This window comes from Talpa europaea (assembly GCF_964194135.1).
Source record: "Talpa europaea genome assembly, chromosome: 10".
NCBI classification, from domain to species: domain Eukaryota; kingdom Metazoa; phylum Chordata; class Mammalia; order Eulipotyphla; family Talpidae; genus Talpa; species Talpa europaea.
This window is the reverse complement of record NC_140077.1, coordinates 31279159-31338153: the sequence shown is the minus strand read 5'-3', so window position 1 is coordinate 31338153 and position 58995 is coordinate 31279159. Positions and strand designations below refer to the sequence as shown.

At 37.7% G+C, this 58995-nt stretch overlaps 2 protein-coding genes across 2 annotated transcripts; both read left to right on the top strand.

Moving 5' to 3' along the window:
* Positions 1 to 18772: 18772 nt before the first annotated feature.
* LOC311178692 (shieldin complex subunit 2-like) lies at positions 18773 to 43711 on the top strand (the record flags this gene model as incomplete). The annotated part of the gene is made up of 7 exons (XM_084245433.1): positions 18773 to 18896; positions 22114 to 22221; positions 28929 to 29123; positions 29284 to 29418; positions 38901 to 39129; positions 39880 to 39995; positions 43467 to 43711. The coding sequence occupies 7 exons, from the start codon at positions 18773 to 18775 to the stop codon at positions 43709 to 43711; spliced, it is 1152 nt and encodes a 383-aa protein (XP_084101559.1).
* Positions 18965 to 20039, top strand: LOC311178099 (shieldin complex subunit 2-like; the record flags this gene model as incomplete). The annotated part of the gene is made up of 1 exon (XM_084244482.1): positions 18965 to 20039. A coding segment is annotated over one exon (1011 nt), but the record flags the coding sequence as incomplete, so codon positions are not given.
* Positions 43712 to 58995: the final 15284 nt, after the last annotated feature.

Here is a 58995-nt window from a genome sequence, read left to right as displayed (position 1 = left end):
TAAGGATACAAGGATGAATGAAACAAAGTGTGGCACAGTCCCTCATCTCAAATAAGAGCTATGATATGCTATGTGGGAGCACAAAAGATGTGGTTGAAAGTCACTAACATGGTATCTTGATCCCTTTCTTTTTCCATAGTTCTTAGGTACTTTATGGTTTAAATTGGTCTTTGTTTATTGCCCGGAATTTCAACTTTATTCTATAATTTTGTTTCTTTGAAAATTTTTTCCTCAATTTATAGCAAAGTATAAAAACAACTAAACTTGGGAGAACACAACCTGTGCATAGTTAGATGGAGACTTTACCTACTTTGAAATGGAAAAATGTTTGCTTCAGTGTACTGAGTTAATGTATGTTTGGTAGAAAATTTTCAGTTTTAATTGTTGACTTGCTCAATGAGAGTGAATGGTCATAATTAAACTAAAAAGTGTAAGATAAAGTAGTTATCTGACCTGAGTAGTTTTTCAGGTAAAATAAATTATTCAGCATGATAAGCTTCTCTACAAACAACTTTCATTATTGTTATTTCTATTTCTCTTGGATAATCAATTTTTCTCCCTATCTCATTTCTAGGAGATATGAGAAAAAGGCTGAAATCTGAGTGGACAAGGTAAACCTTTCAATATCATTGTGATTATTGAATTGATGATTTGATAATCAAAAAGAATTTCATTTACTTAGAAAAGAGTAGATTATTACCAATGTTAATAATATTTATATCCGACATTGCTAAAAGCACTTTATATTCATTATCTGATTTAAGACTTACAGGCAATCCTGTGAGATACTGTTGTACCCTCTGTATAGGAAGCACAGAAGCCTAAGGAAACACAGAAGCCTAAGGATTTCTGCTACTGATGTCATGTATTTGGCCAGAGTTATAGCATAAAAGTGATGCTGCTTATTTCTTGCTCTTTTTTCCCCTTAAAATTTGTTATTTTTTACTTTGCAGGATAATTTGTTAGAGTTCTTAATTCCTAGAGGTTGGATTTAAGTTACCAAGGTGTGTTTTATGTCCTAAGGAGATAATCCTTACATACTTCCATATTTTTTAATACTCAATGTTTTTCAAAGTTATATAGTTTAATGAGTTAAGTAGTTTGCCAGGGATTCTTCAGACAGAGTTCTCAGTCTCTTCCTTTATTTCCCCAGAAGTGATCACTCTCAACTCCTAGCTGTTGCTATTAACCTATGATTTTTCAAGTAATGTATTTGAATTACATTACCTGAATTTTCAACTTAGGGCCTAGCTTTTTATTTGGTTTTCTGTGTCCTTACATTAACTAAACTCAGATTTTTTTCTACCATTCATACAGATGTCCTATTTTCTTTCATATCATTTATTCTGTCAATGTCATCATCTTCAAGCATCCCTCTCAGAGCAGAGTGCTCCAATCTGGAGCAGTTTCTCTTTGTTCATAGTGCCCAACTACCTTCCTACAAATTCTCTTTTCTTCTGTGTTGGATCTTCTCTTCCTTCTCTCCTCTGTCTTCCTCTTTCTTGGTTTATGCCTATACATTTTGCTGAAGGAAGGATGGGCAAATTATTTGGCATTTTATATTTCTGAAATTCCTTTATTCTCAACCTTAATCAATAGGTTGTGTATAACATTCAGTTTAGAAATCATCTTTCCTTCTGAATTTTGATGACTTTGTTCCATTGTCTTCTAGCTTACACTGGCTGCTGTTCTGATTCTTCATCCTTTGTAACCTATTTCTCCATCTCTGAAGGCTTCTAGGAACTTCTCTTCATTTCCACTGCTTTGAAATTTCAAAGGGATTAGCTCTGGTATGGGTATATTTATATATTTTTAATTTCTTGTGCTGTACATTTTCTATTTTCAATTAGGAATTGGACAGTGTTAATTCTGGAACATCTTGAATTATTTCTTTGATTTTTGTCTTTGTTTTCTTCTATATTGTATAGATGTTGAATCACTTTGATTGGGCCTCCAGTTTTCTTAATTTTTTTTCTTGGTATCATCTATTTTATTTCTTATTATTTCTGATAAATTTCTGGGAGTTTAATTTACAAGAATTCTTTTAAAGAGTATCCTATTTTTTTTTAAATGGGTAGTATATCTATTTTTACCTCTCCAGTTATATTAATGATAGGGCAATTTTTTTTTATTTAAAATTTTACCCTCCCTACATTGCCTGTTTTTCCTCCAAGTTCTTTATTTTTGTGTGTGTTTCATTTGTTTTGTTTTCCCTTTGGTGATCGAGGCTTTCCTCACATGAGTAGTGATCCTGAACTGCCTGCCAGCGTGGCTCTAAAAGTTGGGAAATTGGAAGCTCTGAGTACTTGTGTACTTGTTGACTCTGAGTTTAGTGTAGGGTGACCTGGCCTTGCCACTTCTTAGGAAGCCCTTGAATCTTACTTAAGATTTCTTTTCTCCTGCTTGGTGGATGAAAAGCCTATATATATTGGTTCTCTGGGAGCAGAGGGAGAGAAGTAGAGTGAGGATTTCAGCATTGTGTGTGTGCATGTTCACTTAACGCCCTGGTTTCCGTAAGTCCCTCTTCCAGCTCTATACTTTATGTCCCTCTATTCATAAGCCCTCCTAATAAAATAATCCTCTAGAATTTTGCTTTGGTGAAAGGTGCACAGTAACCCACCCACAAGGAATTTAGGAAGGCATTGAGGGATTAAAACATTTCTTGGGCCTCCCCGGTGGCGCAGCGGTTGAGCGCTGGGTTGCGAGGCTGCCCGCGGCCTCTGTGGCGCCGGTTCGATCCCCGGCTGCTCCCTGGCCACCGGAGGAGGGTCCCACATGGCGTGCAGACCTCTCCTGCCGCCCGCTGCTCCCCTCAGCAGTGTACTTCGGTCCTTCTGCCTGCTCTGCTCCCAGCTCTGGCTCTGGTGAATTCTCTCACCCTCCCGTGCTTCTGACTGTACCCAGTGCATGTATAAACAAACAAATAAACAAGAAATAAAATACATGCCTCTAAAAAAAAAAAAAAAACATTTCTTAAAAACTTTTAACATACCTTCCTTATTTAGGTGTCCCTTTGCCCCTTTTTATAAAAGTGTCACCTGTTACCAATTCCTGAACCTTTACAGATTGTGGGCTAATTCAGGTTGGTTTTGGTTTTTTACATTCTTGGTTTAGGATTCAGCTTTTTAGGATTTGCTGTTAGTTACCACTGGTCCTTCTGTTTTCTAGTCATAAGACTTCTGTTTATGCCTTAAAAAATACCTTATTAGCGGGCCCTCCCTGGTAGCTTAAATCTCAGCATTGTCACTGCTGCTGCTTGAGTTCCATTCTCAGGGAGATGGCCTGTATGGTGCAGCAGACCTCTCCTGTCTTGCCCACTGCTCCCCTCAGCATTGTATTTCAGTAGATCTGCCCGTTCTGCTCCCCACTCTGTCTCTGGTGAATCCTCTTATCCCCACCCCCTGCACCTCTGGCTTACACCCCAGGTCTTCTACAAAATAAATTAAAAAAAAAAAAACTTATTAGCATTTTACAAAATTTTGAGAAGTAATGAAATGAATGTTTGTTCAATTTTCTACCTTTACCCACAACTGATTTCTAGATTTTTAAAAGGTGTACAATTCAGTAGCATTAACTGCATTCATAATATTATGTAACCATCACCACTATTTAGTTCCAGAACTTTTCCATCACATCATACTGAAGCCACATACATAATAAGCAGTCATTCTTTATTTTTCCTTATACCCAGCCCCTGGCAACCACTGATCTGATTTTTGTCTCTGTGGATTTGCCTGTAGTGAATATTTCATTTTTTTGAGGTTCATCTATAGTGTAGCATGTATCAGTAATTCATTTTTTTTATAGTTGAGTAAATTCTGTTGTATGAATATACTAGCTTTTCTTTATCCATTCACCAGTTGATAGATTTTGGGGTTATTTCTACTTTTTGGCTATTGTGAGTAGTGCTGCTGTGGACATTTGTGTACAAATTTTTCTTTGAACACTTTTTTTCAATTCTTTTGGTACATAGGAGTGGAATTGCTGGGTAATTCAATGTTTCAGTTACCAAGGAACAAACTATTTACATTCCTAGTAGCAATGCACAAAAGTTTCAAGTTCTCCACATCCTTGCCCCTATTTGTTATTTTCCTTAAAAAAATTTAATACAGCCATTCTAGTAGGTGAAAATTTGTATCTCATTGTGCTTTTAATTTGTGAATGATGAATGGCATTGATATGTTTTCATATTCTTGTTGGCCATTTAAATATCTTTCAGAGAAATGTCTATTCAACCCTTTTACCCATTTTTAAATTGGATTGTTTATCTTTTGTTATTGAGTTGGAAGAGTTATATATTCTGGATACTAGACTCTATTCAGATATATAATTTTAAAATACTTTTTCCTCTATTGTTTTCTTTTCCTTGAATGCTTATGTGTTCTATGATTGTGATGTAATTTACAGAAATAGTGTCATTTTCCTTTATTTCTCCTGTTATTTGGAAAGATTGTATGCTTGGCCTTCACGTAATATAAGGAAACTTCCCTCCAAAAGTTAGGCTGCGGAGGAGAAATGCAGCTGAAAGAGATCACCTGGCCTATAGAAAGCAAAGTGTGGGATTGGGAAGCAAAGAGAATTCTCTAATCATGCTTAATGCAGAGAGAGAGCACCCAGTTTTATTTTTTTAAATAAACTTGGTTTTGATGACTTTGAAAGTTTTGAGAAGTAATGTTCAGGTATTTTACAGAATGTGCTTCTATTGGTATTTGTCTCATGTTTTTCTTATGATTGGGCTGGTGTCTTAGGTTATGTAAGGAAGACCAGAGAGGTTAAATGCTCCTTTCATCACATCTTACTAAGGCAATGAGATGTCAGTATGACTTATCAATGTTGATGTTGACCTTGAGCACCTGGTTGAGCTGCCGTTTGTCAAATATCTCCACTGCTAATCTTTTCTCGTCTCCATGCTATATTCCTTGCAAGGAAGTCACTTATTTGTAGCCACACTTAAGGAGTTGATAGTTATGCTTCCCCTTGTCAAGGATGGAGTTTTTATAAAAATTATTTGACATTGTCTTGTGCTGGAGGTCTGTCCATTCTTCCTCATTTATGCATTTATTCAATCTTTTTTGGTATCAGTATGGACTCATGGATAATTACTTTACCCACAAGTAAACATAATTCCATCCTCTAAATTTAGGTAGTTTAGGTAATAATCCAGTTGCTACATGTGTGTGTGTTTGTGTGTGTGAACTTGTTCCAGCTTTGGCCATTGGAAGCTCTTTCATTTGAGTCCTGTGTTTCTGACATATTCCTATCAACATGTGTGTGCTGGTGCACTTCCTTACTTATTGGCACAGCGTGATGCTCCAGGTTTATCTTGTATATTTTCTACTCCAAACCTAGAATCATTTTTTAAGGAGCATTCTCTCCTTTTATTAGAGAACAGAGAAATCAAGGTATAGGTGTTAGGTATGCTGTTGCTACTGGGGTGTTACTGCTGTAGGCTCTCTCAGCTGATAGAGCCAGAAAATATATGTACATATACTAATCTGTGTATAGACATGTCTATCAATATTTCTCTGTATATCCATCTCTGTGTGTATTCACCTAACCTTTAATTCATAGTGATGTATCCAACTTGAATCCATTATCACATAGATCATCCTGACCTTCTTCCCCTTGTTTACATATATACTTTTACTCCAATAGTGAAAAAACTGGCTCACACCATCTGCCATCTTTTTACTTGATTGTTCAGTTCCTGTGTATATGTAAAGTACTCCTACAGATTTGAAAGCTGGTGGTTTCGCTGTGATGCACAGATCTCTGGAATTCTACTTGGGCTCAAATCTGAGACCCTGCTGAAGTGAAAATCATGATTCCATCCTCTAAATTTTTAATTTGAAGCCTATGATGAACTGAAGCAAATTACAGCTATATCAAAGTCTAGACCCAGCTCAATTGCAGATAAAATCAGTTTAGATTTTATTCTAGTGGTCTGATAGAAGGATCATAATCTCTCTCTAGAAGAAAAATATTACTTATTTCAACTCCTGAGGTGTTTTTTTTTTTTTAATTTTTTTTTTTTTTATAGAGGCATGTTTTTATTTATTTATTTGTTTGTTTGTTTTGTTTGTTTATACATGCACTGGGTACGGTCAGAAGCACGGGAGGGTGAGAGAATTCACCAGAGCCAGAGCGGGAGGCAGAGCAGGCAGAAGGACCGAAGTACACTGCTGAGGGGAGCAGCGGGCGGCAGGAGAGGTCTGCGCGCCATGTGGGACCCTCCTCCGGTGGCCGGGGAGCAGCCGGGGATCGAACCGGCGCCGCAGAGGCCGCGGGCAGCTTCGCAACCCAGCACTCAACCGCTGCGCCACCGGGGAGGCCCTCCTGAGGTGTTTTTATATAAAATGTCTGGCATATAATAAAAAAAAATTACAAAACAAGAAGAAACAAAAAACAAGGTCAGTAGATACCTAGAAATAATCCAGATGGTGGAATCATCAGACAAGGATTTCAAGTTTGTTATGAAAAACAATGCTAGTAGACCTAACGGTACAGGTAGACAAAATGTATTAAATGATGGAGATTTTCAGCACAATCATGGACACTATGCCAAAGAACCAAGAAATGAAAAATACAATATTATATTGTAAACAAAGAATGTATTACTTGACCAAATAGCTCTCATCACATCAGGAGAAAGGATCAGTAGATATGAATACATGTTGATAGAACATATCAAATTGATAAACATCCAAAAGAGAATGAGTAGGGAAGAAGAAGAAAATAACTTCCATGGACTGATAAAGTGGCAGATGACATATTTGAATATATAATGGTCAAGAACTTCTGGAATTGGTGAAAGATATCAAGTCACAAATTTAAAAGTTCAACAAGTCCCATCAGTTAAATACAAAACAAAAATAAACCAACATATAAGCAAAACAAAATAAAACAAAAAATAAAAAAACCCACCCCACATCAAAAATTGCAGATCTAAGCACATCATAATCAAGCTGCTGAAAACTATAGACTAGATCTTATAAGCAATAGGATGAATAGAAGTCATGATAAATATATGGGAATAACAATATGAATTATGACAAATACTCACCAGAGAAAGTGGAGAATTGAAAACAGTGGAATTTTATATCCAAAATGTACTGAAAGAAAAAAAAAAAGAATGTCATCTTAGAATTCTATATTTAGCAGACATAGCCTTAAAAGTAAGGGAAAACAAAGACTTTTCAGACAGGTTAAAATTGAAATTTATCCCTGGTAGAATTAAACTGTCAGGAAATGCTAAAACATGTTCTATGAGTAATAGACAAAAAAGACCAGATGGAATGTTGGGTCAGTAGAAAAGAATGAAGAACAGAAAGAATGAATATCTATACAAATATAAGTTTTTTTTTAAAGATTTATTTATTTATTTATACAAGCACTGGGTATAGTCAGAAGCGTGGGAAGGTGAGAGAATTCACCAGAGCCAGAGTAGGGAGAACAGGCAGAGGGACCAAAGTGCACTACTGAGGGGAGCAACGGGCACGGCAGGAGAGGTCTGCACGCCATGTGGGACCCTCACCGGTGGCCAGGGATCTAACTGGCGCTGTGGAGGCTGTGGGCAACTTCACAGCCCAGAGCTCAACCACTGAGCCATCAGGGAAGGCCCCATAAATATGGGTTTTTTTTAAAGGTTTATTTTTTATTTATATAAGAACTGGGGTATAGGCCAGAGGCGTGGGAGGGTGGGAGGATTCACCAGAGACAGAGTGGGGAGCAGAACAGGCAGACGGACCGAAGACACTGCTGAGGGTAGCAATGGGTGAGGCAGGAGAGGTCTGCCGCACCATGTGGGTATCTCCCTGGCCAGCCAGGAATTGACCTCGTGCTGCAGAGGCTGTGGACAGCTTTACAGTGCTGTGTTCAACCCGCTGTGCCACCGGGGAGGCCCTAAATATAAGTTTTCAGGTATAAGTTTTTGTACCTTCACCTATAATGTCCACACACAGATGACTGATGATTAAAATTAAAATATTAATATATATGAATTTGATAGGGTATGCAGAAGTACAGTATAAAACCATGAGAATGCAAAGAAGGGAAGTGGAATTCTTCTATCTTATGTTTCATACACTGAATTAATAAAGTCTTATTTGAAGGTAGAATGTAATAACTTCAAGGTACATACTTTAATTGGTAGAGCAACTACTAAAAAAAAGCACAAAGATTACTTAAAAACAGTACATCTGTCTATGCAAGACTAACTGCTGTGAAAATTGTCCTCTTATTATAAACAACTAGGGAACAGGATAAAAATAGAAACAGCTGTGTTCAGACATTGGACAATAGTCAGCACAGGATACTGATCCTTGAGAGAAGGGAAATAAATGACATGAGGCCTACAGGAAAACTGCCTGGAGGCAGTTTCCAATTGCAGCACATAGTAGGGAAACCCAAATAAAGCCCAGAAGGCTTTGGGGATGCTAAAATACAACATTTGTAGGCATGAACTGGTGCAGAGAGAACTATACAGAAATCTATGGAGCTAAGACATGTCTCTAGAGTTTATAGAAAGGTCCTCTAGAATCTTGTTGAAAACTCCTACAATGCTAGGGAAAGTCACACTGGAAATCAGTATGTTGAGCTCAGTCATTGCTGGAGATAGTTTGTTTTTACTAGGCAGTTGAGTGTTTCATACATAAAGTATTTGCTAGAGACCTTGGAGTGTGGTTAAATTAGCCATATACTAATGTCCTCTCTAAACTCACTCTAACAAAGCTTAAAAGCAAGTTTTGAATGTATCAAATTGACTATAAGTAACTCAACTGTAAACAGTTTCAGTTGAACTAAATTCAATACCCTGTAAAGGTATACTGAAAAAAACATAGCACCTAGAAATTAAAATGTTCAACATCAAAGATTACTAGAACACAAATAAAACAGGAAAATGAGACCATTAATCATAGAAAAAACAATCAATTGAAAGAAACCTAAAAATGTAGAATCATTAGAAATATTTCTGATGATGGACTTGTCAGTCAAGGATATTAGAACAGCTATTATAAATATGCCCCATATGTTCAAGAAGGTACAAGAAGACACAAATGTGATAAGGAAAGAAATTAGTGATAGAAAAAAAGACTTCAATGGAACATCTAGAGATGAAAAATACAACCTTGAAAATGCAAAACAAACTGCTGGATGGGATTAATGACAGATTAGATACTGGGAAGAAAAGATCATTAAGCTTAATAGTAATAGAACTGATTAAAAATGAAATGCAAAATTAAAAAAATGTGTAAAGTTAATAGAACATCAATAATCTATGGAAAACATTAAGTTGTTAAAGTATGTATAGTTGATGTTCCAGAAACGAGAGAGTGGACAGACAGATAAATTACTTGAAGAAATAGTGATCGGATATTTCCAAATCTAAGGAAAACCACAAACCAAGAACTCAATGAATCCTAAGTAGATTAGCCATAAATAAAATCATACCTGGTAATGAAATTTCTGAAACTGAGTAATAAAATGAAATTCTTAAAAGATGCCAGAGGAAAAAAGACACATAACTTAAAGAAGAACAAAACTAAGATTAAAAGCTAGGCAAGCCAGAAGACAATAGAGCAATCTGAAAGAAAAATAAAAATTGTCAACCTAGAACTCTATCCTCAACAAAAGTATCTTTAACATTTTTTTGGACTAACAAAGATGAAAGAATTTATTGTCAGGAGATATGAACTATAAAAAACACTGAAGGAAGTTTTTCAAGCAAAAGGAAAATGATACCAGAAGGGAATATACACACAAAGTGCAGAATAGTAATTATGTAGGTATATATTAAAGATATGTTCCTAATTTTTAATATCATACTCAATAATTGATTATGTAAATCAAACATGATTGCAGCATATTTTGAGGCTTATAACCTATATAAGTAAAAAGTGTGACATAAATACCACAAAATGGGAAGAGGAAAGTTCTTAGACTATGACAAATGTTATATCATTATTTTAAGAGATAAGTTAAAGATATAAATTGAAAATCCTACAGCAATGAATAAAAAAATAGTATAAACAGAAATGAAACAAATAACAATCCAGTTAAAGCAGTGCTTAAGGTGGGGGGGGAGCATTTACATTAAATGCTTATGTTAGAAAAGAGGAAAGAAATCAATGATTTAAAGCAGATATTACAGCCTGCAAATTTTGGGTCAAATTCTTGAGTAGCCTGTGATCTGAGAATGGTTGATATATATTAAAATGGTTAAAAAAGAATCAAAAGGTAACTAATATTTTGTGATATGTAAAAATAATCGGAAATTCAAATTTTGGTGGCCATAAGTTTTATTGGAACCTAGCCATGCTCATTTCTTTATGTATTGTCTGTGACTGTTTTCGAGCTATATCCATAGCATAGAGTAGTTGTGACAGACCATATGGCTTGCAAAACCTAAAATAGTTACTTTCTGATTATTGACGACATTTGCCAATTTTGAGTATGGATCTTACAGATTTTTTTTTTTTTTTTAGAAGCATGTTTTATTTATTTATTTGTTTATACATGCACTGGGTACAGTCAGAAGCGCGGGAGGGTGAGAGAATTCACCAGAGCCAGAGCGGGGAGCAGAGCAGGCAGAAAGACCGAAGCACACTGCTGAGGGGAGCAGCGGGTGGCAGGAGAGGTCTGCGTGCCATGTGGGACCCTCCGCAGGTGGCCGGGGAGCAGCCGGGGATCGAACAGGCGCCGCAGAGGTCGCCGGCAGCTTCGCAACCCAGCGCTCAACCACTGCGCCACCGGGGAGGCCCAGATCTTACAGATTTTAAAACAATAATATGGGTATATAATTTACTTTTACCACTTTTATTCAACATTGAACTAATGGGGCCTCCCCGGTGGCACAGCGGTTGAGCGCTGGGTTGCAAAGCTGCCTGCAGCCTCTGCAGCACCGGTTCAATCCCCGGCTGCTCCCTGGCCACCGGAGGAGGGTCCCACATGGCACACAGACCTCTCCTGCTGCCCACTGCTCCCCTCAGCAGTGTACTTCGGTTGTTCTGCCTGCTCTGCTCCCCGCTCTGGCTCTGGTGAATTCTGTCACCCTCCCACACTTCTGACTGTACCCAGTGCTTGTATAAATAAATAAGTAAAAATAAATCTTTAAAAAAAAAAAAAAAACATTGAACTAATGGGCTAGAAAGTACAAAAAGCCAAAAAAAAGTTAAAAAAAGAAAAGAGCAAAATAAAAAATTGGAAAAGAAATGAAACTGTTATCTTTTATATATGACATGATTATAAATAGAGAAAACCCCACAGAATGTACAAAAATAATTCTAATAAGCGAATTAGCAATATACAAAAATCTGTTGTAGTTCTCTGTTAGGAACGACCTACTTGACAACTGACAAAAAAATATTTCTGATAGTGTGAAAAGAACACCAAATACCATAAGTGAATCCAAGAATGTGCTCTTGCCACTCAAAGGTACAAAACATTATTTATGTAATTTAAAAATAAACCTAGATGAGTGACGAGATGCCTTATATATGGATTGGAAGACAACTTTGCTAAGATGGAATCTCTTTAAACAGATCTATAGATTCAGTGCAGTCTTCATTAACATCCTACTAGGATTTGTTTGAAGAAATTGATAAACTTACTGATTCTATAAACTTATTGAAACTCAGAGGACTAAGAGTAGCCAAGATAATTTTGCAAAAGGACTGAATGGGAGGCCTTTAGTTTCCTGTCATCAAGAAACTATGACAGTATGGTGTTAGCATAAGGATACACATATAGGTGATTGATACCTAATAGAGATTTCAGAAATAGACTCAAGACATTTTTCTACTGAAGTGTCAAGTCAGTTCAGTGGTAGAAGGAAAGAATAGTTTTGCTCTAACATGACGTGTTAGAGCAAACTACCACTTAAACTCACTCAAACATGCAAACTAATTCACAGTGGATCATCTATCTAAAAATACAAAAGCAAAAACTATATAACTTCTGTATAACTTCAGAACAAGTTCCCCAATACATAGTGAATGAATAGAACAAATTTATTATATTATAGTTACTCTGTGTCAGGGACTCAGGAGAATAGGACTTTAACTTACATGTTACTTCAAAAGGTATTAAAAAGCTATACTTTTAATTATAATCCTTTACCTCCTCTTCATTTTGTCATTTGATGCTATTTAGTAACTTTATAATGCCTAGTGTTTTTTGGAAAATAGTCAAGGAAAGGCTTAAAGCTGAGTTTTTTGATTGGTAATAAGATGGAGAAAGCCTTTTCTAAATCACATATGTTTTGTAATAAGCATTTTTAGTTGCAGTGTTCTGCAAAGACAAAACCTGCTGATACAGTTTTTCCTGTTTTATAAATCTTTGACCCATTCATCAGACTCTGACCACGCTAAAGATAAAGGGTTATGGTTGTATTGGTCTTTCTCACTGAAGTGGCCTTCTGCAGATTGAGAAATTGTGTAATCATTAACTACGGTAATGGATATGTACTTGCAAGTTTCATCTGGTATCTGAATGAGCTTTAACCCTCTGAGAACACGCAAAACAGTCCAAAATCATTGAAATTTACCTGTTGTCCATAACTTAATGTTTTAGTCTGTGTGTTTTTCCTATCACAAGTATTTTATTTCCCTGCCTTTGGCACATTTCATCTGTCTGCTTACACACTCACAACTCCTGTGAATAAGAGGATTTAGTAGCATCAGTCATATAAAGATAAAAAGTACTGTTTTGAATTAGCTGGACCATATTTTCTAGCCAATATTTTGTGGAGGAGGAAATCTCACAGGCATGTATAGGCAAATAAGTGAAGGCATAGTGATATAATTATTGTATATGAACAGCCTTGTGTTGTATAGAACTTTGATTCATTGCAGACATCTCTTAGCCTGGGAGATCTCTGAACTCTCAAGACTGCTTCACCATCTCCCCCTGCCTAGAAGGTAGTCAGGTTATGAATCTTGGGAATCTGGGGTTTGTGGTCTCATGACATAAACCATACCAAACAAACTTGAATCCAAGGACTATGAAATCTATCTAGTTATGGGGCCATTTAGTCAGTTTTCCTTCAGGATGGAGGCTAACTAGGGCATTGCATTTTTTTCTACAGTGATTGTGGTAAATACAGTGATACTAGAAATAATAGTGTGAGGTTAGGGAGATCAGTAGAGATTAATAAAGCGTAATTAGATATTCAGTAGTTAAGTGAATGAGTTTGGATGAAATTCTTTGGCGATGTCTAGAATGAAAACAGAAATGGCCTAAGGGAGAAGGGAGAGATCAAAGAACAATTTAGAAAAGCATAGGGTTCTAGAAACCAAAGAAAGGGTTTTACAGTAGTATAAGAACTTATTAGATAGTTTGGACTTCACTGATGTCTAATAGAGACAGGAAATGGAAGTCAGATTGCATGATATTTTGAAGAAAATGTTAAGTAAGCACACAGAAGCAGTGAATGTCTTACACTCTCTTTAAACATTTTAGACATTACCTATCCTTTGGATAAGGCAATTTAGGCTTTCTTTGCTCCTGTGTTTGTGGGCGGCGGTTGGGATGACTTTGGGACTGTACTGTACCCCTTAATTCTGAATGGCATTTAAATTCAGTTTAGAATTTTGTCATTACCATAGTTCAAAAGGCCTAAGGAAAATGTGGATAATGGGCAGTCCTACTTTGATTGATTTGCTTAAGGCTTTGCCCTTTTGGGCACACCCCTGTGTTTAATCTTGTGGTAGCTCAGTATCACTATTTTATAGTTGTCATTTAATCTCTCCCATTAGACTATAAACTCCTTAAAGTTCCTTGTTGTTACTGTTGAAATCCATGGATTTCAATATGTGCCTTAATGCCTGGCACATACTATTGAGTATTTGTTACATGAAAGATTGAATAAATAAGCCAATAATTAATATCTTTCTCTTAAACACAAAAGAATTCCAATTTTATGGTCTCACAGAATCAAAAAAGTAGAAAGTTTCAGAAAAGAGGAATTGATAAACAGTTTCAAATGGCAGCAAAATAAGGAATGAAACTGACCTTTGGGTCTGACTTTTTTTTTTTAAAGATTTATTTATTTTATACAAGAACTGGGGTACAGGCCAGATGCGCCAGCGAGTGAGAGGATTCACCAGAGACAGAGCGGGGAACAGAACAGGCAGACTGACGAAATACACTGCTGAGGGGAGCAGTGGGTCAGACGGGAGAGGTCCACCGCACCAAGTGGGACCCTCCCCAGAATCGGGATTGAACCTGCGCTGCAGGGGCTGTAGGACAGCTTCACAGCAGGGTGCTCAACCGCCTGCGCCACCAGGGGAGGCCCTGGGTCTGACTGTTAAAGGCCATTGATTTACTCTGTAAAAAGCATAATTGCAAAATGACTGGAGAAGTTATGTTTGCATGGGAAATAAGAACAAAGAAACATGGAGTTTTGTTTTTCCCAAAGATTTGACGCTAAAAGGAAGAATCTATTGGTAAGAAGTACAGGATTTGAGAGAAAGGAGCTCATTATAGTAATTTAATGCATTTTATTGGAATTTACCTGAGTATTTCCCACCTGCATATTGGGTAATATTTTTCTCTTCCACTTGGTTTTGAGTTATCTTTTGAGTTTGTTTTTTGCTGTGCTGTTTGGGGCCCCCTAGTGACCAATCTAATAATGACGTATAAATAGTAAAACATTAGTTAATCTCATTTACCAGCTATTTTTTATGCAGGTTATTCTTTCTGTGAGAACTCTACGAGCTATGTAGTTACAGTAATTACAGTGATGCTTAGCTCCTCTTTGATTTTTTTTCTGTGGTTCAAAACTTGACACCTGAACTTAGAGTAACTGTTTCCTTAGTAATAATTCAGTATTTTTTTACAATTTTCAACTGAAAATTGTAGTGTATCTTTGTTTTAGCCGCTAATATTGTTCTTAACTCTCATCATCGTTCTCAACTCTTAGTCTATAGTGATAGATTCAGCTCCATTGTAATATAACTACTGTAATGATAGATTCAGCTCCATTGTAATATAACTACTGGAACATATTCTGTTTGAAGGTTGTGAAAGAAAAGCCTGAGTTTCCAAGCAAAAAAGATTTGATTGTTATGAAAATAATGCATAGTCATTATTCATCATAATAAAACTTTTAAAATATATCAATCTTTTAAAAAATCATCCTTACTCTTTTCAATGTTTTTCTTTCTAGGATTTTTTTTATTTTATAAAATATTTCTGACCAATATAAGGAACACCTTTATAATCACAACTAATTAAAAAATTAAAACTTATTCAGTGCAGTTTAAGTCCCTGTGCACCCTTTGCCTGTCACTTTCCCATTCCTCATGCCGAAAGCTAACCGTAATTTAGTGTCTTATATAATAAAATTCAACATTAACATCACAAGTTGTATATCCTTTAAATTATTTTTAAAAAATTATGTTTGTAAGATGTATCCATGTTGACATGTAATTCACTGACTTATTTTTTCTGCCATATAGTAGTCCTGAAATTCCAATTTCTCAGAAGAAACACAATTGATCATCATGATTTTGTTTACATAGACTGTTTAAGCACAGTGAGTCATTCTAATCAAGGCATGGTGGGAACCCTCTTGAAATCTAAATTCACAGATGCCAGCCAGAGACTCACCTTGCAAGCAGATCTTTTTAAGTACTGTTGTCTTGGGCCTGCTGTTAACTCTTTCTGCACAGATACCTCTTAGACATTTCATTGCAATGAGGACTAAGAAGAAAATTGGATAAGTAGTCAGGAGTTCAGAGGAGGGGTGGTGATGAAGATGTAAGCATGGTAGTCATTAGTGTATAGAAGGTTTTCTGAGCCCTGAGATCGAATTTAAGTACCTAGGGAGAGAGAATATAGAGAGATTCAAATACTGGGCCCTTCAGCAAGAAGACGAGGAAGCTAGGAAAGCAGACTGAGGAGCATCTGATGAGATAGTTTGAGATGGAATATAATCAGGAGGATGAAGTAGCTCTAAAGCCAAGTGAAAAAAGAGTGTTTCAAGAAGGGAGGAATGATTAGTGATGTCAAATGCTGCTGATAGGCTGAAAATGGAGAGTTGACTGATGACAATGTGGAGGTTGTTGGAAACCATGAATTATGCTATTTCAGTGGAGCATTTTCAATCAATGCCTGACTGGAGTGGTTTTAGGAGAGAAAGTGAGAAGAGGGAGTGTAGATTATTCTTTCAAGAACTTTGCTATAAGAGAACAGAAAAATGGTGCAATAGGTAGAGAGATAAGGGAGACAAGAAATAACAGCATGAAAAAAAAATAAGTCTATTTGTATGTTGATGGAGATGACCTAGTACAGAGAAAAATTAGTGATGTAGGTGAGGAGGGGAGAATTGGATTCTGCCTGGGAAAAAGGGAATAAGATCTGAAGCATGGAATTTCATCCACAGTAACAGGAAAGTAGCTAAGTACATAGGTACTAGCAACTTGGGTTTGTAAACATGTGCTGAGAACTAGTAAATAGAAGTAGGTGGCATGGTTTCCTGCCAGAGTATAGGGGTGGTCACCACTTGAGGATTGGAGAGGAGATCCTGGATTGGAGAGGAGATTATTTATTTTTAAATAATAAAAAGGTATAGGTATAAAAGTTATATTGGAGAGTAAATGCAGAGAGAAAGATAAGATTGCTAGGTTCCACCTTGAAGTTAGTAGTAATGAATTTAAAATGGGACTATTTTCTGATGATTATGTGTTATTTTCTTGTTACTTCTAGCTACAGGTGCAGACTAAGTGATTATTCAACCAGTTGTTTGAGTTCAGCTGTGCAAATACCTTTGAGAGGAGAGCAATAAAATTAGAGATATATGATAGGTAGTGTTTATAATAATGGACCATGAAATCTAAGCAGGGAAATGAAGTGTAAGGCTGTAAAAATGTGTGTGGTATTCTCAGTGCGTTTCTTGTAGGTCCCATGTGATCAACAAGTTGTTGACGTTATGCAGCTGGAGGGGGGTAAATTGGAAGATAATAGTTCAAGATGAAAACATAAGCTTGAAATTAGGCAAGGATGTGTAGTTATTGATAGTGGTAAGGTATATGACGAAAATAGATAATTGAAGTAAGAGGAAGAATTAGAAGTAGAGGAGGTCAAGTAACCAAGAGGCCAGGGTATTAAAAGGAATTCATCCACATTGATACTGAAATCACATAAATTATTAATGAGTGAGTATGCTATTAGTTTTGGAAGAGGTGACAATGAATGAACTAAAGAATATTAAAAATGTCTAGGAATTATAGCTGTCATTTCTTGGCTTATTCCTCATTATCTGCATACTCCTATTGGACTTTTCATGATGCTTATTTATTTATTTTTTTAAAAAAGATTTCTTTATTTACTTATACAAGCACTGGGTACAGTCAGAAGCGCGGGAGGGTGAGAGAATTCACCAGAGCCAGAGCGGGGAGCAGAGCAGGCAGACTGACAAGTACACTGCTGAGGGGAGCGGTGGGTGGCAGGAGAAGTCTGCGCGCCATTTGGGACCCTTGTCTGGCGGCTGGGGATCTAACCGGTGCTGTAAAGGTTGCAGGCAGCTTCGCAACCCAGCGCTCAACTGCTGTGCCACCGGGGAGGCCCCTCATGGTGCTTATTTAGATTTAATTTTACTAAGTGTCACAGTTAGTAAAAAAAGTTTTTTCATTATAATGAACTTCTTTTATTCATATTTTATAAACTGACTTTTCTCAATCCTTGAATTTTTATTTTAGAGAAGATTAAAAAACCTAGAAGCAATTACTGATTGTGCTAACAGATTGGAATTAAAAAATACAGAAGTAATTGTTGGTTGTTTTAACAGATATAGGTAATAGTCTTTTGTACATTTTGAAGAGTGTCTCAGTTTTTTATTTTCTCTGCATTCTTGCTTGAACCTTCTACTTTAGTCTTGGAAATTGAGTTGAAGGAAAGAGGTCCTAAACATAGTAAAATAATTTATGCTGTTAAGAGAATAAGAAATTTAAATGTGACAATAATACAATTTTAATAATGCCTTTTCCCCTTCTTGTTAAATACTAACTTGTTATTTAAATAAGGTATAAGTTATGCATAAGGTATATTTAGTGCTTATAAATTATAAGAACTAAAAATTCTTAATTTAGTTTGTTTAGTTCTTATAAATTATAAGAATTCATAAATTCTTATAAATTATAAACTAAATTTATTTATTCATTTGTGTTATTTAGCTTTATCCTTAAAAAGTCTTTATGTGAATATTTTTGTTGCTATTTTGACTTTTCCTATGACTTCCTGTATATTTATGAATTTTATAATTAAATAGTATAACAGAATAAATTATCTCTATTATAATTATGGTTTTTGTTGAAAGTTTGTATTGTATTTGCTTTTGACATTAACTTGCTATCAGTGTGTAAAAAGATATTGACAAAATACTTACTTAGATATTTCATTTCTTTCAGAAACCATGAATGAAGGATCTCAAGTCCACATTTTTTGGGGGGCTCCAGTTGGTCCATTGAAAATGACAGTATCACTGGAACCACCTTGTTTGACATCCACTGCTGACCCCTGGAAACAAATTCAAATTTTATACAATCAACATTATTTACAGCTGAAGGATAACAAATGCAAGCATAAAAACCTTGAAGACTCTCAAGTTCTAGATGCTGTTGGCCCTCCAGATCTTCCTAATGGTCATTTCTTAGCAAACTCTATGACTACATCCCTTCATGTGAATGGCGACTTTATACCTTGTATTTCTGAAACACAGACTATAAAATCCCAGATTTATCCCTGTGGGATGAGTGGTATAACTAATTTTGATATGCAAGAATGTGGATTTAAGGGCCCAGCTCAGCATTTAACTGAAGAAGACAAGTATCAAAAGCTTTTCAGTGAAAGGAAAACAATCACAGATGAACAACAAAAAGATCAGTCTGATATATGTGGTCAGAACTTTAAAAAGTATTCTTTTCTGTTAGCTAATAAGTGTGTCACTCCGTTGGATTTGGTCTGTAGTCCTGAACAGATTAATGCAAAGCCAGAAACTGTCTGGACAGATTCTATACCAACAGAACGTCACGAATCACAGCGCCCATGTCTGGACTTTCCCTCCAACACAACAGATGAGCAAACATCTGTGGGAACAGCCGAGAAGGTTTCAGTGTCTACAGATACTGAATTTCTCAGTATAATGACTTCCAGTCAGGTTGCTTTTTTAGCTCAAAACAAGTATAAAGGACTGAATTCTATGAATGCAGGGACCATAAACTCGGAGACTGAACCAAAGTCAAGGCAGGGGGAAATAAGAGTAACTGAAGATAATTTGATTCAACCTGATGATAATTTTGCAGAAAAAGGTAAAAGTGAAGAAAACCAAGCATGTTCCCTTGAGCTTTTTAGTCCTGTTTGTCCTGAAACGGAAAGCAGCCACAGTTACATAAACTCAGCTAAATGTCTTAAAGAAAATACCGGGTCTCAAAAACTTTCCACTTCTGAAGATAAACTGCCACCAAATGAAGTATGTATTGAGTCCTGTAACTCAGGAATACTGTGTTCCCAACTAAACACCTTCCACAAAAGTTCTATCAAAAGGAGTTGGACCTCTGAAGATAAATTGGGTCTTTCTAAATCTCTCTCTAAAGACCTCCAGATATCTAAGAAAGTTAAGTTGATTTCTGATGCAAGAGCTCCTGCTATAGGTCTGACTGTAGCAGTGGACCAGAGGAAGGTGTCTCCATTTAAGAGTATTAAAAAAACATCTTTAATAAAAAACTGTGAATCTGAAAGTCAGAAGTATAATTGTTTAGTCATGGTGTTATCTCCATGTCACGTGAAAGAAATAAATATAAAATCTGGACCAAATTCTGGCTCTACAGTGCCTTTGGCAACAATTGTAGTAATTGACCAATCAGAAATTAAGAAGAAGGTTGTCCTGTGGAGGACTGCAGCATTTTGGGCACTTACAGTGTTTCTTGGAGACATAATATTACTCACAGGTGAGTCATCATGGTATAATGGTCATTAATTTTTTATGAAACTGGACTTTTTTCCCTCTCTTACTTTAAGCCTTTGGGGGCTGTTTACCGTTTACCTCTGATAGGCAGCATCCTTGATCGCTATAGCATAAGTGGTGGTATCCCCATTGCTGCCAGTATCCTTTGCATTACCTTTTCTGGGCTGTGTTCTAACCTGAATTTTATCCTTCTTTCACTCATCTTCTCGTTAAGAAGCTTTTCCTTGTTACTCCTTTTTTTTTTTTAAAGATTTATTTATTTATTTAATCATACAAGCACTGGGGACAGTCAGAAGCGCGAAAGGGTGAGAGGATTCACCAGAGCCAGAGCGGGGAACAGAACAGGCAGACTGATGAAATACACTGCTGAGGGGAGCAGCGGATGTGGCAGGAGAGGTCTGTCGTGCCACGTGGGACCCTTGCAGGCAGCCGGGGATCTAACAGGCGCTGCAGAAAAAAGCTGCGGGCAGCTTTGCAGCCCAGCACTCAACCGCTGCGCCCCCATAGGAGGCCCTTGTTACTCCTTTTTAAAGCTGTGCTCCTGTGTTTACAGTATTCAGGTCATATGATCAGGATATTTGTTTTCTTATGGTTTTGCCTACATATGTCTTATTTTTAACCCATTTCTTTATTTTTTTTTAAAGATTTATTTATCCATGCATACACAAGCTGGGGTACAGGCCATAGATGCTTGGGGTGAGAGGATTCACCAGAGATAGTGGGGAACAGAACAGGCAGACCCACCGAAGACACTGCCGAGGGGAGCAGCGGGCGAGTAAGGAGAGGTCTGCTGTGCCATGTGGGTTGCTCTCTGGCCAGCAGGGGATCTAACTGGGGCTAAAGAGGCTTCGGATTGCTCCATAGTGCGGCGCTTAACCCCTTGCGCCACCAGGGAGACCCTTAACCCGTTTATTAAACTATGTTAGCAGTCTTACGAAAGGACAGTATCTTACCACTTAACCCCTTATATACTATATAGTTGTTAACAGCTAGGTAACGTTCTATCAAATGGATAAATGGTTTTGAAGCCGAGGCCAAGGCCTGAGATACAAATTTGGAAGTAATTACTTGGAATTTTTTTGCCTCTTTGGTTTTTTTTTTAAAGATACTTTTTTTTTTTTTTTTTAAGATGTATTTGGTCATACAAGCACTGGGTACAGATGGAAGCGCGGGAGGGTGAGAGAATTCACCATAGCCAGAGCGGGGAGCAGAGCAGACATACTGATGAAGTACACTGCTGAGGGGAGCCTCTGGCGGCAGGAGAGGTCTGCGTGCCATATGGGACCCTTGCCCGGCAGCCGGGGATCGAATAAGCAATGCAGAGGCTGCGGGCATCTTCGCAACCCAGCGCTCAACCTCTGCGCCACGGGGGGAGGCCCCCCTCTTTTTTTTTTTATTGTCTGAATTATTTTATTACTGCTACATAAAGTGTACCTGTATGTAACTAATATTTTATACCCTGATTATATCCTGCTTGGGATTGATCTGTCTTTGTCTTTCTTTAATGCAGAATTTTTGCTCTACCTAGAATTGTTTCTACCTGTTAGTTTAGTTCCACTCAATGATTTTTCTCTGTATATCTTAGATCATTCAGCTCTCTTTACCCATTGGAAAGTATTTCATACCTCTAAAATCTTTCATTTTTAACATCTATGGAAGATGATTACCATATTATATTATTTATGGTAATGAATTCCTTTAAAAAATGCTTTTTATTGTATTTATATACATTTATAACAGAAGGGCTAAATGCATACTGAATATTATTTATTCTTCTAATTTGAAACCACTACTTTGCTTCCGGCCCTAACAGATTTAGTTTATCAGGATATAAATATAACGTTTGCCTTATGCAAACAAAAACAATTAACATGGGCTCTGTAGAAGGAGTAAATTTCTGTATTATTACTGTTTGAATATACAGAACAATTTTGTTAATTTACCTGCATACAGACATACTTAGGTTCAGATTTTGGATTTACTATTTTGTCACTTTGTGCTGTTCGGTATATCATTCAACTTATTTGAACTTCAGTTGCCTTTCATGTTAGAGGCATACAAAATATTTTGCTATGATTAATAAGTTAACTGATCACTCACAGTGTGAAGTAATTTATTGCATGATCAGAACTTTATTTTTTCCTTTCTAGATGTTACTATTCGTGAGGATCATTGGCTTGGTGAGACAGTACTACAATCAACATTTACCAGTCAGTTATTAAATCTTGGTTGTTATTCGTCTGTCCAGCCTAAAGAATGTAAGACATATTTTGAATATGATATTTTCTTAGTATTTAAATTATATATATCATAATTATTATATACTATATATACTATAAATAACAATTTTAACTCTTTCCTAATATATATAGGTATGTCATGTCTATATATATTTTGGAAAGAGCAATGTTAGCAAAATGTATTTGATAGAATATAGAAATAGTGTCTTAGAGAAATAGCTCAGAAAATGTACTGATTATATAAGAGATTATTAGAATAAGAGGAAAGTTATGTGACATTTGTGGAAGATGCAGCATGGAATGACAACCTGTGGATAATAAGAATTCTCAAAGACAAAGTAAACAGAAGTGAAGAACAACAATTAAAACAATAATGGTATTTCGAAAGGGTAAGTTTTCCCTGAATCCCAGGGAAGTTAGTTTGTAGAAAATCAGCACTAGCATTTTCTCATGAAATAACTTGAAAAGAAATTCTTTATCTGCCTAAGTGTGTATGTATTAAATGAGGACACTGAGGCAGTATGCATTGGGCCCATGTTGGTGAATAACATGCACCTGATGCCTGCTTTCATGGACTGCACAGTACTGTGTGGAAGGCAGAGAAGAAAAAACTAAGCAGACATGCAAATAAAATCTTTGCAGATGATAATGCTGTGAAAGAATTAACAAAAGGCTGATATATAAGCACCTTGACTCTGGCTGTGAGCACTGGTCATGGAATGGAATCAGGCAGTTAGGAAGTTGTCATTAAACGAGGTCGAGAGATGATGGAAAGTGAGCAGAGACAGAAATGGGTGAATTTGAGATATAGATCTAAATAGATTTAATAGGTTTTTCTTATGGGGTGGATTTGGTGATGAGGGGAGAGGAGCAATCTATTGCTGTTATATTTCTGATTTCAGTAACCAGATAGATCTTACTAGGAAGGACTGAGGGGAGTGTGTTTATGAGGGAAATTAAGGGAACTGTTTTAGGCAAGTTAATTTTAGATATCTTTGAGGCATCCAAGTGGAGAGGTCATGTAGGGATTGGAAACAAAGTCCAGGACTCAGAAGGAAGGTTTAAAATGAAGACACAAATGAATCTAAATGAATAAAAAACCCCTAGAAATCTGACAGTAGAATTGAAGCTACCAGGTTGGGGAGGGTGAGGAGGGAGAGCAAAGTGGGGAGGGGGCACAGTGCACTGTGGTGGGGGGCTCTGGGTGCCTTGGCAGTGGGTGTGGTGTGGTAACATACACCTGTAGGGAAGATCGTACACCTCTAAATCATATATTGTATTGTAAACCAATGTTGCCTCAGTAAGTTAAATAGAATAAAATGAACATGAATTTCAGTTATTGACTTATATAAAGAGTTATTATAATAAGAAATGTTAAGGTAGATATCAGAATTAAGATATATGGATATCATGAATGCTTTGCTTTGATACGTTGAGAGGGAAACTGCATAATTATTGTGGTATTTTTACCAAAAATGAATAACCTTATTTTTCAATGAGAAAAAATTGGATAACCTTATTTTTCATGAGAAAAAATAGGAACAACCCAAATGGAGGAGCAGTCTACAAAACAATATTCTTCATGTGTCAAGGTTATGAAAGATAAGACTGACGAGATATTACAAATTGCAGGAGACTAAAGAAAAATAAAAACTAGATGTAATGTATAGTCCTGGATATTATCCTAGGTTGAGAAAGGCTACTAGTGGGAAAACTGGTAAAATTTGAATATGATCTGTAGTTCAGTTAATAATATTTAATCAAAATTAATTTTCTGTTAATTACTCTATGATTATGTAAGATGCTCATGTTAGAGGACATTGAGTAAGGGATATTAGGTACCTCTACTATTTTTGCAAATATTTATAAATGTAACATTTAAGAAAAAAGTCATAGGGTCATCTCATTGATACAAAGAAAACTTTTGATAAAATTAAACACCCATTTATTAAAAATAGAAGGAAATTTCTTTAACTTCATAAAGTACCTGTAAAAAAATCAAGTGCCAGTATCTTCCTGTTTGGAGAACCATTAGAAACCTTCCTTCAGGGGGCCCTCCCTTGTGGTGTAAGGGGTTAAGCATGGCACTCTGAAGCTATCTGCAGCCTCTGCAGCACAAGTTCGATCCCTGGCTGGCCAGGGAGCTACCCACATGGCACAGGAGACCTCTCCTGTCTCACCTGCTGTTCCCCTCAGCAGTGTATTTCAGCCAGTCTGCCTGTTCTGTTCCCCACTCTGTCTCTGGTGAATCCTCTCACCCTCCCACGCATCTGGCCTGTACCCCAGATCTTGGAAGCATAAATAAATAAATCTTAAAAAAAAAAAGAATCCTTCCTCCATGATGCTACTGCTGCTTTTATTCAATATTATATTGGAGATACTAACCAGTGCAATAAAGCAGGGAAAAAAATTTCCGGAGAGATTGGAAGCTGTCATTGTCATTTGAAGATGATATGATAGATTACATAAAATCTTTCCCTTCTAAAAACTATAAGTAAATATTTAGAAATAATGAGAAATATCTGCAAGATGAATGGGTATAAGTCAGGTGATTTCTAGAGTGGAGTAACTAACACTTGTAATGCTTGAAGAAAGAGAAAGCACCATTACAGTATTACCATATGGTACTAAGTATTTGGCAATAAATTTAAGTTTCATTCTTAAAGGAAAAATATAAAAATTGAGAGAAATTAAAGAACTAAATAAATATATACTTTGTCCCTTGGTTGAAAGATTTAATACTATGAACATTTGAGTTGTCCAAATTGATCAATAAATTCAGTGCAAATCCAATAAAATTCCCAATGTGATTTTCATGAAATTTTATAAGATTATTCTGATATGTGAAAAATAAATGGCAAAGAAACAGCCGGGTATTTTGAAAAAGGAGAGCAGGGAGGAAAAATTTGTACTATCAGAGATTAGAATTTAGTATATAGTAGCTAGTATATAGTAATTAGTATATAGTAACTTAAAACAATGTGGTTTAGGCCATTTGAAATTGCTCAACTTTAAAAGTTTGGAATTTCTTTAAAAGGTTTGTTTAGTCTCTTATGAATAATTGAAGTTGCCACATCTTACCAATGGCTTTTAATGAAAATTTACTGTATGTTATAGGTGTTGATACAATGGAACAGTACAGCATGCTTTGAAATAAAGAAAATAAGATGGTTATCAAATATTTTCCAAGGTATTTAAAAGATGCATGTTGTAAATAGCTCTGGTTTTAACAGACTGATCTAGATTTAAGTGTAAGTGATCTAGTTCAGTGATCTCTGAATGAAGACTGCCCTATGGACCCATGGAAAGCTTTAGGGTTTTGCCGAACTATGTGAAAAACCTTGAACTAATTAGAAAACCTTTAGAGGTTACTTCATTCATTGTTTTTATATTTACAGAGAAATATTTGTATTGCCTTGTTTTTCTGCATTGTAGTAGCTAAAAAAGGCTTTTATCTAAGTTTTTTGTTGTTTGACTTAGTGAGATGGTTGTATCAGTTGTACTTTAAAAATATTGCCATTGTTTTTCTTCTGAAAGAATAAATCTATATGATTAGGTTTTTTTGTTTGTTTCTGCAGTAGTTACAATAGGTGAGAACATTCTTCTGGTCAGTATGTAATACTTTTAGAAAAGTCTTCTGTTCTTTATTCATTTGCTACATAGTTTATAAACCTAGTCCTGATAATGTGATAGGATGTAAATGCATCTTAAATATTGTTAAATATGCAAATTAAAGTTTAACACAATGTTTCTGTGAAGTAGACTATTTTATTTGGAATCAAAATAATCATTCTCTACAACTTTTTATTAAAATAGGGATAATTTGATATCAAAGATCTTTTTCCTCCCCCAAAGATCCATATTGTAAACAAAGAATGAAGCCCAGAACAGCTATATACAAATTCACAGAACTTATTGACAAAATCAGAATTTGAACCTAGCTGGCAGTACTGTGAAAGAGGACTCAGGAGGCCTGGTGGATACACTGGAGCTGTGAAAGGGGATATTTGGAGTTGGTTTTGCTGTAATCTAATTGCTTGCCTTATCTCCACTCATCCCTTCTGTCTCATTCATTTTTCATACTGTCTGTTCCTTTCTCTTATGCGCATTATCTTTGTCTTTGATATCACTATTATTTAATAAAACATATAGGAAGTGAATAATCTTAATTAGAATGTATTTCATGTATCGGGTTCTTAAATCTTTAAAAGATTATTTTAAAAATTGTATTACTTGTCGAGGTAGCACTGTTTTACATTACTGTACATGAGCTAGTGGCATAGGCTCATACCCCTTCATGTGTATGCTACCATACCACACCCCTCAGAAAAGCACCGTGATCCTCCACCACAGGTCACTGCCCCCCCCACCTTCGTGCCTCCTCACATCCTCCCACTCTGGTATCCTCAGTTCTACAGATTTCTAGGGTTTGTTTTGGTTTAGTTCTGTCTGTTGTGTTTGTTTTTTATCCATCCACTCATCTGTGCTAGAAAACTGAATGTCATCTTTAATCTTCATTTCTTTACCTTCCACATCTCATTTTACCTTGTAGCGTACCCCTGAATTATTTCACAATCCTGTCATCTTTCCCTCTTCAGGCAGTCTTGCTTGGTTTCCAAAACTCATTATTTCCTGCTGGATGGTCACTAGCTTTTAAATGATCTTTCCACTCTTTTCTGGGAAATTGATTCCTCTGAAGTGTTCATAAACTTGGATGGGATATTTTATCTTATTTTCACTAATTGCTAACTGAAAATTAACAGTTTCTTTCATTATGGATAAGGCAACAATTCACATTAATATTAGAGCTACTTGTGACTTGGTCACAAATAGTAACTGTATATTTTCATATAACATAACAGTTTTGAAGATAACTTGGGTATCATTTTGTATGTCACTACCTTGAAATTATAGTAGTTGTTAAATACTCTGCTATATCTTGTTACTTAATGTGTTAATTAGGTAAGTAAATTATCTCACAGTTTAAAAAATATTTTGATTACTATATTTCCATATAACTGGTTTTGCAGCCCTATTCATTATATGCAGTTAAAATATTATTCTATACTAAAAATTTTCTAAATTAGATAATAATAGTTGCACAAATTTAAAATACTAAAAAATATGGAATTGTATACTTCAAAAAGTAAATTTTAGACATGTGAGTTGCAGCTTAATCAAACTGTTATAAAAATATTCTAATAATGCGTCCACATGCTTTATCAGATTACAAAATGCATCTATGGTACATAGAAGATTACAACCCCCTTCTCTTTAACTGAAAAATATGTCCCCCTCTTCCATTTACTTCCATAAAAACTCTTAGACATTTTTCCTAAAACCTAGCTTAGATATTGTCAATAAATTTTCCAATTTCCCTAGGCAGTTCTTTTGCAAGTTTTTAAGAATGTTTACACATATCTCTTATACTCCCAAGTCCACTGCTTATTATCTTTGTGTTGATAATTCCTTTAATGTTGGGATCGTGACATGAAATGTCCTTGTATTCTCGGCACCTGGTACAGTGCCGGGCACATAGTGAAATGATTTATTGATGAATGAGTGAATAATGAGGTGTTAGAGTGGCATAAGAAATACATGAGGTTGAGAATGTTAATATGAAAGAAAAGAAGAATGATTTGTTTTTTCTACTGTTATCAGTTAATAGACTTTGCTTTCTAAAATACTTAAATTTTTTTTTTGCTGATATCTTACTTTGGTCAACAGCCTTATTTAAACACGCCTCCTTTTCCTGGTGCTTTCCTGGTGGTGCAAGGGGTTAAGACACACCACTATGAAGCTGTCTGCAGCCACAGCAGCACAAGTTCGATCCTCTGCAAGGGAGCTGACCCACATGGCACAGCAGACCTCTCCTGTCTGGCCCACTGCTCCCCTTAGCAGTGTATTTCAGTAGATCTGCCTGTTCTGCTCCCCACTCCTGTCTCTGGTGAATCTTCTCACCCCCTACATCTCTGGCCTGCACCCCAGTTCTTGTATGCATAAATAAATAAATCTTTAAAAAAAAATAGAAGATTACAACCCCCTTTTCCTTTTCCTTTAAGGAAATTAAAATTTAATCTGTACACTTAAAATGTGTACATTTTATTTTATGTAAAGTATACCTTAGTAAAAAATGAGAAAAAATTGGTACAGGAAAGAGAAAAACATCTAGATGGCATAATGACTGAAGAATTAAATAATGGATCTCATAATTAAGAGGATTATTATAATGTAGCATATGCTTAAATGACAAATGAGAGTTAAAGACAAAAGCTCTCAAAGTTCAGGGGAGGGAGAAATCACTGGGAACCTAGAGTGGTTGCTATTTTATCTGGGAGTTGGATAGTTAGAAAGGAGAATCACCATGTTGCAGCCAGTGCAAATGGTGAGACAAGAGGCTTAAAAATGAGAATGGGTAAGACAGGTTTGGGGAAAATTGCCAGTTAGACAACTCTTAGAATATTTCAGATGTGAAATGATAAGGATCTTGGGGAAGAATGGCAGTAATTGAGATAGTTGGGAAAGACATGATCAAGTCAAATTCCCAAGACTAAGGAATCGATAGGAGATAACAAGTAATGGAGGAGTCAAAAAATAAGAGAAGTAGTGGTCTTGGGTAATTGGTGGAAAAATGGTATCATTAACAAAATAGGTCAGTAAGGTAACAGGACTAATATTTTGGAGAGTAATTCCACTTACAGGCATATGTTTTCTTTCTTTCTTAGATTCCAAAGTGGTTAGTGATACTGTACTTCAAGATTTATTGGCGTATGTGTCTTCAAAACATTCCTATCTCAGAGATCTTCCTCAAAGGCAGCCTCAGAAAATCAACAGTATAGAATTTGTAGAATTGGAGCAGCTTCAACCTGACACATTGGTCCATGCGGTACTAAGAGTTGTTGATATCATTATATTGACAGGTAAACATTTTGGGCACCTCCTTAATTGTACATTATAAAAAATTTAAGTTTAAAGACCATCTTAGTGCACCATTTGGTTATCATGATCATTAGACACTGAAGTATGATACGACATGTAAAACATGGTAATGCCAACTAAAACATTCCTTTTTCTTTTCAGAGGCATTATACAGTTATAGAGGACAGAAGCAAAGGAAAGTTATGTTAACAGTGGAACAGTCCCAAGGTCAACATTATGTGCTTGTATTATGGGGGCCTGGAGCAGCTTGGTACCCTCAGCTTCAAAGGAAAAAAGGTAAATACATCAAAAAACATTTAACCTACTTACAGTTAAGTGAATGATTAATGCTTCTGAGCTAAGCTGAAGAGAATCTGAAAATATTAGACATTTAAAATATAAGTAATCATGACTGTTCTATAGATTTATTGCTATAATTTAGATCTCATGTAAGCAATTCAAGTAATTTGAAAAATCATCTATAATTAATGCTGGCAAAATACAAGCCAGTAATCACTTAAAAAAATTTCCATTCATTCCCAGGTATACGACTTTACCTTTTAAGTGAAGATCTTACCTCCTTCAAATAATGTTCTTAAAAAATTAAATTCTGGAGAAGCTGCTACAATTTTTATTTAGCCAACCTACTCTGGTAAATAAACTCTCTGGTTATAAAGCAGATGTTAGGGTTGTTGCATTAACTCTTTCAAGTTACAATGTTACTATTTAATAAATTGCTTTATGTACTTGGTTTTTATTCCAAGTTTTAAAAGTGTGGAGCAATACTTATCCATAGTTTTTGGTTAAAGTAGGACCCATGATTACAAAATTTCTTTAAAGCAGAAGTTAGAAGTTAATAATTGGTGATTTAATGAATTAAATGGAATTGATGTTTCAATAAAATGGTCTGATATCTTCCTTTTGATGTTGTGAGATCCTTTAGCTGTAACAATTAGGGACAGTTTAATTAGTCATGTATGAGTTATTTTACCATCTTAAATTAACTCAGAGATTGATTAAGTGAGTGAACCATTCTTTTTTACCCAAAAGAGTTAATGTCTCTTCCCAAACTTTTACCTACAAAATGGTTATCTAGGCATGGGATCTGTCACATTGCCTCTCTTAATCATTAATAGCCTATAACTAGGATTTGAGATAAGTCTGACTTTGACTTTTATGTTAGGATCAAAAAGAGACAAATATTTGTTTGGTTGAGAAATCTGACAAACATGTGCCATTGATAGACTAACCATCATTATTGACCACCATATCATAGCTGGGAGCATGAGCATATCGCATGTTGGACAAAATGTAGGTTAAAGGTGTTACTCCAGTTACAGTGGAGCTGCAGCAAAGCATTGCTCCATGCCTCATACGAATATTCCTTTTAAGATTAATATTAATTTAGTTAATATAAGTTAAAATTGTTTCTAGATAGTTCTTTGGAATTTAATATTGAAAATTTATGAATCTAGGAATTAAGATAGAGTTTTTCTTTGTTTACTAATTTATTTAGCATACTTTATTTATAGCCATTCTTTTAAAGTTTTAATATCCATGTCAATACCCCAAAATCATTCTTTTTCAAGTGGGAAAATAACAATTTTGAAGGTTCATCTAAGTAAGTGTTTCCATTTCCAGAAATTGTTAGCATTCCATGTATTCATTTCTTGAGGCATTTGCTGTGTTGACCTTTACACATAGCACTGATTTTTCTTCCCAAGGAAAGCAAGTTCATATTTAGGTAATATAGTCAGAAATGATAATCAAGCAGGCGCTATTGGAGATAATAGAGTTGATTTTGGGGGGGAAGAATGTTAAGAAATCCCAAATTCACTTTCTTTTGAAGTTAGCATTGCTGGTAAAAATTTGGTATGTCTCATCTATAGAAACCACTGATCACAGTTTAGGTCCCAATGAGGGTGGAGTAAGTTACAGGGTAGAGAAGATATAGACAGCACTTATTAGAAATGATTGGGTAGACCTAAAATTAGCTATTAAGAACTAAATGCCATTCTAATGCAGTAGTTTCCTGAAATTATTTAATAGAAGTGTAATATATTAAAAATACAGCAAATAAAGTACTCTCGTGACATTACTAATGTAACTGAGATTAAGGCAAGTGATAACCAACATTTGTGATTATACTTAATGCAAAATCATAGTTCATTGAAATACATTCATACCCTTAATTCATAATTCAAATACAGAAATGTATCACAGATTGTCTCAATATCACTCCCTCAAAAAGACTCCTTTCTGTACTTGAACATGCTAACCTTTTTCCTGCTTCAGGATCTTGAATTTATCTGTCTTCTCTGCCTGGAGTGCTTTTTCCTCCATCTCTCCCACATGAATAGCTTTTACTGCTCAGATCCAACTTCATATCCACAGAGAGATCTCATACTTGTATAGACATTGGTGCCACTTAACACAGTTGGAGCTATGCAGCTTATTTACTTGCATAGTAATGAGCTAATTTTCTTAGTAGACTGTAAGCTTATAAGTACAAACACACTGAATAGCTTGCTCACCACTGTATTGCTATCACACAGCACTGTGCCTACCATAGTAGGTATTTTCCTTATGAATGAAAGAAGAGTAAAGTACAGATCAGGCAGCCATTCAAAATTCCATTATCTTTTAGGAGTGAGCAACTCAAGTTTGAGAAGGAATTCCACTATCTTTAAAGAGTAAGACACTCAAGTTTGAGCAGGAAAAATTTTGCTTGCTTAAAATGATAAGACTAAAATAAAATAATTGCAAAGTCCAGCAAGATGGTGGCAGAGTAAAGAGCTGGCTCACCTCCTCCACATATTCACCACCAAATTACAACACAACAAGACAACAACCACTGAAAGATAAATAGATGATTGTTGCATACATCAGGAGCAACAACACAGTAGAAAGGGCTATGAAAAATTGTAATTGAACTGTGTTTAGAATGATACCAGGGCAGTACAACCTACCAGAGGGAGTTGTGGCTGCTGAACAGAACCCCTCTGCTGGACAGAGCCACTTTGTTAATTCAAGGGCCCTGCCTACCAGGGGACTTTAAAACCAGGCTTTACATTGGAGAAAGGGGTGTATAGAGTCTGCTTGCAGGATGGAGGGCACATCACTGGAGAACTATAGGAATAAAGGTGCAGAGTAGTGATGATTGACTTGATCCTGAAGCTTCTACGCTAGAACAGTTGAAGTGCAAATTGGTAGGAAGAGCCAGATTGTGTGATCTGTGTCTCCTCACAGAAGAGCTTATATTTTCAGCCTAAGGCTGTGATAGTAAAACATCAGCCTTACCTCCATCAAGGGCCCAAACCAGAACACAACTGAATGTTCTCACTAACCGGCTTGAAGCAGCTAGATCTTAACAGCAGGAGCAATTGCCCCAGGGTAATGTTCCCTGCTCTTTAAGGAAGGGAACAATTTCCAGCCTGTGACCCTGTCTCAACTACTGTCCTCATTGCTCAACCACAGAGGTTGAGGCTGGCAGGAGACTGTATGAGAAGTTTTGGCTAAGCAATTAGCTGTCCTAGGGGAGGGGATCACTGTGGTTCTGCTCCACACAACTCAGGGATGGCAGCGCAGTAAGAAACTTAAACCCTTGATATTCCCTGGAGATGACTTTTTGGTCCCCTATTGCCCTAGTTCCTTCCTATTACTTCTTACTGGCACCAGTGCCCAGGTGCTCTGAACAGGTTCAAAGGCAATGATCTATGAAGTAATAGACATCTAAAGATCATTGGATTAAAAAAAAAAACCCAAAAAACAAAACCCTAGGATTAAGCCCAGTTTCTTGTAGAAGTATAAAACAATTTATTAACATAAGGGAAACTCCCTATTATTACCCATAAAAACTGAAAGTAAAGAGACAAAACATGTCACAAATGCTGGAGTAAAAAAATCCCCAGAGAAGTCTCAATCTAGCAGTAATATAGGCTATCCTGATGGGGAGTGTAAGGTAGCAGTTATAACCATGCTTGGTGAATTAAGAAAAACAATGGATGATCAAAAACAGGAACACAATAGAGATTTTGGAGAAAATATGGACTATTTCATAAAACTAACGGGTCCAAAACACTATAATCATATTTTAAAAAAATAGAGGAACTCAACAGCAGAAAAATGCCAGTAACAGAGAGAATTAGCAAGCTCATTGATGGAGAACACAGAAGTGAAACAATAAAGAGGGGAAGAAATGAAAACAGTTCTTTGGGATAATGTAAAGAGAAATAATACCATATCAGGAAAGTTCCAGAAGGAGAAAATTAATTTAAAATAAAAAAAATATTATTTAAGGAAGCATTTCAGTCTGGGAAGTGAAACAGACTTATTGATCCGGGAGACTCAAAGAATTCCATACCAAATAATGCCAGACTGATACACTTCAAGATATGTAATTAAATTGTTGAGAGCCAATGAGAAATCTATAAGGATAGATCTGTGTGAACTGTCTGTGAACAGTGGAACCTTACAGACAAGAAGGGAATGGCAGAAGATATTTAAAGCACTCAGATAAAAAGTTTTCCAGCCGAGAATACTTTATCCTGCAAGACCATCATTCAAGACAAAAAGAAGATAAGGAATTTTAATGAAAAGCAAAATTAAAAGAATATGTCAACATTGAACTGGACTTGAAGGAAGTATCAAAGGGACTATTATAAAGCAACAACAAAGCAAATATAAATGTAACTGACAGCTAAATTATAAAACAATGAACCAGACGTTTTGCCTGTGGGGAAGGAGAGTAAAAATATGACCCGTTAGCATGAATGGAGGCCAGACCATTCAATCAGCACAAAAATAGCCCATAATATACCAATTTTAGCTAAACAGCCGAACAAAAATCAATAGAAGTAACACCTAAGACAGTGGAAATGCAACTTAACAAAACATGAAAAGAAGGTGTCAAATAACAAAAAGAGAAAACCAAACCAAAACCAAAATGCCAGTAAGTACCTCTGTCTCAATAATAACCTTGAAGGTATGAATTCACTGATTAAAAGGTCTAAATGACTGTGTAGGTTTTAGAAGAAATCCCAAACTTCTGTTGTTTATAGGAAACTTATCTGACTACCAACAAGCACAAATGTAGCTAAAAATGTATTTATCACAATATTGTTTGTAATAGTGAAAAATAAAGCATAACATGACAAGTCAAAATATGAGAACTGGTATAATAATTTAAAAGATTTTGGTATATCTATGCAATGGTATATTATGCCATTAAATAATAATTGCCATTAAATACATTAAAATGGTATTTTAAAATAATGTTAAACAATAATACCTAGTGGCTTATAAACATATATTTGACATACATACTAAATAAAAATCAAATAAATTGAAAGACTTGTATGTCCACCAAAATGTTAACTGTACTTATTTTGGGGTGTTTAGATTGTGGCTACTGTTTATTTATTTACTTAGCTTATCTTTGATTTCTAAGCATATATTTTGTAATAAAACAAGAAAGCTAGTTTAAAAATAGTGATTGATTTTAATTACTAACTTGGAATATATATGTACTAATTCTTTCTAATGATGCCCTATCTATGCAGATTTACTGACTTGTTTTAAGATTCTCCACAAAAAATGTCCAATGAAAGAAACTTAGGAGGCAGGTGGGAGTGTGTAAGTTAGATTTACAGCCTGAAGTAAGAAGACAGAAGTTACTATTTGAAAACTTAGTGCTAAGAAACCTTTTTGCCTTAATATAATTTAAAAGTTGCATTTATTAATATAGAATGTGATTATTTACAAGAAAGTCTGTGCTACTGTGGTTTTAAGAATTGAAATTATTGAGGGAATTAAAAATAGGGTGCAACTGTATCTAAATGCTTATTTTTGTTATGGAAAAATTAGCAAAATAAGAAAACTACATATTGAAAACTCCATGAGAGATAGTGAGATAGAGAGTTGTTTGTCCATTTCTGTGTTTTTATTATTTAAAAAAAAACTTTGCCTGTAGATATTGAAATGGAATTTGCTAGTCTGAAAAAAAGTTGGTTGAAATAAATTTTGACTGTTTAGGAGAACAGGAAATCTTCGGAAAAAAAATTTGTTAAGATTATTTCTAGCACCCTTATCCTATTGCTTTAATACAGACTTGTATTTTGTCTCTTTATACTCAAATTCCTTCATGTGACAAAAGTTGTATTTAACTGATTTAATCAGATCAATGTATTTAAGCTGAATCTGAGCCTAGATTATTTCCTTTTGAGTGATTTTTTTTGTTTTTATTTGTTTAAGATTATATTTGGGAATTTAAATATCTTTATGTTCAGCGCAATTGCATCCTAGAAAACCTAGAATTGCATACAACCTACTGGTCATCCTGTGAGTGCTTGTTTGATGATGATTTAAGAGCAATTGCATTTAAAGCAAAATTTCAAAAAAGTACGCCCTCCTTTGTGAAGATGTCAGATTTAGCAAAACACCTAGAGGATAAATGTTCAGGTGAGCTCTTTATATATGTAAGATATTGCTGGTTTTAATGTAAACAAAGAAGCTACCATTTGTGGGAAAATGTAAAATCTAATATAAAAGTGAAATATAGATCTTTGTAACTTGCTGAACCACATATTGGATATTACCATTTTGCCTGAAATGTTTTGGAGTTTATTTGTAATTATTATGGATCACTTAAGTATACTTTTTTTTTTTTGAAGATTGATTGATTGATTGATTTATACAAGAACCAGGGTACAGGCCAGATGCGCGGGAGGGTGAGAGGATTCACTAGAGACAGCAGGAAACAGAACAGGCAGACTGACGAAATACACTGCTGAGGGGAGCAGCGGGCATGACAGGAGAGGACTGCCCCGCCATTTGGGACCCTCGCCAGCCGGCTGGGATCAGACCGGCACTGCACAAGGTGTGGACAGCTTCACAGCACTGTGTTCACTGCCTGCGCCAACAGGGGAAGCCCAAGAATACTTTTTGTATAGTTATAGCAGCTCATCATTTAATAAATCAGAAATAGAAAAATGACCCTAATGAGTCAATGTTGTGACTCTACCAAGTTACTTAGCTGTTATCTATATACAGTTATTAAAATTCAACATTGATAGGCAGTTTGTGAAATTAAGTTAATGCTTTGTAAAATGTAGACATACTTCCTGAATTTGAATATATTTGTATGTATAAAATTCATCCTCAGCACTTAGAAGACATAGCACTTGGAAGAATGCCTTTGATGATGAATTTTTATGAATACTCACATGTTTCCTATTAACTAAATATAATTAAACAAATATGTTTTGAGTGAAGTGGTAAAAAGAATATGTTTTCGGTTCAATAAGCAATGTGCTTTGGAGTGAAGAGAGAATAAAGTAATGAAAATAACTGGATTGGTCCTCCCTGGTGGCTCAAGGGGTTAAGTCTCAGCACTATCAAGCTGTCATCAGCCACTGCAGCATTAGTTTGATCCCCATCCCCCTATTCTGCCCCTCCCCTGTCTCTTGTGAATCCTCTCACCCTCCCCACCACCCCTCCCCTCCCACCTCTGGCCTACACCCCAGCTCTGGTATGCCTAAAATAAATCTTTAAAAAAAAAAATAACTGGATCAAATGCTACAATTTCAGTGGAAAATAATTTTTCACTGAATTGTACTGGCTTCATAACTACAGAGATGATTCCAAAAAAACATAAACTCCTCGTTGAAGGTTTAACAAATTAAATGACATTTAGTTCCTAAATACCAGTAATTAGTAAATGTCAGTGATTCTGGTTTTGGAAACTAATAAAAAGTTTACTGGTAGATATTATTGTAAATGTATTTAGAGAGGAAATAAGGGTTGGAAATATGGGATATTATCTGCAGTTTTATTGTAATTTAAAATTTTTATTTATTTATTTGTTTGTTTGTTTGTTTGTTTGTTTGTTTGGTTTATACATGCACTGGGTACAGTCAGAAGCGCGGGAGGGTGAGAGAATTCACCAGAGCCAGAGCGGGGAGCACAGCAGGCAGAAGGACCGAAGTACACTGCTGAGGGGAGCAGCGGGCGGCAGGAGAGGTCTGCGCGCCATGCGGGACCCTCCTCCGGTGGCCGGGGAGCAGCCGGGGATCGAACCGGCGCCGCGGAGGCTGCGGGCAGGTTCGCAACCCAGCGCTCAACCGCTGCGCCACCGGGGAGGCCCTGTAATTTAAAATTTTTAATGAAGAAAATATTTGGTCAAAAAATTTCCTCAGAATTTGTTTTGGTGCACTTGCAAGTTATTAAAAGTAACTCAGAAACTTTGGATCTAGATAATACTGAATTTTAACTTTATTCTCACATTTATATGAATATTTTTCTGAGTTATTATAGATCATTTTATACCATCTATGTTAAATGCTATATGTGGTATAGGTATAAGTGAAATAAGAATAGATTTTAATAAAGATAATTTGGTCCAATACGAAATAAGTTAAAACTCCTGAGGGATCACAGGCTAAGATTCTTAAGTATATATCTGGGGCTTTTTTACTATCTTGCTGTGCCCCTTCTTGGTGCATCTACAGAAATGTAAAAATTGTGTCATATGCTGAGCATGGGCTGTTCCAGAGTAAGTGCTTTTCAAATGTGGAACAGAGTGTCAGGTTAAAAAAAACAATTTTAAGGGCCTCCCCTGGAGGCGCAGTGGTTGAGTGCGTGCCTGCCCGCAGCCTCTGCAGCGCCGGTTCGTTCCTCGGCCACCGGTGAGGGTCCCACAAAAAAACAAAAAATAAAAACAATTTATAGAAGGTTTTGAGGTAAAATTTTCACATATTGGCAAATTTTAACACCCTCCTAGCATCACAGTGTGTCCATCAACCTAGAAGCTACCTGAACCCTGTAGTTTAAGATTTTAAATCAAGGTCTCATTTTACAGTCACAATTGGTCAAATCACTGGACATTGGTAATTAACTAAATCTCTAGCTCCTTCCTCCTTCTCTGAGGTTGGAGTATGGAGAGAAAGTTCCAGTCCTCTAAATTTGCCTTGACTTTTCTGGTGACTAGCCCCCATCCTGAAGCTACACATGAGCTCCAGTCATCACTTATCTCATTAGCATTGAAGACTCTAGTCGCTCTGGAGATTTCAAGGGTTTTGGAGTTGTATGCCAGGAAATGAGGATGAAGGCCATTTTTTATTATAGCAGAAGGTGGGAGCATAAATTCAGTTCCTTACTCTACCAAGGTGAAATGCCAGATTAAAATTTTACAAGTTGTATAAATTCGTGTGTGTGTGTGTATATATATATGTAATATATATTATATGTATATATACACATATATATTCCAAGCTATATATCTGTGTGTATGTGTGTGTATTCCAAGCTATGATTATAGGTTAGTGTTACAACATTATACAGCTAAGCTAAGGAGAATGCAAATAAGGATATGAAAACAGCACCTCTCAAAAAACCCAACTTTTAATTGAATACAGTTTCTCAGAGAAGAAATTCTATATCCAGTTCTACATTAATTAATTCTAATAATTTAGATTAATATTTCTGGAAGATAAATACAGATGAGAAAGCTTAAAAATTTTATACTGTCAAACTTTTATTATATCAGTTAGACTAGTCATAAATTTTCACTCTCAGTTGTTGGGAGGTCACCCCTTACATTGAAGAGTAAATACTGAATCATGAGTGAGTGTGTCTAGAAAAAAAGTAACAAGACCAAGACCATGACCTTCAGTGTATTCTTTATTATAAGTAACTGTAAATCAACTATATCATTAACCATGTTTGTAAATTAAAGTTACAATTTTAGCTCTGTAATTTAAAGTATTGTTTGTCTTTTTTAGGAGTCATTCTAATCAAAGCCCAGATTTTAGAGCTAGTGTTTCCTGCTACCTCAGCTCAGAAGATAGTTCTGAATGCTCACAGTTCTCTGAAGAGTATTTACTCTTCTCTTTCTGACATTATATATACCGGCTGTGCAAAATGTGGATTGGAACTAGAAACAGATGAGAACAAGATCTACAAACAGTGTTTTAGCTGCTTGCCATTTACTATGAAGAAAATATACTATAGGTAAGGCAACTGGGAATGCTTGGGCCTCTCCTGAGGCTGCAGTCATCTGAAGGCTTGATTGGGGTTGGAGGGCCCACTTCTAAGGTAATGCACTCATAGTCAATTTGAATTCCTTCTCATATGGGTGTCTCCACAGGCTGCCTGAACTTTCTCTCAAAATGAATAGCTCAGACGTCCTATGAATAGCTCAGACGTCCTATGGTATCACTTCTGCCAAATTATATTCTTTAAAGCAAGTTTAGCTGTACATTGGAGAGTGGATTAGAATGAGGCTAGGTACAGAGTTGAGTAAAGAGGCTTTGTTTAGCGGAGTGATGAAGGTCATTTGATGAAAGTATAATGGTAATGGACAGATTTTGAGAGTAGTTGGGAAACACAATTGGCAAAATTTAGTGATTATGTGGCAGGTAAAGGGAGATTAAGGATATATTACAGGTCATTTATAATTGGATGAATAAGATAATTTACTTAGATAAGTAACAATGGGAGGAATGATGATATTGAGTTTGAGGTTCAGAGAGGTAGAAATCTGGAAAGTAGATACAGAGATACAAATCATAAAAGAGGTCTGAGCTAGATTTATAGGCATGATAATTATCAAGGGTGATCAAACCCTTTACTGGTTTCTTCATCCCATGTCTAATCTACTGACAAGTCCTAGGGACTTTCATCCAGAGCTTATATTGCATTTAAGCATTTCTTCATTTGAAAATCTTTTTGAAAGTTAAGTACTGTTTACTTTTTTTTTAGGCCAGCTTTAATGACCATACATGATGGAAGAAATACAATTTGTGTCCACGTAGGAGCAAAGCTGATAGAGAAGATTCTTCTCAACATTCCTCCTGACTACCTCAACAGAATTATAGGTAAAATATCAACACAACAGCAAGAGGTTGTTGATGAAATCTTTCATTTCAGGAATGTAGATAGTATATTGGAACAAAAGGCCACTGTACTATAAATTAAGTTCTTTTTTTCTCTTTTTGCTTTCTAAAAGCAGAAAGATAATTTCACTTGGTGAAACAAAAGTCTATGTAAATTGGAAGGTAAGACTTGCTCCACACCTGTCTCAGAACATGAATAGAGGGAAGCTAGCATTTAATCTTCCACATTCTAAATTTCTAATGCTAAGCAAACATGCTAGGACCTCAGTTTTTATAATAGTTAAGGAATTGAATGTGTGAAACTGTATTTATGAAGACAGCCCACTATCAGTATATTTACAGGATCTTCAGCTATGATGTCAGGAATAGTCAGTGGTCAGCATCAAAGCAAAAATAACCCATTGTCAGATGATCAGACTCCATACTTTTCCTCATTAGCCTCATTTTCCTCATTAGACTCTGAGCAGATGAACTAATCTGGTTCTATTGATTGCTTTGTCTCTTAACAGTGGATTTTTTTTTCTTGCATTTTTGGTATGTGTCTAGTGATTTTTGCTTGAATGTTGAAATACTGCATATAGAACAGTGCAGGCTGAGGTAAAGAGAATTTGTACCTGAAATGGGCATGCCTTTTTTTCCCTAGATCCTTACTGAGTGTGAGGAATGTGCTGAGTAGAGTCAATCTTGTCAGATATTGAGCTGGATTTGAGTTTGTTATTACTGTTACCTTTAGGTCACCACTGGCTCTAAGTTCCTCTAGCATTATCTTATCCTCATGGAAGGAGTGATTTGCCACAGGCTGTTTTCCCTAATATTTTTGTTTCATCACTAGCTTAAACCTTTCACTCTGCACCTGAGTCTCAGAGAACTTTTCTCCAAGTTCTCTGAGTTCTTGTGCCTTCCCAAGTTGTACAGGCTTGTTGGTAGTTATTTGGTGCATCCTAGCCTTGTTGGAGGGAGCAGGAGCGATTCCCGTTTCTGAGTAATCTTACTCAAGCCCTGTGACTTGGCCTTAGAGGTGGCCCTGTCCCAAGGACCTTGCCCCTCCTGCCAGGGCAGCCTAGCTCGGCCTTGTATCTTTGGTGGGTCTGTGTGGTTCTGCCCCTCTTTCAGCTTAGGGGACACAAAGGATGGTTTTCTATCCTTGCCTCAGGGACAGAGGGATTTTTCTTTTATCTTTCCCTAACTTTGGTGGGTTCTCACCTCTTCCCGAGGTTACAGGATTTGCTGTCCTTCCTCCAGCAATTTAAGACTTTTGTTTGTTTCTTTTTTAAAAATTGTGTTTGTTTTTTACCGTTTGGGTAACTTTGTATGTGATATAGGGGAGAGCTTCCCACTTCCTTAGGAGTACACCATCTCGACATACCTAAGGCTTATATTTCTTAAAGGGGAAGTCATAAGTGGTGTTTTGTGCTTTTTTCATGTGACACTTTCTCCCCTCTCCAGATCTTCACCATAGTTGGAAGCTTTCTCTGATGTCTTGTCCTTTGCCCATCCTTGGGAGTGCTTGGTAGAGGCAAGAAGAGCCTGGGAGAATGATAACTCCTCTTATCTGAAGTGCTGCCCCTTACTTGGCTTTTAGCAATTCATTAAAAATTTAGGCACATTCTTTTTTCCTGCATGTCTGGTGGACCTGTCTTCCCCTCGAGTTCTGCTCCAGGAAACCTGCAGTTCTCTCTCTCCTTACATTTCAGTCTTCTTGGCCACTGCACAACTTCCACTTTCTTGTATGTTCAAGAAGATAGTGATTTTGTAATTTATTCAGCTTTTTCTAGTAATGGTTGCGTGGGAGTGACATTCTTTCCAGCTTTTTATATTGGAAGTCTCTCCGTTCTCTTTCACTACTTTATTTCATTTTTTGACAGTTTTCAATCCTTTTCTTGATGTTCTTTATTATATTTTTAATCTTGTCTCTTCATTTTTTTGTGCAATGTCAGTTAGTCTTTATTTGTCAAAGAAACATCATTTTCATATCAAACATACTTCTATGATTAGTGTATTCCTCAGAATGACAGTCATACTTGTGTTTAATGAAAGTGTAACCATAAGTGAAAATGTGACACCAGTTAAGTGGTCATCAGAGTCTTCAGATTATCACTAATCTTGATTATTTTTTATCTTATCAAAGGGAAATACAAAAAATTTAATTGTTGTAGATGATTCTCAGACCTTCAAAAATATATCAGTGTCCTCCAGGAATGACCCAATCTGAGAAAGGCTGGTGGCATTGGTCAGGGAAGTAGGATAGTTTGGCATAATCAATGATGCCTTGTCAGTTTGCTGTTGAGCAGCTTGCTAAATAACTTGATTAGCTGTCCTAAAAATATGAGAGGACTAATACAGGATAATTGTCAAATACAATGATGTATTTACTTACAATTTTAGTGTTTTTATATTATCAAGTTTTGATATTCATTAAGTAACTGATTCAGGGTTCTGTTATACAAATAATAACTATGTATATATAGCTGTGATAAGAACTATAGGCTGGTAAATATGAGAGTAGTATTCTGATATGAACACACCCTTTTTAGTTCAGGCTTAACTTAGGAAAATATTAATCTCAGTTCCTTCCTCTATTTTTTTTTTTAAAGATTTATTTATTTATTTATACAAGCACTGGGTACAGTCAGAAGCGTGGGAGGGTGAGAGAATTCACCAGAGCCAGAGCGCGAAACAGAACAGTCAGACTGACAAAATACATTGCTGAGGGGAGCAGTGGGCCAGACAGGAGAGGTCTGCCGCATCATGTTGGACCCTTGCCGGCGGCCAGGGATTGAACCAGCGCTGCAGAGGCTGCAGGCAGCTTTGCAGCCCAGCACTCAGCTGCTGTACCACCAGGGGAGGCCCTCCTTCCTCTATTGTTTTAAGAAACCAATGGCTGTGCCATAATAGGATATGCTGCTAGTCTAAACAGTGGGTTATCTGTACCTTGCTATGACCAGCAGGAATTGGTGTCATCATTCACGAGTACTTTCAGCAACCTGTGACATGAGAGAGAAATGATAGAGAAATCTAAAGTGGGTTTGGGGGCCTCCCCGGTGGCGCAGCGGTTGAGTGCTGGGTTGCGAAGCTGCCCGCGGCCTCTGCGGCGCCGGTTCGATCCCCGGCTGCTCCCCGGCCACTGGAGGAGGGTCCCACATGGCGCGCAGACCTCCCCTGCCGCCCGCTGCTCCCCTCAGCAGTGTACTTCGGTCCTTCTGCCTGCTCTGCTCCCCGCTCTGGCTCTGGTGAATTCTCTCACCCTCCCACGCTTCTGACTGTACCCAGTGCATATATAAACAAACAAACAAACAAACAAACAAATAAATAAAACATGCCTCTTTAAAAAAAAAAAAATAAAGTGGGTTTGGGATTTGAGACAACAGGGGAAGTAATGAACCCTTTTAATATGTGCCTTCCTGTTATCCTAGAAGGGACACTGAGAGCTCTGTGTGTTTTGATCTTCCTCAGCCCCTTCCTCAGGGATCACCTATGGCATGGTCACGGCGGATTTATTCCACTCCTTGTTGGCGGGCGGCGGGGCACCTTGTGTCATGAAGGTGCAGAGCCTTTTTGTGCTAGATGAAAACAGCTACCCATTGCAACAAGATTTCTCGTTACTGGATTTTTATCCTGACACCGTAGTAAAGCAGACATCCTATGCCCTTCCTGAGACCAATGAAGAAATTGCAGGCACTTCACAGAAGAAATACTGAAATGACTTGTCTCTTGAAATAAAGGGAATGGGACTTGAGTTTTTAAATGTTTTATAAAGATACTTGTGCTAAATATGTAAATTAAAACTATTTTTTCTGAGAAATATTGTTAGTTTTTTTGTTGTTGTTCTTGACTTCTGGTTTCTCCCTCTCTTGCTTCTAAGAGAGATGATTTAGCAATAGGGGCAATACATACACAGTTCCCTGTGAATGAAAGGGTCACTCTATGTAGTCCTGGCTCTACTCCATGCTCTATCGAGCATGGGGGATACAGATATAAGATATTTCCTCAGGAATTGCTTCTCTGCTCCTGCTCTATCCACAAGTGTTTCTTTCCCTTATTTCCTACTCTAGTAAACTATTGACATGAAATGATTTACCTGATTATAGCTATACATGATTATAGATTCATTTGTGTAAGTCTGTGTTTAGACAAGTTCAAGACAAGCATGTCTTTCCCTAAAGAAACATTGGAAATGAAGGAAATAGATGTTGTTTCAAGTCATTATAAAGGAAAGGAGTCCTATTGTTAGTTCATTTCTGGAATTTGAGTCCTTTACTGAATTTATTTGCCAGCAAACATATAGCAGTTTGTTCTCTCATGATTGTAGGAGTGCATGGGAGTGGTAACCACTGATAAGGAAATGTGGCGTGGTCCTTCACTGTAAGCTTGGAGCATGCTGAGTGTTAATAGGGTAATGATATTGCTTGGAAATAACTATGTTCATAATGAAATGTTTATTTTACTCTGTTTTAAAAAATTTTAGTTCACTGAAATTGTTTTCTGCAATTCAAGTTTTTAAAAACTTGACTTGGGTAGGGGGTCACCTCTGCTTTCAGGTTACTAAGGAATCAGTTATATTTTTTCATCAGCTTTATAGTTTTTGAGAAAAGATCTAGGAACTGTTAAAGTGAACTCCAACCACTATAAATATTATTAGCAGAAAGATTTAGCAAGAGTTTTGTGATTCTTCCAAAAATAATACGAAAAAGTGTGTGTAGGAGAGTACCTGCACAAAGGCACATTTTTCTGTGGAGAAGGGTCCAGAGTTTTCAACAAATCCACAGAGGTATCTTTGACAAACAACAAATAAAACAAAACAAAACAAAACAAACAAAACCAAAAATGGTAGGAACAAACACTTTACTTGGTGAGTTAATTCCTGGGGAACATATGAGGATTAGATCAAATGGCTGCTAAGATTTATTGTATCTAATTATACTGAATTACAACAAAATAATTGGCTTCCCTGCATAATTCATCTAATGGATGATGAAACATGAGTCTGGAGCTTATGATTTCTAACCCATGCTATTTCAACCATAACCACAATAGAAACAAATTCCAAATACTGGTATAAGCTCTGTCCGGTCAATATAAGCCTAATCCTTATATCAGCCCAAATATAATTGTCTGGAGTAGATGATTCTTCACATCATATTCGAAGGTGTCTTTTTTTTTTTTTTTAAGATTTATTTATTTATTTATTTATACAAGCACTGGGTACAGTCAGAAGCGCGGGAGGGTGAGAGAATTCACCAGAGCCAGAGTGGGGAGCAGAGCAGGCAGAAGTACCGAAGGACACTGCTGAGGGGAGCAGTGGGCGGCAGGAGAGGTCTGCGTGCCATGTGGGACCCTCCTCCGGTGGCCGAGGAGCAGCCGGGGATCGAACTGGCGCCGGGGAGGCTGCGGACAGCTTCACAACCCAGCGTTCAACTGCTGCGCCACGGGGGAGGCCCTCGAAGGTGTCTTAAAGCCATTTCAAGTGAGACAACACCAGGTCATGCCATTGTTTCTTCATAGCCTTCAATGTATATTTCATGGTGGAGACTGATAGGTATTTCCAGGAACTCTTGTTTAGCCTGAAAATTACTTCCTCCTGTCTGGAGGAATATAACTATCTCCAGAAATTATCATCTGTGCCTTTCACTTTGAATGATACATTTGTGTCCTGGAGCGTTTCTAGATAACACAATACAGGCCATGAACCTGAACAATTAGAATAAAGCGTTCATCTTTCCTGGCAGTTTAATCTGGCCACTATTTTAATGTTAACAAGAGGAGAAATCTGTGAAAGGGAATGAGGTTTGCCAATTAGTTGTCGTTCTGTCTTTGGAGGTCTTGAACCTGGTTTGTTATTGAGAAGCTAATTCTTAAGGAATGTATTTGCCAGGGGGTCACCTCTGCTTTCAGGTTGCTATGGAATCAGTGATATTTTTTCATCCACTTCACGGTTTTTAAGAAAAGATCTAGAAACTGTTAAAGTGAATTTCAACCACTATAAATATTATTAGCAGAAAGATTTAATATGGAAATACGGTTTTGCAGTTGTTTGTTTATCTAATGGAATTCCTAATTTCTAGAAAACACAAATTCCCTATTGGATCAGTCAGATTCTTTTTCCCTAGAATTTATTTAAAAAATTGAGTAAAAATTCATGTACAGCAAAATACAGTCTTAAATGTAAGGTTTGCTGAGTTTAGCAAATACATTATGTAATCAACACCCCAGACAACAAATGGAGCATTTCTATCCCATTAAAACTCCCCTCATCTCTACTTGCGGTCATTCCTTATCCCTAAGAGACAACCACTATTCAGATTTCTGGCACCATAGGTTAGTTTCACCTGTTCTTGAACTTCATATAAATGAAATCATTCCTTTGTGACTTCTGTTTTGACACAATGTTTTTGAGATTCCTTGAAGGTTTTATTTTAATCAACAGATTATTCATTTTATTGCTGAGTACTACACAAATGTATGAAAATACTACATCACCCATTTTCCCATTGAAAGTCATTTGGGTTGTTTCCAGAGGGGACTGTTATGAATAGCTGCTGTGCACACCTTTTTATGGTGTGAACATGTTTTCACTGTGGTTTGATTTGGAGGGGGTGGGTAAATACCAGGGTGAGAGTGACAGGATGGGTGTTTATTTAGCTTTACAAGAGACTTTTAAGCAGTGATCCAAACTGTATAATTCACAAGCCATCTATGAGGGTTCCAGTTCTTCTGCATCCTTGCCAACATTTGGGAGTGTTGATCATTTCTGTTTTAGTGAACGTAAAGTGATATCTTGTGGCTTCATTTTGCATTTCTTTGATGACTGATGATGATGAGCAACTTTTGATGTGCCTATTTGCCATCTGTACAACTCACTTGTAAAGTGTCTGTTCAGGTCATTTGCACACTTGAGTTGTTTGTATTTTATACTAACCATATATATGTTCTCGTAAAATTCAGACAAACATACTATGTATGTATTATATATATTTCTGAAGTGTCTGTGCAGTGTTAGAAATGGTGGGCATATGATTTGAGAAGAAAAATATGTAGTTGTAAACAAGAAGTTTTATGTAAATTAAAATGTCACTATTTCGAATGACTAGAATATGTGCCCAGGAGCACCTCTTTTTAAGTTATTGAAGAACTGCCAAATTGACAAGCATTTGACAGTCTATGATCTATCTCAGAAGAAGGAAAACAAGGAAGTGAGCTGACATTCAGGGAACTATTGATGCTTTTCCCTTCAGGAAATTCGCTGATGCTAGTTCTAACGCTGAACAGTAGAGGGCGCTGGAGACGGCGCAAGGCTCACGCTTTTTGTTATCTCCCTGATTCCCGGTAGCTGCACCACAGTCCTCCCAAGCCTGAGACCCCTCCACTCGGGCTGCACGTCCTGGATGCCTTGTTCCTGGGAACCTTGCGGCCAGCTCAGACTGTCAGTCATGTTCTCTTGTCCTTCCTGACATGGGCAACTCCTACTGCAGGCCTCAGCCTGGTCTGCATCAGTGCCCCACCCCTGGGTCTTCCTTCTCTCTGTCAGATTTGGCAGTCATCAAACTGGTAAAGGATATTATCAAAAACAAAGGGCTGATAGAAATAAATTCTGGTCACTTGTTAGATTGTACTTTCTCATCAATGGAGATGAACAGGTAATTTACACAGATGGGAAGGGGAGAGAGAAAAGAGGGGGGCAGAAATTAAGGCTGGAGAAGAGGAATGAAAGGGAGAAGAAAGGAAGGGGAAAAGGGAAGTGGACGGCAGAGAGGAAGAGAGGTAGAGAAGTGCACAGTCTCACTAGCAACTAAGAACTGCACAAACGGGAGCAGCTCTATGTAATAGGCACCTAAAGGCCCTTTCATAGATTTCCAGCTATGGGACTGTGGCACGGACGCGCAATCTCTTTTTTTGGGATCTCTCTGGCAATATGTAATAATGATGCCACTTTCAGACACCTGGAATCTATTGAAATTTCAGCTCCTCCACTTCCTGGGTAAGGGTTCTGAAAAATGACACCTCCTTGCTAATGTGCACGTTCTTTTTTTAAATGTGGGGGTATTTTCTCGTGGGCTGCTGGGCAGGAGGTTCCCAAGAGCTAGTTTCTTTTTCCCCTTTGAGAAAATACCTCTTGAAATAAGCTAAAAGTGGGGATGAGAAGAGTGATCTTGGAACATAATTCCATTCTTTAAAATTAGAGAAAGAACCCACAATTGGCGGATGTTACAATCTGTCTTCATAATGGCATACGAAATTCAATTAAGAAGCATATTATGTTGAAAGAGTCAGGCTTATAAAATGTAATTAACAGACTACTTCATCCTTTTTTCCCCAGTAACCCGTTCAAACCTGCTCGACAGCTCTCTTCTCCTTGCCCTTAGGAGAAAATCTAAAGCAAGTCCTATGACTTTTTTGATCACTCTTGGTAACAATACATTTTTCCTGTAACTCCCGGTTACAAAAAAACAATTTCTGCTCAGCATGTAAAATATCCCATCTCATGTGGTGGGAAGTCTACACTTCCAGCTTCATTTGCAGTTAGGCTTCCCCTCACTTGCATGCTCTCCTCGGTTGGTACATGCAGCAGGCTGCCACAGGGCCAAGAGGGGAACCATAAACACAGGAAAACTAGCCCAGTAGTGACCCAGATATTAGTGTTATCCAACTCAGACTTGACTGACAAAATAGAAATTTTCATGAAAGACTGTAATCTATAACAAAGTATTACATGGAAACTTAGGACTGAAAGATGCAGTCATTTAAATGAAGAACTCAGCGTATAGGTTAACTACAATGAGACAGAGGATTTATTGAAGGTTAATAGGACAGCATGAAAACTCAGCTGTCTTCATAAAAACAACCAAGAGCCTAAGAGTCCTAAGGGAAGTTGTGGAAAGAGCTAACGTGTGTAACTGGGATCTCAGGAAGAGAGGAAGAATAAGCAGACACACTATTTAAAGAATATAGGCTGGGCCTCCCCTGGTGGTGCAGCGGTTGAGTGCTGGGCTGCTAGGCTGCCGGTAGCTTCTGCAGGGCGGGTTCATTCCCCGGCCGCCGGCGAGGGTCCCACAAAAAAAAAAAAAAGAAAGAAAGAAAGAAAAAAAGAAATATAGGCTGAGAACTTTCCAAAACTGATGAAACTTTGACACCAAAGCAGAGTAAATAAAAAGAAAATCAATCTAGGGACTACCTATACCTAAGCTATTAGAAATGAAAGAAAGAGAAAATATTAAAAATGGGAAGGGGAATAGGAGGAGACACATATTTTCAAAGGAGAAACAATAACACTGATAATTCACTTGTCAATGGAGATGATGGAAATGAGAAGAGAATGAATACCATTTTTAAATGGCTAAAAGAAAGAAAATGTCAACCTAGAATTCTATATCTTAGAATTTGAAATAGACATTTTGATTAAAAAACTGAGAAAATATGCTTCCAGCACATCTGTACTAAAAGAAATACTAAAGAGATGTTCCTCAGGTAGAAGGAAAATGATCTCAAGTAGAATCCCAGAAATGCAGGAAAGAATAAAAAGCAAATGGAAGACTTAATGTGTGGGTGAATATAGGTGAATATTTATTGAATATAGCAATAACAGTAATGTCTTGTTATGTGTAAAATATAAGTGGAATTAACATTAATAATACATTAATAATACAAAGAAATTGGGATAGAGCTAAATAGAGTATAGTGTTTTAAGACCACAGCATTATATGGGGAGTGATAAAAAAGCAAAATTTGTATTAGACTGTAATAAATAATGGATGTCAATTATAATCTCTAGGGGAACCACTAAAGGAATAATAACTGACTGTAAGTAGCAGCTATGGGTGGAGAGAGAAAGAATAAAATGAAAATGACTTAATCCAAAAGAAGGCAACATAGGAGAAAAAAAAATCAGATATGAAAAATGGAAACAAGATGACACACATTAATGCAACTATACAAGTAATTATATTAAATGTAAATGAAGCAAATACACAAAATAAAGAAGTTGACAGACTTGATACAAAATTATGTTTAAGAAATACACCATAGATATAAGGAAGTTGAAAAAAGTAGGGTAAATTAAAAAAATGCCAGTTTGAGTATGAGTGGTTGAGTGAGCCATTTTTTCATGATAAAAGGTTCTATCCCCTAGAAAAATATCAGTTTTAAATGGGTATGAGCCTAATAACATAAAACATATATAGAACCAAAAATTGACCAAATTAAAAGGAGAAATAAAGAAACCCAGAATCACAGGGGGACATTTTTAGCCTCTCAATAATGAGGAGGAAAAAGCCAAAAAAAATCAGTAAAGGTACAGATGATAGATTAATCTGTTTATCAAACTTGACCTTAGGAGTACTCAGACCACTTAGGTATAGCTGCAGAACCTGTATCTTTTTTACGTGTAAGGGCATTACAATAAAAAATTATAGGGGAGGGCGGAGCAACATGGCGGCGAGGAGACGCTGCGAGTAAGATCTCCCATTAAAAAAAGTTAATAGGGAGGAAAAGCGGCAGGTCCCAGTGAGAACCGGGACACGGAAGATAAACGGACGACGCCAGCAAACTGCCCGAAGAAGAAAGTTGCCATAAAAGAGGACGAGAAGGGAGGGAAGCGCAGAACCCTGCTCCCCTCCCCCGCCCACAAAGTCGGCACTCTCCGACCGGCAGAAAGGAGGGAAACAACAAACCAAAACGGCCAACAAGAAAAACGGACGCAGCAAGTGGGACTGTGAGTGGAAAGGAACTATTGCAGCCACCACACCCCGTGAACGGGAGAGGCGAACCCTGCAGGATCCGCCGCGGAGGTGAGCTCCAGGCGCCATTAAAGAGAGCCCCGCCCACCAGGAGGAGACCAGCACCAGCACACAGCCCCGGCCGCCCGGTAAGGTTGCGTGCGGAAAGCGGCGCGGATCCGGACCGGATCGCAGCTGCCCAGGTCCCCGCGCCTGCGACCTAGGCTTGTGGGGAGACGGTGGAGGCCCTCCCTGAGTGAGCAGGAACAAGGCGCCCAGGCAGGGGAGCGGGATTCAAAAGGCGCCATTCCCGCGCCACTGATCTGGGCTACAGCCTGCGTCCTGGAACTGAGGGCTTTGGAACTGAGACCCGGGGCACGAAATTAGGGGGAGACTGCGGAGGCCCTCCCTGAGTGAGCAGGAACAAGGCGCCCAGGCAGGGGAGCGGGATTCAAAAGGCGCCATTCCCGCGCCACTGATCTGGGCTACAGCCCGCGTCCTGGAACTGAGGGCTTTGGAACTGAGACCCGGGGCACGAAATTAGGGGGAGACTGCGGAGGCCCTCCCTGAGTGAGCAGGAACAAGGCGCCCAGGCAAGGGAGCTGGATTCAAAAGGCGCCATTCCCGCGCCACTGATCTGGGCTACAGCCTGCGTCCTGGAACTGAGGGCTTTGGAACTGAGACCCGGGGCACGAAATTAGGGGAAGACTGCGGAGGCCCTCCCTGAGTGAGCAGGAACAAGGCGCCCAGGCAAGGGAGCTGGACTCAAAAGGCGCCATTCCCGCGCCACTGATCTGGGCTACAGCCCGCATCCTGGAACTGAGGGCTTTGGAACTGAGACCTGGGCACGAAATTAGGGGGAGACAGCGGAGGCCCATCCTGAGTGAGCAGGAACAAGGCGCCCAGGCAGGGGAGCAGGATTCAAAAGGCGCCATTCCCGCCCCACTGATCTGGGCTACAGCCCGCGTCCTGGAACTGAGGGCTTTGGAACAGAGACCCGGGGCACGAAATTAGGGGCGTGGGTTCCCCACGACGGTGGGGCACAAGGCAGACACAGCACCCCAAAGCCGTTGAGGTGTACCCTACCATCCCCGCTCTGCTCCCTGTCCCACGGGGTGGAAAATCAGCTCCCCAAGGGCTCTAGGAGAGATCTCTGGCACCACCTAGCGACTTGAAGCCAGCAGAGGCTCCTGAAGGAGCTAGTGGCCAGCTGGGGAGTTTGCCCACACCGGGCCCCTTCCGAACAAGTAGTCTGAGCCCACAGGGAGAGCGAGCACCCACAGCCGGGGCAGACCAGGTGCGCAGAAGAGTGTGCCTGAGACCAGACACGCAGGGAGTGTGTCCCACATCACCATTTTAGAACAGGGACATTTCTTCAGTAAAGACTACCTGCAGAAGGCTTCCTCAGGAGCCAGAGGTGAGCGGGGGAAGTTCGCCCACGCCAGACCCCCTCTGGCCTGCAGTCCAAGCCCAGAGGGGAGCAGGAACCCACCGCCGGGGCAGACCAGGCGCACAGGGGAGTGTGTCCCTACATCGGCATTTTAGAACAGGGACCTTTCTCCAGTAAAGACTGCTTGAAACTGACAGATGACTCCTGGAAGAACCAGAGGGGAACAGAGAAGCCCACCCAAGATGCCGGCCAGTCCCAACTACACAGTGTCCCAACGCATACGGCAAATTAGAAAACAGACAGTAGGGAAGAGAAGAACCACACGCAACCTAGCAACTCTCCAGAGAAAAAGCACACCACAAAAAGAAAGCCAGCCCCCAGATTGCAAAGACAATAACTTGGAAGAATTTCTGAGCCTTCCAGAAAGAGAATTTAAAATTGCCGTGATTAAAAAACTAACAGAAGTCATAAAGGAAAACAATGATAAGGGAAAAATAATCAACGATCAGAAGAATGCAATTGAGTCCCTAGAGAGGGAAAACAATGGTCAGAAGAAAGAAATTGAGTCCCTAAAGAGGGAAGTAAAAGAAATGCAGGAGATCAAAGAATTAATGGAAGAACTAAAGAATTCTGGGAAAAGCAATGAAAGCAGAATAGATGAAATGGAAGAACGAATAAGTAATCTTGAAGACATAGAAATAAAAAGAACCAAAACAGAAAAGGAAAGAGAAGTACGAAGGAAAAAGAACGAAGAAAGACTTCGGGAACTATCTGACTCCATGAGGAAAGGAAATATAAGAGTTATAGGAATACCAGAAGGAGAGGAGAGAGATGTAGGAACAGAGAAAATATTCAAAGAGATAATTGAAGAGAACTTCCCAAATGTGAAGAAGGAGCTGAAAATTGATATACAAGAAGCAAGAAGAACACCAAACTTCCACGACGAAAGGAAAAATACAGCAAGACACATAATAGTAAAGCTCCCAAGAATCCAGGACAAGGAAAAAATAATGAAGCTGGCAAGAGGGAAGAAACAGATAACATTCAAAGGAAAACCAATCAGGCTGACATCAGACTTCTCCGAAGAAACACTACGGGCAAGGAGAGAGTGGAGGGACATAGTCAACAGACTCCAAGAAAACAGATGCCAACCAAGAATACTCTATCCCGCAAAGCTCTCCTTCCTCTTTGAAGAAAGAATATGGACCTTTCCAGACAAACAGAAACTCCGGAATTTCATTGCAACTAAACCCCCACTCCAAAAAATACTACAAGGAGTCCTAAAGCCAGAACCTCAGAGGGACGAATAACAACGAAAGAAGGCCAAAAAAAAAAGTTATTAAAAGAATAAATAAATAAAATCAAAGGAAAGACAAACAATGGCAAATACAGATGTTAACATATCAATAATAACTCTGAATGTAAATGGACTAAACTCTTCAATAAAAAGACACAGAGTTGCAGCCTGGATTAAGAAACAAAACCCAACCTTTTGCTGTCTCCAGGAAACACATTTAGCTACAAAAGATAAAAATAGGCTCAAAGTTAAAGGATGGAAAACAATCCTACAAGCAAATGGACCAAAAAAGAAAGCAGGAACAGCTATACTTATATCAGATAAAACAGATTTCAAACTCAAAAAGATAAAAAGAGACCCCAAGGGTCACTACATTATGATCAAGGGGACAATACTTCAAGAAGAAATAACACTCATTAACATATACTCACCAAACGAAGGAGCACCAAAATATATCAGACAACTGTTGTCCTCTCTGAAAACAGACATCAGAGAAAACACATACGTAGTGGGAGACTTCAACACACCACTATCAACAATGGATAGATCAACAAGACAAAAAATAAGTAAAGAAACTAAAGCTCTAAATAAGGACCTAGAGCATTTGGGCTTAACAGACATCTATAGAACACTAAACCCCAAAAAAACGGAGTACACATTTTTCTCAAGCGCACACGGATCATTCTCCAGGATCGATCACATACTGGGGCACAAGACAAACATCAACAGATACACCAAGATTGAAATCATATCAACCATCTTTTCTGACCATGAAGGCATCAAACTAGAAATAAACCATAAAAAGAAGGCAAGGAACTTTCCTACCTCATGGAGATTAAAAACCACACTACTGGAAGACCATTGGACTAATGAGGAGATCAAAGAAGAAATTAAAAAATTTTTTGAATTGAACGACAAGGAGGACACCAATATCCTAAATGTATGGGATGCAGCAAAAGCAGTAATAAGAGGAAAATATATAGCAATAGAAGCTCACATCAAGAAACAAGAAAGAACGCAAAGAAACAACCTAATCTCGAAGCTCAAAGATCTAGAAAAAGAACAACAAAAAAACCCCAAAACCAGTAGAAGAAAAGAAATAATAAAAACCAAAGCAGAAATAAATGAAATTGAAACTAAAAAAACAATCCAAAAGATCAATGAAACCAAGAGCTGGTTCTTTGAAAAAATCAATAAAATAGACAAACCCCTAGCCAGGCTCACAAAGGAAAAAAGGGAGAAAGCACAAATAAACAGGATCATCAATGAAAGAGGAGAAATCACAACGGACACAGCAGAAATCAAAAGAATAATCAGTAACTACTATGAACAGTTATATGGAAACAAGTTCAACAATCTAGAGGAGATGGACAAATTCCTACAACTCTACAATCACCCAAAGCTAGATAAAGAAGAAATAGAACACCTAAACAGACCAATTACAATTAGCGAAATTGAAATGGTAATAAAAAACCTCCCCAAAAACAAAAGCCCAGGACCTGATGGATTTACAAATGAATTCTACCAAACATTCAGAGACGAATTAGTGCCTATCCTTCACAAACTCTTCCAAAAAATTGAGAAGGAAGGGACAATACCAAACACGTTTTATGAAGCCAACATTACACTAATACCAAAAGCGAACAAGGACAACACAAAAAAGGAAAACTACAGGCCAATCTCCCTAATGAACACTGATGCAAAAATCCTCAATAAAATTTTAGCTATCAGAATCCAACAATGTATCCATAAGATAATTCACCACGACCAAGTTGGATTCATTCCAGGGGCACAAGGATGGTTTAACATCCGAAAATCAATCAACGTTATCCAACACATCAACAAAAAGAAATATAAAAACCATATGATAATATCAATAGATGCTGAGAAAGCTTTCGACAAAGTGCAACACCCATTCATGATAAAAGCCCTTGAAATTCTTGGGATACAAGGAACATACCTCAACATCATAAAGGCCATCTATGACAAGCCAACAGCCAGTATCATTCTCAATGGTGAAAAGCTGAAAGCAATTCCATTAAGATCTGGAACAAGACAAGGATGTCCACTCTCACCATTGCTTTTCAATATAATACTGGAAGTCCTAGCCAGGGCAATAAGACAAGAGAAAGACATCCAAGGAATCCAAATAGGAAAAGAAGAAGTCAAACTATCACTATTTGCAGACGATATGATATTATATATAGAGAACCCCAAAAACTCCACAGAAAAGCTAATTCAACTCATCAATCAGTTCAGTAAAGTGGCAGGATACAAAATCAACACGCAAAAGTCAGTAGCCTTCCTATACACAAACAATAAATCCGAAGAAGAAGAAATCAAAAAGACCATCCCTTTTGTTATTGAAACAAAAAAAATCAAATATTTGGGAATAAATCTAACAAAAGAGGTAAAGGACCTATACAAAGAAAACTATAAAACGCTGTTAAAAGAAATAGAAGAAGACACAAAGAAATGGAGAGACATCCCCTGCTCATGGATTGGAAGAATAAACATTATTAAAATGGCCATCCTTCCAAAAGCAATATACAGATTCAATGCTATTCCAATCAAAATTTCAATGTCATTCTTCAAAGAAATAGAACAATTATTGATGAAATTCATATGGAATCACAAAAAACCCCGAATAGCCAAAGCTCTCCTGAAAAAAAAAGAAGGGAATGGAGGCATCAGACTCCCAGACTTCAAACTATACTACAAAGCCATAATCATCAAAACTGCATGGTATTGGAACAAGAACAGACATACAGACCAATGGAATCGAATAGAAAATCCAGAAATAAACCCACAGATTTATGGTCAACTAATCTTTGACAAAGGAGCAAAGACTATGCATTGGAGCAAAGAAAGTTTGTTCAATAAATGGTGCTGGGAAAACTGGGTCGCTACATGCAAAAGAATGAAGCTTGACCACCACCTCACACCATACACAAAAATCAACTCAAAATGGATTAAAGAACTAGACATAAGACCTGAAACCATAAAATATATAGAAGGAAATATAGGCGAAACACTACGTGATTTGCACATCAAAGACATCTTTACAGACACATCACCCAAAGCAGTGATAGTGAAGGCAAAGATAAACAGCTGGGACTACATCAAATTAAAGAGCTTTTGCACAGCAAAAGAGACAATAACAAAAACAAAGAGAAACCCCACCAACTGGGAGAACATTTTTGCACCCAACACTAATGATAAAGGACTGATCACAAAAATCTGCAAAGAGCTGATGAGACTCAACAACAACAAAGAAAATAATCCAGTCAAAAAATGGGCAGAAGAGCTTAAAAGAAACTTCTCTGAAGAGGAAATGCAAATGGCCAACAGGCATATGAAAAAATGTTCAACATCACTTGTCATCAGGGAAATGCAAATCAAAACTACCATGAGATACCATCTTACACCAGTGAGAATGGCACATATTAAAAAAACTAGCAACAACAAATGTTGGCGAGGGTGTGGAGAAAAAGGAACTCTTCTGCACTGTTGGTGGGAGTGCAAACTGGTCCAACCACTGTGGAAAGCTGTGTGGAGATTTCTGGACCTACTAAACATAGAGCTTCCATATGATCCAGCAATTCCACTCCTAGGTATTTACCCAAAGGACACAGAAACATCAATTCCAAAGAACACCTGCACCCCTATGTTTATAGCAGCACTGTTTACAATAGCTAAGCTTTGGAAACAACCCAAATGCCCAAAAATAGATGACTGGATCAAGAAGATGTGGTACATATATACCATGGAATATTACTCAGCATTCAAAAAAGATAAACACATGCAATTTGCAGCAACATGGATGGCGCTGGAAGGGATCATGCTCAGCGAAATAAGCCAAAAAGAAAAAGAAAAATACCGGATGGTCTCACTCATAGCAGGAATCTAGAAAACTTAAATAAGGGACCAGGAAAATGAATAACTATAAGATAGTGAAAATCAAAATCAACAAAAAACTATGAACCAGAGACACTTTTAGGGGGGCGGGAGGGGAGGGATTGGGGTCAGAATGGGGGGGCTGCAATTGTATGGGGAATATAACAATAAAATTTATTTAAAAAAAAAAAAAAAAAAAAAATTATAGAAAAATGTTTTACGAACGTGACTGCAAACATATTTTAAAAATATAGTAATGTATCACATTATAATCTGTTCACACACATAGTCTGTACAATACCAAGAGTGAACCAAAACGTGAACTATGGTCTTTGGACAGGATTGAGACAATCCAAATCCTGTATATTTTTTGTCTTGTCCATGTCTATAGACAGCAGCCAGCCCAATGCACAGCCCCATTTGCTCCCCATCAGAGCACAGGTCTGCCAGCCTTTTGCTATTGAGTCAGACACACCAGTCCGCTCTGTCCTGCAAAGGAAATGCTTACCAACTTTTCCAAGTGGCCACTGATAGGCATGAATCTCACTGGGAAGGCCACTGATAGGCATGAATCTCACTTGAAGTTTGGAAGTGGTTGGCACCGACTGTCTCAGGATCCCCAGTGAATGGGAACAGTTTCATTTTAGTAGCCTGCTCTACAAACACATGGGAAACTCCAATTGTGTGTGTTGTGCTATTAGAAATTGCTAGAGTGTGGACTACATTGAAAATCTGCACGTGAAATAAGTGAGTAAAAACAAGTACATGTTATTCTGTCCACATGGACCAAGGCCAGGTAGAGCTTGAGTTTGTGCATTCACAGACTGGAAGTGAAGGCAAAGAGCCACAAACTGAAATGAACGTTAACTCTTTTCTCTTGCTGAAGTTGCTTCATTGCTTAAGAAGAGATGATTCTGGTTTACAGTTTTGTTCTAGTTATGTAGTAACACAATGACTCTGCAAGTTCCACAGCACTAGGGGGCAAAATACAAACTGCTTGTTAAGTAACAAATGACAAGCAAAAGGACTTCCCCGTGACCCGAGTACAGCATCACAGGGAGTTGACGGGGTGGCCTGTGGGCACTTCCACCCTAGTGAAAGTGGTCACCGACACCTACCACAACAGTAATCATAATGGAATTAAATTACAAGGTTTATAGGAAAAGCCCTCAGCCCTGGGGGCTACACTTTAGCCACATGTTCCCACCATTTCCTGTGCTAAATGAAAGCCCCAGGAGCTGACTGCCGTGAACCAGGGAGACCCAACAGCAGCACACCCGTAAGAGCAGGGGCATAAGGACTCCAGGAATGGTGGGCCCAGGGCAAGATCTGAAGCTGGTGAAGGGCGGAGTGCCTGGAATGGCGGTGGCTGGATTTGACATCCATAGGTGAGGCACCCCTTACCTGGCAGAGGCAGCGGAGCCTGGGTGGGTAGCTCATGGCGTTCTTGTGCAGGTGCCGAGGCCAGCGAGTTGCAGTCCCTGAGAGCTTCCCTCCTGAGCTGTGGGCACTCTGTGCCGCCCAGGCCTCCTGGCATGGCTCCAAGCTATAGGCGGAACCCACTTCTCACACTGCTATTTATTGTGGACCGACTGAAATAAGCACAGTGGACATTCCCCCGCAGCCCCCCAGCACTTTGCTTGCTCTGTTAGGCTGAAGACAGAGAAACCACAGCTGAAAAACTGCAGG